This window comes from Papio anubis, chromosome 8 (assembly GCF_008728515.1).
Source record: "Papio anubis isolate 15944 chromosome 8, Panubis1.0, whole genome shotgun sequence".
Classification (NCBI taxonomy): Eukaryota; Metazoa; Chordata; class Mammalia; order Primates; family Cercopithecidae; genus Papio; species Papio anubis.
This window is the reverse complement of record NC_044983.1, coordinates 118,895,722-118,967,810: the sequence shown is the minus strand read 5'-3', so window position 1 is coordinate 118,967,810 and position 72,089 is coordinate 118,895,722. Positions and strand designations below refer to the sequence as shown.

General features: G+C 43.7%; 1 long non-coding RNA gene across 1 annotated transcript; it reads left to right on the top strand.

The window, feature by feature from the left end:
• The first annotated feature begins 21,431 nt into the window (after nucleotides 1–21,431).
• LOC108587355 lies at nucleotides 21,432–34,413 on the top strand. Its single transcript, XR_001905844.3, has 2 exons — nucleotides 21,432–21,667; nucleotides 34,209–34,413. It is a non-coding gene; the product is annotated as an uncharacterized LOC108587355 (long non-coding RNA).
• Nucleotides 34,414–72,089: the final 37,676 nt, after the last annotated feature.

The following is a 72,089-nucleotide window of genomic DNA, read 5'->3' as shown; positions in this document are numbered from 1 at the left end:
GAGTATGGATCCTAGCCATTCCCATCCCTGGGAGAGATGAGCTTTTCCCTGGGGATGACAAGCTTTGGCCACTTACGGTAACAATGGGAAGCAAAGGCAGGAGAGGGGACCTGAAACAAGGAGGCAGGATTCACAGAGAATGGATCACAAAGTGGATCCAATTGACCGATCGAACATCACTGAAGCGGATTGGACATCACTGAAGGAGTGAAGCAAGGAAGCGAGAGGGCAGCTCCTAGCTTGGCTGACCCCAGGATGCCCGCACCATCTGCATGAGGAAGGGGAAGTTTGCCCCAGGGCCACCAACCAGGAGGTGAAAGAACCTAGAGAGCCACTGAAGTGTGAGTCATAGAAAAGTGTCTCCTGAGTTGCAGAAAAGTGTCCCTTCCTACAAGTGTTTCCCAAATCTCTCCCATCTTGCCTCCAATCTGCCTTCCCCCATTGGATCATAGGGACCCGTCTTCCGGAGCCCTTTTTAAAACTCACCAGCCACCACTGGAAACAATTCTGACAATGGTTTGTGTGGTGACCTTTGATGTCAGATTCGGAGCCAATGCGCCTGGGGTTCAACCCTGGCTCTGCTCTTCACTGCTGTGTGACCATGGGAAAATTAATCAACCTCTCGTTTCCTCATCTCTGAAGTGGGGACTATGATAATACTTCCCTTCTCATGGCATTTTCGAGGGGATTAACTGAATTAATATATGTGAGTGCGGTCAGGGTTAGCCATTATTACCATTACTGTTATCAAATACAGCGTACTGCAAAGAGCAATGGCCATGGAGCCCATCTCTGCCATCTGCTGACTGTGGCCTTGGGAAGGACCCTTCACCTCTCTGAGCTTCAATGTCCTTTTTAGTAAAATGGAGATGATGACGACATCACCCTGCACTGAGATGAATGATGCTCCCTCCAAAACGATCTCACCTTATTTGGAAAAAAAAAAAAAAAGTCTTTGCAAGTGTAACTAAGTAAAGGATCTCAAGGTGAGATCATCCTGGATTACTGGGTGGGCCCTAAATCCAATGACAAGTGTCTTTAGGAGTGTCTTTAGGAAAGCAGAGGGAGATCTGAGACATAGACGTATGTGAGCAGACCAAGGCAGAGGTTGAAGTTACGCAGCCCACAGGCCAAGGAATGCCTGAAGCCACTCAAAGCTGAAAGCGGCTCCCCTAGAGCCTCTGGAGGGAATGTGGCCCACCAATACCTCGATTTTGGACTTCTGGCTTCCAGAGCTTTGAGAGAATCAATTGTTATTTGTTTTTAACAATCAATTGCTTTAAGCCACCAAGTTTGAGATAATTTGTTACAGTAGCCACAGAAAATTAATACGCTCCCTCACAGGGCAAGGATTGAAAGAGGCAGTTGGCAAAAAGTAGCCAGCACTCAGCAACTTGTAATGATGGCGATTATAGTTCACTTCCTTTCTCTGGCCCTTCACTTCTCCACCTGTAAAAGAAGATATGAGATGGGATGAAGATATCCAAGCTTTTGCTACCTTGTGCCAGCTCCTTCACCACTCAACTCCTTCACAAGGTAGGCTGGGACGACGTAATTCTCCATCCCCCTTCCTCTCCCTCCCCTTCCTCACTCCAGGGATCCTTGGAAAAGGATGTACCAAGGCCTCATATCTCTGTGTCCACCACAGAGGGTGTGGGCACTTGTCCATGTACCCAGCTCCTCACTAGAGGTGATGATGAGACCACACAATACTCAACTCTTTTGTAAGGTAGGCTGCAACCTCACCCAACCTAAAGCAGTTGCCCTCCAAATCTTCTAACCTGAAAAAAGACTCGAGGCAAGTCATCCAATGCCAGAGACATGGTTGCCCAAATGACACTTCTGAAATTATTGTATTCTCCTCCTTCTCAAGGCTGGAGGAGGAGGAAACACCTAAGATGATCATATGAATGTTAAGAGAAATAATAAAGAGATGAATGGCAAAAGGAATAACATATAGAGGTAAAATGTATAATAAGGATAGCAGAAAGGATGGGAAGTAGGAGATGGCACTGCCTCACGGATGCATTGGTTGGGGATGCAATGATCTCTCACCCAGAGCATCAAAAGAAGCCCTCTCACTGCTCTCCCTGGCTCCATCCGCTCCTCTTCCAGCTCACTCTCCCCACTGCCACCACTAGGAGTATGGATTAAAGGGGCAATCCTAGTAAGGGTGGGGAGGAACAAACCCACTTATTTTTCTAAAAGGTAGACCTAGCCAGATGACTTCTTTCTTTAATTCCCTTGAATGGTTTCCCACCTCAAAGAATTCTGACTTCACTTCCAGATCCCTGAGTTCCCTCATGTGTGGGGTTATAAACAGCCTCCACTTGATCAGACAACAAATAAAATGAAGGCAGAGGGTGCACCCAGTAGGCACTTAGTGGGACTGTGATTTTCCTTGTTGCCCCCACACCCCCTGTTCTCTTCAAAGGGCAAAAAGAACTCTTATGGCCTGTTAACAACGCCTAGCTACTAACGATGGCTGTAGATATATAGAACCAGAGACTAAATAAACCTTGGACACTTGGTCACAAGCGTCTTATCCCATGGGAACAGAGTGACTTGCTCTTCCACGCCTAAGGCTCTGGGCACTTATCCCCTGAGGGCTCAGTCCCCATGAATGTGGCCAAGTGCTTTGTTTCTCAATACGTTTTCAAGGAAATACTTTTGCCTTCAAAACTGCCCCCTTCTTTTTGTCTGCAATGATGATTTATTTCATTATTCAGTGACTGAAAATTCATGAAATTTTGTGGTTAAAGCAAAAATGTGTCACACAGAATGCCATATGCCCATGCAGTAGAACTGAGAAAATCTAACGACGAACACCATCATTTCTCCTCCAGAGTTTAATGGGACTCCAACCTGTGGGGGTTTTCTTTCAACTTATAATATTTTTATCTCCTGAATTAGAAGCATTGCTTTTTTTAAAAAGTAGTTCAAGATAAGGCTATATCAACAAAGATAATGGTCAAAATGCTGGAGTTTCTTGGATTCGTTTCAAGACTCATAGGCAAAAGTAGCATTTCCTAGTCTTGAAGCTAGATGGAGGTCAGGAGACCAGTTGGTCCAGTCCAGAGAGGCAGCGTGGAGAAATAAAAACACCAGCAGGCCTCGTGAAGAGCATCCAAGGACCTGGGCTTGCAGTCTGACTCTCACTGTATGAGACAATGGCCCCTTGGGCAGGTCACTAAGCTATGATGTCTGTGCCTATAAAATGGGTAAATTTCATTTGCCCAACACTCTTGAGAAAACGATGACAGTAAATGTGAAAGCAGATCGCGGCCTACAGTGGCCAAGGAGAAATATTCTACGTTCTTCACTTCATCTTTCTAGGCTCAAGGCTTGGGGAAGCAGGGGTAGAGGCAGGATTAGAGAAAGCACCGAACACGTGTAACCAGCATCCAGGTCAAGACACAGGACATTAAAGGATCCCAGATGGCCCCTTCACACCCGCTTCCTGTCACTAGACTCTCCAAAGGTAACCACTATCCTGACTTCCAACACCTTAGATAAGTTATGCCTATTTTTGAATTCCATATAAATGGAATTAGATTGTTTGAACTTTTCAGACAGGCTTCCCTTACGCAATGTTAAGTTTGTGAAATTCACCCATGATGTTATGTGTACTGTTGTCACATATAGTATTCAACTATATGACCATCCCACAATTCATGTACCTGTTTGACTCTTAATGAGAGTTTACGTAGTTTCTCATTTAGGGTTATTATGAACATTCTTAGGTATATCTTTTAGTCAACATATATACATTTATCTGTTGAAAATATAACTAGGAATGAAACTGCTGAGTGGTAGGATGTGCCTATGTTTAGCTTTACAGATACAGCTAATCAGTTTCCCGAACTTGTCATACCCATCTCTACCTTCACCAGCGGTGTCAGAGAGTTTCGGTTGCTCCACATCCTCAGTCACACTTGGTATTGTCTGTCTTTTAAAATTTGGCCCTTCTAGTGGGTAGGAAGTGGTATCACATTGCATAATGATATTTTTAAGGGTAAATCAGATTATATTACTCTGCCATTGGTTTCCCTTCAGCCTCAAAATAAAACCCAAACTCCTTAACGTGATCTATAAAGCCTCAGTTCAGGTATGTCTGACTTTCTCTCTGAGCACTCTGCCTCCACACTGTTCTTCAGCTCCACTGCCCTCTTTCTAGTGTTCAAATACGCCAAAGCCGTTCCCACCTCAGAATCTTTACATTTCTGTTGCCCCTGCCTAGAACATTCTTCCTCCACATATTTCCATGGCTGACTCCTTCTTGTTCATCAATTCATTCAAGAAATATTTCTGAGCCATTATCAGGTTTCTTCTCAAATGTCACCTCCCTCCAAGGATTCTTTCCTGACCACCATCTAATGTTGTCATGGTAGCACATTGCAGCACCTACCACTATCTCCCGTTTCCTCTCTTAAGAATGTTTTCGCCTTATCACACTGCAATACAAGCTAAGAGCAGAGACTGTGTGATGGATGAATGGAGAGTGAAAGGGAAGCAGTTGGCAGATAGCATTCTCAAAAATAATTGTAGAATATTGAAGCTAATGGAGCCTCCTCTTCTCCCCAACTCAGTTGATAAAAATGAAGCTCAAAAGATAAAGTGACATGGCCAAGTTCATGGTCAGCAGCAGAAATGAAGCTTGAACCCAAGCTCATGACTTTTAGTCCTGGTACACTGCATTGCCTACAGGAACAAAGGACAAAGTCTTATTCCATGTAAATTAGTTTCTTATTACTGGATGTTGGACATTAGGAACTGATTCATCCTGGAGAAGTCCCCCCTCATGCCATGAAGTCTGACAACACATCAAGAGGACATGAGATGGGAATCATTTCTGGGTCCCCCAATCATCCCTGACCTTGGTCCAGAAGAAGAGAAGGATGCTGAAAGGGTAAATATGAACAGAAGTGATGCTCAGTCCATATTCCATTCTCCAAAGAGAAGAAAGAGAACCATCGTGGCAGGAACCATTTCCCTGGGCTCAAGGGCCTGAGGTCTACCAAGAGATCATGCTGTACCAGGCGCAGGCCCCATCTCACATATTTAGTCTGGGTGAGAATCAGGTTGTACCACAATGCGGGCCTCGGGGCCAGTTGCATAATTGGATGTGTAATCAGTACCTTAGAGAACTTCAGCCAAAAGCACTCCTGACACCACTTCGAACTTGCTGAATCATCTCCAAACCTCATGACTGGATGATTCACTGGTCTCCTCTGGGGTCATGACGATCAGGTGCCAACCCAGAAATGAGAACTAAATTCTAAGAGGAGAGATCCTCTCATTGGAACTCTGACTTTTCCAGCACTTCAACCTACCATTCTCTGGGTTTCCAAAGAGTGAAGGAAGCCATGTTGGTGTCTTCCTCCTCAATGTGAATAAATGAAAAAAGATAATCAGGGACCAACTAGAAAAGATAGAGAGCTAATCTTTGGGATGAAGCCAACCTGGAATTATAAAAACCATATATATCTACAATCTCTTGTTCCAAAAAGTCCAAAAAGCTCCAAAAGCCAAGTTTTTGGCTTATTTGTTTCTTCTTGTATACTTGCAGCAAATCCACTTGGCAGCAAAGCCTGACAGCAAAAACTGGCATAGAACTATTTGAAGTTTTAATTTATCCCACTCCAGACACATACTAATGAATCTGATGCAGAAATACTATTGTTTGACTATGAGATGATGAATCAGATCCCAATGGGGTGTTGCATAATATACATTGTATTGTGTATCTCATCACCTTTTTAAAAGCTGAAAAATTCTTGATACCTGAACACTTCTTGTTTCTAAGATTTCAGGTAAGGACAATGAACCTGTAATTTTTCACTTATTATTACTTAATCTTTGCAAAAACCCAGGACAGGCAGTACTATCTCCATTTAATATATGAGTAAACTGAGGCTTACAGAAGTTAAATTACCTAAGTCCACACAGGAAATCAGTATCAAAAATGGAATTAGAACCCAGGCATAGTACACATCCATCATTTTCCCTGCTGGCCTTCCATGCCCCTGTCTTCTTGTAACAACACCTCCATTTTGCTTTAGAAAACTACCTGCGTCTCCTCTACTGCTTGCAGACTTGGTGGACCCCACTTTCCCCTGGGCAAGGGAAGGGCACATGCTCTAAGCCAAGTCAACCAGACTCTCACTCTCCCTTGAGACTGGATCCAGAGACGAGTTACTCAAGGACCAACAAGAGTTAGAGCTGAATGGTCCCACCAGTGGTCCCTGAAGAAGTTCTAAGTGCTGATTGCTGCCTGGACTTTCTGAGGCCTGACTCTATAGCTTGCACTTAGAGTCTAGGACTTAGCCCATATCCTTCCAGTAAATTCCTTTCTTATATACATTGCAGAGAGGTGGTTTCTTTTGCTTTCAAAGAATCCTGATGAGATATCATATTATACACACAGCATGTATGCATTAGACTAAGTAGACAAATAGATATTAAATATATATATACACATACATAGAAAGTACTTAAAATGGAACATGGAACCTAAAAAACTTTATATTTCAGAGTTTCTGTGAACATTAAAGATAAATAATGCAAAGTACCTAGCACCCGGTCGTTCATATTCCCAAGTGATACTCCTCTACCTCCCTGTCTTCCTCTCTATATACCATCTTCCCACCATACTTCCATACATCATATTTTTTTCTTTTTTTCCCAATTGCACTTTTACATACACGTTGACCTTCCACTTAGCTTACTCTCACATCTATATGTAGGTATGCATGAGCACGTCTTAACCCTACGAATCATATTAAGGCTTAAAGATGAATCCATGACTGGCCATGGATTTGAACACCCAAGCTGACATGTACACTGGCTTTTGGGACCTACGTTCTTGGGGCCTCCAAAGTTTTGGCTCACACCTAAGGTTATTTTGCAGACTCTCAGCCTACAAAAACCAGTCAAAACATAAACAGTGCTTGGAGTAGTTGTAATGTTTTTGAAAACATTGTCAGAGTATATAGAATCATAAATACATAAAGTAGAAAAGTAATTGTAGAGAATGTGGAAAATATAAAATAGTTCAGTAAAGAAAATTATCATAATCTCACTCCAGAGATAACTACTCTTAACATTTTGGTATATTTCTTTCTTTCTTTTTTTTTTTTTTTTAAAGACCAGGTCTTGCTCTGTCACCCAGGCTGCAGTGCAGTGCAGTGGCACAATCTCGGCTCACTGTAACCTCTGCCTCCTGGGTTCAAGTCATTCTCCTGCCTCAGCCTCCCAGGCAGCTGGGACTACAGGCATGCTTCACCACGCCCAGCTAATTTTCTTGTATTTTTAGTAAAGATGGGGTTTCACCATGCTGGCCAAACTGGTCTTGAACTTCTGACTTGAAATGATCCACCTGCCTCGGCCTCCCAAATTGCTGGGATTACAGGCATGAGCCACCAGTTTATTTCTTTATACTTTATTGTCTCTAGCATATTTTGTCATATGGATATATGAAATAATATTCATAATAACTAATATATAAAGTACCTATTATATATTAGTTATATAATATATTAAGTACCAACATATAAAGTATCTATTAATTAAGAGATTATATGCAAAGTATTTTGGAAGCATTGTATTATTTAATCTTTATAACAACCCTATCAGGTGATGTATTAGTTATCTATTGGTACATAGAAGATTACTTCAAAATTTAGTGGCTTAGCTGAACTGTTCTCATAAATAAACATTTATTATTTTGCTTAGTTTCTTCAGATCAGGGATTTAAGAGTGGCTTAGCTGAACTGTTCTCATTCAGGGGTTCTCATGAGGTTGCAGTTAAGATGCTGGCCCATTATCCAGCATGTTTTATCTGAAGGCTTGAATGAGCCTGGAGGATCCACTTCCAAGACAGCTCACTCTTACAGCAGGAGGCCTCAGTTCCTTACTACATGACCTTTTCCATAGGGCTACTTGAGTGCCCTTCCAACACTGCAGCTGGATTTCCCCAGAATGAATAATTTAAAAGAGCAAAATGGAAGCCACAATGTCTAACTCAGAAGTCAGATTCCATCATTTTCGTAATATCCTACTAGTTACATGGGTCAACCTCTCCAATATGAGAGAGAACTACACAAGGACATGAACACCAGGAAGTGTATATCAGTGGGGGACATCTATGAAGGCTAGCTACCACAACTGGGTAACACAGTTTGTTACATTTCACAGATAAAGCTTTGAGCAGGTGGTTCAAAGTTGTACAGTTGGTGAATTGCAGAAGAGGATTTGAAGCCAGGCTGATCAACTCCAGAGCTCATACTTTTAACTATGACATAATGCCACCTCCTCAATTTACCTGACCATCCTGCTAATGTTGGATATTTAAGTAAATTCCAATTTTGTATTACCATATATAACACCACAGTGAATACTTTCTACATAAATCTATCTTCATCTCCTGTTACTGCCTTAGGAAAAATGTCTAGAGACAGAATTCCTAGATCAAAAGATAAAACTTTCTTTTTAAATTTTTTGTAGAGATGGGGTCTATGTTGCTCAGGCTGGTCTTGAACTCCTGGCCTCAAGTGATCCTCCCACCTCGACCTTCTAATCATTGGGATTACAAGTGTGAGCCACCACACCTACAATCAAAAAATAGAAACTTTTTTTAATGCTCTGGACACATCCTGCAAAAAATAATAATAATTTCCAGAAAGGAAACACCAGCTCACAACCTCAGTGAAAGTTCATGTGGATACCTGTTTTGCTGCATCTTTAAAATGACTGAATACTATTATCGTTTACATCTCTGTTGATTTCATAGGCTAAAATTTGATGTGTATTTCTCGGAACATTTCTTTATTTGCTTATTATTATTATGTATTTGCGTCATTTAGGGCTGTTGATTGTAAGGAATAGAATCTAGTTGATTAATTTTAATTGAAAAGGGAAGTATTTAAAGAATGCCAGGGAGCTCTTGAAATTAAAGGGAAGGTTGGAAAACCTGAGGCCAGGGCTCTAGGCAACAGGAAGGGATGAATGATGGTCTTGCAAGTCACTATCACTGGGATAAATCGATTTAACTTTCTATCCATCTTTGTGTCAAAGAGCCCTAGCTTGGGTCACATGACTAACCTTGGTTGGGCAGGACAGGGCAAGGTGCCTTGATTCAACCAAGACAGCACTTAGTAGAGGAGAAGTAAATACATTGCTATTAGCAAAAGAAAGGAGTACTGGATTCTAGAAAGCTAAAGAACAATAAATGTCTACTACAAGGTTTAATTTTGGTGGCTCCCGAACCCATGTTCTTTTCATTAAGTTAAAAGTTCTCTATTCCCGTTAGTTGGTCAAGTAAAAGACTTTTACTTTGGGCCGGGTGCAGTGGCTCACACCAGTAATTCCAGCACTTCGGGAGGCCAAGGCAGGCAGATCACCTGAGGTCAGCAGTTCGAGACCAGCCTGGCCAACATGGTGAAACCCCCGTCTCTACGACTAATACAAAAATTAGTTGGGCGTGGTGGCACATGCCTGTAGTCCCAGCTACTTGGGAGACTGAAGCAGGAGAATTGCTTGAACCCAGGAGACAGAGGTTGCAGTGAGACGAGATCATGCCACCACACTCCAGCCTGGGTGACAGAGTGAGACTCTGTTTCAGAAAAAGAAAAAAGAAAAAAAAAAAGGCTTTTTACTTTGTTTTTACCTAAGAATTTCAGCATCATTAGAGTCCTTGCCATGGATAAGCTGAGGAAAAGTCTTCTTCATTTGGGTGAAAAGTCTGGAAATGCAGAAACGTGAAGACAAGATCCCCTCAACTTTGCCAAGTAAAATAACCAAGAACAAAGGGATCAAGGAGAGCCCTTTACTAGTGGTTGGCAAACTTTTTCTATAAAGAGCCAGATAGTAAATATTTTAGGCTATTCAGGGAGACACCGTCTCTGCCTCAACTACTCAACTTTGCTGCTATAACACAAAAGTAGCCACAGACAATAAGGAAACAGATGGGCATGGCCATGTTCCAGCAAAACTTTACTTACGAAATCAGGTGACCGGCAGGATTTGACTTGGAGGTTAGAGTTTGCTGACCCCTGCTTTAAACCAAACAATAGCAAAACATAATACTACTGTTTATGGCTATTTCAATCCTGGCTCCAAAACGATAAAATTTCTCCTGTGATTTTGAAGAATTTGCCCTCAGTTACCAACATTTAGGACAGTGTTCACTTGATTTAGCACCTGCATTTTAACCATAAATGACGTCAGGTGATTTTGGCTTAGAGAAAGTATAATGACAATGCTGAACTATTTATTTTTATAGGAACTCAATATCCACATCAACGTCAAATTTACCATCCAATTAGATGGAGAAAGGTAAATGTGCTTATTCCTTCAAGAACAGTCAGGATGCATTTGCTTAGCACCTGTTATGTGCCAGGGACTGAGGCTTGATAACACAAAATACACAGGCCCAGGCCTCAAAGAGTCTAAGCCTGGTGGAGAAGCTTAGAATCTAGAAAAACATTCATAGTTGAGTGCTATTCTAGTTGGTGATAGGTGGGTGTTACAGAGAACCAGAATAGGTTTGAATGGCAGTAACTGTCTCAAAATGGAACAGGCTGCCTCATGGAAAGGTCAGAAGAGTTCCAGCAAAGGATGGAAAACCAATGCCCAAAGGTAGTTCCTAATTAGAGTAAGAGCTCAGACTAGATGATCTGTAAGATTGTGTAATCATGAGACATCTCTTGGAGTGCCTTCAGGATTTATAAAAACTCCCCCTTCAATATGAGTGCCCTCCTCAATATGCCAGCAGGAGCCCTCAGTGGCTAAATCTGTACCATGTTTCTATTCAGATGGATCGATTGGACGTGGACTGATGGATTCAGGGGTCAACAGCTGACCCAACCAGGGCACAGCAGAAAGTCTTCAAAGATGGCCACCATCAATTCCTTTGCTCCTTCTATGCATATGTTACTTCTCGTATCAAAAGGTAAAGACGATCTTGCCTATGCTTGAATATTAGTTGATCTTTTTCTGGACCAATGGAATATGGCAGAAGTGATGCTGTCTGACTTCTGATTTCAGGAGAAGTCTGGCAGCTTCCGTCTTAGTCTCTCAGAATATTCACTCTTGGAACCCAGCTACTGTGCCATGAGGAAGCCCAAGCATCCCCAAAGAGAGGCAGTGAAATCTCTCCACTGATGAGTCAGTTGAGACCCCAGCTGACCACCAGCACCAACCTGCTGGTCATGTGACTATGCTATCCAGGAAGTGAATCCTTCAGCTCTAGTTCAGCAGCCCCAGTTCAGAAGCCCCAGCTGATGCTGCATGGAGCAGAGATGAGCTACCCAGCCAAGTCCCGCCCAAACTTCTGACCCACCAATCATGAAATCAAATACAATTTTTTTAAGCCACCAAGTTCTGGCGTAATTTGTTATTTAGCAAGAGATAATAGGAACATAAAGTCAATCAGTCTTTCTCTTTTAAGAATTTGAAATCTGGGGTTAAGTGCAGGGGCTCAGGCCTGTAATCCCAGGACTTTGGGAAACTGAGGCGGGAGGATTGCTTGAGGCTAGGAGTTCAAGACCAGCCTGGGCAACATGGCAAAACCCCATCTCCACAAAAAAAAATTTTAAATTAGCCAAGCATGGTGGCCCACACCTGTAGTCCTAGCTACGTGGGAGGCTGAGATCAGAGAATCCCTTGAGCCTGGGAGGTCAAGACTGCAGTAAACCGTGATCACACCACCTACACTCTAGCCTAGGTGACACAGAGAGACTCTGTCTCAGAAAAAAAAAAAAAAGAATTTGAAATTTTGGTTAGAGACAAATATTGGACATTTTGGGATCTGAGTCTCATTAAAAGCAAGCTTTGTTGTGTATTAAAATCACATAAACTAAAAAAAATGTAAATAAATGTCTAGATCACCTCCCTACCCACCCAAACCTCTGATTCAGTAGGATTGAGGTGGAGCCCAGGAATATTTTATGCAAGGACTTTAAACATGCATTCCATATGATTCTGATATCATGTACTAAAACTATAATGCAGATGCTCAACTTAGAGAACCAACACACATACACATTTAGACTTTCCCTCACCCTGTGTCACTTGAGGCCCTGACAGTCCAGCCTTGGCTATTTGTAGCCTCAAATCTGGTTGAGCCTCAGGGTTAAGAAAAGCCCCTGTCAATAAAAAAGCTCAGCGAAAAAGATGGTGGTGCCTGGACCTTCATTAACCATATAGTTAAATCTAAACTGAACTTGAAGACTTAATCATCTTCTTAATTTTAGAATCCTAAAATATCTAGCAGTGCACGATTAAAGGTCTGTGTTTCAAATACAATGTGAAATGTGTTATAATCCTTGTTATATTTTTCCTCCAAAACGCAAATCTCATCTGACACCTTGGGGATTTTTCTGGATTGTATCACAGACAACAGAATTCTTTCAGTAAGACAGGCCCCATGACTCCGCCATTATCTGCAGACAGAATTTCAAAGGGCAGGTCAGCCTGCGTGATCTCTGGCTATGGCCAGTCACCTTGAGGGAAGAGTTTATTTGAGGCCCTCAGATAGGAAACCTGATTTCCAGGCACTGGACTCCCACAGTCCTGCTTTAGATAAACGTGAATCCTGTCTAGGTCTGTGTGTTCTTTCATGCTTAAAGGTTTATTTGGGAACAAGACAAAGAAAAAAAAAAGTTTCTGGGAGTTTATTGGTGGACTATTCACCTCTTCCCACAGCCAGTCCAAAAAGGCAAATACTATTTAAGTGGCCATTTGCTAGGTCTTCCAGTGACAGGCCTGGAATTTTCATATGCAGAGTCAACGCTAGCAAACTTTAAAGGAGCTGAATTGAAATTGACTTCAACCTTCTCCAAACTCTAATTTTAGTTCCACTTCTCTCCTCCTTTTACTCTGTAGCATCACGTTGCCCTTCTTTCCCTTCATTATTCCCCAAACCAAGGTTCCCCATCTAGAGGGGGCTTATTCAGGAAGAAACTTAGGCTCTGGAGTGTTTGCTCCTCTTTCTTTGAACTTTCTTTAACCAACCCACCCCTTGCATCAAAACATACCCTGCTTCTTCCCATTCCCTCTGACCCTTCCCAAGCCTCACCAACCTCATAACTCATTCTTTCCATAGAGTTAATAGGTGGTAATTTTATTATTATCCTTCGGGCTCCATTTTTGCAATTTAACGGGGACCTCATAGAGGTAATCTCTCAGGGTAACTAGGGGAAGCTTCATTCACCTGGCAGTGAGATGGCAGGGTTAAAGAAATACATGTGCTCTCTTTCTACCAGGCAGGCTGAGAGACCCAGAGCAGCTGTAGGTACTACCACCTTGGTTACCTGAAAATTCAGGTACTGAGGAAAGAATAATTCATTCTTAATGTAGGTGTAATTAATATGTCCGGAGTTTGGAATAAAAGTAGCCTTTCTGTGACTCAATGTATATTCATTCTTTAAATCTGAAAAATAGAACCACCCCAAAAATTAAACTGAAAAAATGGAAACCTGAGACTCATCCTCCCCAGACATTTCTAGCACATTTGGGACGGTGGTTTATATTCAAGGAACATCATAGCCTTTGGCTCTGGCTTGTAGTGGAGGAGAAGGAAGCACTAAATCAGTCCCTCTGACTAAAGCCACTTTCCAAATCACCTACCTTCACATCTGAGACCAGAAGAATTCTTGACTGGAAATCAGAAGACCCAATTTTTAACCCAGGTCCTACTGCTAACTGTGGGGTCTTGACTGTCACAGGAAAAGGAAGAGAACAAACCTTGAAAAATTCTCTTCACCCTAGAATACCTAGGATTCCAAGACTAAATGTCTCTACTTAAGATACAAACACATTCCCTGAAAGCAGTGACACATTAGTCAACTATTACCCATTACCCCTTGGGTCACAGCTTAACCTGCACATCTTCCCACAGGTCCTAAAGGATGCCACAAAAGACCAGTCATTTAAACAGGGTGGTAAAGAGGGAAGGATTTAGAAGATGGGGTCTGTCTCAAGAGAGGCAAGGAATCCAGCCGAAGACCACACTGGCCCATGGGGAGCATCAGGCTCCGAACCCCCAGTTTGGAGACACCAAAAAGAAAGTGGGGAATGAATGAGGCACAAAAAAACTCATTTTTCCCACTTTATACTTTTTCCTTGGCCGGGCCTAAATAAAAATTGCAAAAAGTCTGTCCTAATGAGAGCTTTTAAAACTTTTGCGGATGCTTATGAAATGGTAAATAGAGTAATAATGATCCTAAGGACTTCCAACTTCATCACTGCCCTGATACGTGTCAAAATTGCCATTCCCTTTACTGTTCCAGAAATGAGACTCACTTTGTGAGGCCAAAAGGGATCAAGGGGGAGAGAAATGAAGAAAATAACTCACCGGTGCCTTTATTCAGCATGCACTCTGCACTCCGCACCGTGCTGATGCCGGACAGAGTCATGGGTTCTCTTGTTGTGGTCTCATGACACATTTGCAAGGGCAATAGTACCATTCCCATTCTACAGATAGGAAACACTGAGGCTCAGAAAAGGTTCTCTTGCCCCACATTACCCAGTCAGTGATGGGCACAGCCGGGATTTAAATCCACATCAGGGTAACACAAAACCCATACTCCTTCCACAATGATCACCAAAAGTGAGTGTTAGCAAATGAGTTTTAGCTTTCCACTTCAGTGATAAGCAAAGTAATAGTTATGGTTAGCATTCAATGAGTGCCTATTATTTGCCAGTCATTCTGCTAAATGTCGTCATTTATCATGACATTTAATCCTCACTCTAACCCTACAAAACAGCTACTAGTGTCCTCATTTCACTGCTAAGGAACCTGAGATTAAGCAATTTACCCAGGGACACATGGTTTGATAGCAAAGACTTAGCCAGACAATCTGACACCAAACACCTTAATGGTAACTGCTGCACACGGCAAACTTATTTTCGTTCAATCCCCCATAAATAAAAACTTGTTATTGCTCAGAGTATTCAGAGGGATGAGGATAAAAGAGATTTTAACTATGATCCAGGCTGCTGACAGACCCAGAAATCGCTCTCTGACAGCAGCTTGGAGTGACTAAGAGGTGGATGTTTTCAGAGTGTCAGGCCTGACCTCAAAGTCATTCAGGCTCAAAACAAAACTTTCTCTGAGTCCTGATGTTCTTAAAAACCACAGGTCCATTCCCATCGTACAGGGACACCGTACCCCATCCTGCGAAAACAATACCCTGGCCCTCTCCCCTCAGGGCCTGGAAAATGTTTCTGGCGTCTTTGCAGAAATGGGAAACTGGAGCAGGGAGGAGGTAAGGAGGAAAGGAAAGAAGGGGGAAAACCCAGTGTCTATGTATGTGAAACGTAGCACAGGGCTAAGCTAATGAAAGAACATATTTCCAAAATTGGAACCAAAACATATTTTACAAACTCTCTTGGCCTTGCAGGGGATTAGCTGCTAACGGACATGACCGTGGGTACCACTCTCTGTTTACAAGCTTCCTGTCTGTCCCGCATGTAGACGTGACTTTCTGTGTCCTCCATGAAGGGCTGATTATCCAGTTACCTGGGCTGCATAAACTCAAACAATTCCCAGAGTCTCTTGGACAAGACTCGAGGAGCAAGGTCCAGAGGGGCACTGGCTGTGGACATATTTTCACTGTCAGCTCACAAATGTGTGTCTTCAACGGTGTCCCCACCAGAAACAACAGGACTGAACACTTCAAAAATGCCAGTGTCGTGAAAGACAAACAAAGGCTAAGGAACTGTTCCAGATTAAAGGAGATTAAAGGGACATGACAAACAAATACAGTGCATGATCCTTGATTGCATTTGGAGGAGGGGAGTGGAAGTTTCTGTAAAGGATATGATTGGGGCAACTGGCAAAATTCAACTACAGAGTGTCTGTTAGATCACAGCGTTATGCCAAAGTTAAATCTGAACATGATCCTTGTACTGATTCAGGATACGAATGGACAATGGCCAGACCATATGTAAAAATAGAACTTTGACCCACAAGCTGCAGAAGCCTGTCCAGGAAACCAACCCCTTATCTACAATAACCAGCCCAGAAAACCAGCCTGCTGTAATTCAGACTTGCAGGAAGCCAGGTTTCTATCTCTAGTGACAATCCAGGAGGCTAAACAGTAACTTCTGTAACAGTCTACTCAAAATGGCCAGGACTTGCTTAGGAACAGACAACTTCCCTGATTTTTGTTCCCACTTCCAATTTAGGACCAACCAGAGAAAGCCAGGAAGGCACTCCTAAAACCAATCATAGAAGACACCCTGCTTCTAGTTCACTGCCTTCAGCTTCCCCAGGCCAACCCTTTTGTCCACCTGAAACCTTCCTGCTTTCCTCTTTATGAGCATTCCCACTCCTCTGCCTGCTTTTGAGTCTCTGCCAAAAGGCACGTGATGGTGCTGACTCCCATGCCGCAGCAAGCTCTGAATAAACAGCCTTTGCTTTTCTCATTTGATTGGTCTTCATTTATTTCCGCAACACCGTGGTTATATGAGACAAAGCACTTGTTCATGGGAAACACACACTGAAGTGTTTAGGGGTAAAGAGTGCACCCTTAATCCTCAAATGGTTCAGAAATATATATACACACACACATCCAGAGAGGGAGGGAGCAAGGAAGCAAATGTGGTAACCACATAACATGACACATACATAACACATTACAATGGAATGAACTGGTTAAGTCCAACCAGTTCCAAGAACTCAGCTTAGCCTTAAGAAGATGGCCGATCTCCAGACATCCTTGCAATCCTGCGTGAGCCATTGGCATCGTGCGGCCCAGGGTACATGTGAGAACTGATAATGAGAGCCCCCTGATTCTTCTGTTCACATAACAATTAGTGAACCTGGGTGAATGGTATGGGAGTTCTTTATACCAGCAGTCCCCAGGGACTGGTTTCGTGGAAGACAATTTGTCCAAGGACTAGGGGCAGGGGATGGTTTCAGGATGAGTCAAGCCCATTACATTTATTGTGCACTTTATTTCTATTATTATTACATCGTAATATAGAATGAAGTAATTATACAGTTGACCATAATGTAGAAGCAGTGGGAGCCCTGTGCTTGCTTTCCTGCAACTAGATGATCCCATCTAGGGGTGATGGGAGACAGTGACAGATCATCAGGCATTAGATTCTCATAAGAAGCATGCAACCTAGATGCCTAAGTTCACAATAGGGTGTGAGCTCCTATGAGAATCTAATGCTGCCACTGATCTGACAGGAGACGGAGCTCGGAGGTAATGCAAGCCACTGGGAGCAGCTGTAAATACAGATGACGCTTCACTCACTCGCCTGCTCCCCACCTCCTGCTGTGCTGCCCAGTTCCTAGCAGGCCACAAACTGGTAGCAGTTCGTGGCCCCGGGGTTGGGGACCCCTGCTTTATACTATTTTTCCAACTCTTTTGTTAAGTTTGAAAGTATTTTAGTATAAAACTTTTTTTTTTTAAGTGTTTCCAGCTGATGGCTCACATCCCGACCAAACATCTCACACCTGCTTGCCTAAGATGCTGGACAATGGATTTGAGTTTTATCCATGCTGCTTTGTTTCCTTTTGCAGAACCATGAATGCAGAAGCCCAGGCTCTCTCAGCTTATCCCCTGAAAAATGATCATGTCCTCCCCACCCCCAGCACTCTCCTAACCCTCGTTGGCAGTTCTCTGTTTGGGTCACTGACAAGCATAGAGAATCAGGGTGATCTTGAAGTCCCTTCTCCTTTCTTTCTGGGTCAAGAAGAACAGGAGAATCGGGGTGCTGCTCTCATTATCAGTTCTCACACGCACCCTGGGCCTCGTGATGCCAATGGCTCATGAACTGGGATTGCAAGGATGTTTGGAGATTGGCCATCTTCTTAAGGCTAAGCTGAGTTCTTGGAACCGGCTGGACTTAACCATTACATTCCAAAGCTGTTGTATGTGACAATTCCCCAACCTGGGCTCCTGATTCCCCTTTGTTCCTTGCAACATATTGAGGTGTCCTCTTAATTTTCAAGCCTCTCTTATCCCTTAACATAGAGTTTCTTAACTGTGGCTGCACATTGGAATCATCTAGAAGCTTTAAAACAACACTGTGTCCCATGCCCCAGCCACTCTTATTCAACCATTCCAAGGTGCAGACTGGGACTGGATTTTTTTTTTTTTTTTTCCTTTTGGTTTTGGTTTGAAGCTCCTCAGAAGATTCTTATGTGGAATGAGAGTCTAATGTGTGCAACCAAGATTGAGAACTGCTGCCCTAACATGTTGTTCACAGGAAATGCACTTTACAACATTTAGAGATAGAAGACCAGGATGTCTGCATGTAATCTCAAATGGTTCAGAAAAAAAAAATATATATATATATATATATATTTGGAGACAGGGAGGAAGTGATAATGTGTATATCTATGAAGCTCTTCCCTTCCAGATTTTCATCGTTCTGATAACTTTAGAGAGATTCCTGATCGTTTCCTCCAGGTTTGACCTCCCTGAAGCCCCCACTTAGGGGCAATTTCCCTGAAGTGGTTAGGATTCATTCAACCTTTACAAAAGTGATTTATTTGAAAGTCTTTCTCAACAACAAATTAAGGAAAGATGAACAAAGTGAAAGCTTGCTCTGATCTATCACAATCAAAGGTAATCATCACAACAAGCAAACTCACCCTGTCTGTATTTACAAGGTAAAAACCCCAGAAGCACTACAGCACACGTCCCCTCGTGACCCTATGAGTTGTTACAAAGCAAAAAACAACACATCATTCAGACGCAGTTATAAGATACTGAAAATACATGGGGCAAAGAGATGATGAAATTGCACCAGATTTACAGCAACAGGTGGCAGCCTCTCCTCTTAGGCATATGTGTGGTCATCTGGCCTCTCGGTCACACGAAAGAGAGAACAAGGAGAGCCAGCACCAGGAAGTCTGTTGAAAGATCTGTGGCTAGGATTCAGAACGGGGGGGCCATGAGACACTGGAAAAGCATGCATTTGCCCAATTCTCAGTCCAAGTGTTCATTAGAGTCATATACGGAGGCTTCTGAAAATGTCTATCTCCAATCCCCAGCCTCATTCAATTAAATCAGTATCTTTAGGTAGGGCCCAGGCACTGGTGTGTTTTAAAGCTCCCCAGATAGTCTGAACGTGCTTCCCGCTTGACTTTAAATATCACCTCCACATGGAATTCTCTTATCTCGCCAGTCAGGCAGGACGCTGAGTTCTTCATGCCTTCTGATCCAAGTTCTGTAGCCACATCACTTTTCTTCCCCCACCCCCATTCCTTCTTCTTCCCCTACCCCCATCCCCTTCACTCTGCCTCTTCTCATATCACCCTTTCCCCATTACACACACATGTACACACACACTCATATACACACACTCACACAACCCTACACACAGGCCAACAGAGCAAAAATCCCAGCAAGCCCATTTGAGTCGTTACAGTTTCTGCATAAGAGCCATTTTCTCAATTACACTATGAGTTTCAAGGAGCAGGTATCTCCCCTTACCCTGTGGGGCCCCTGGCAGCATCTAGCAAAGTCTCTAGCTCAGGTAGGAAGATGGCTTGAGCCTGAGAAGCCGAGGCTGCAATGAGCCATGATCATACTACTGCACTCCAGCCTGAATGACAGAGAGAGATCCTGTCAAAAAAAAAAAAAAAAAAACCCAGAAAGAAAGAAAAGAAAAGCACCAATTGGCTAAAGGGTTGGTTGATCTATTCCACCAAAACTATCCAAAAACAGACTCACTGAACCCAAGACTTGGTATCCTAGGGCAGCATCAGACAGCCACCGAATATTAAGTGCCATGGACTGGATTTGAATTCTGGCTCCAACACTTATGAGCTATGAGAGTTTAAATAAATGACTCAAGGCGTTTTCTTAAGCCTCACTTTCTGTACCAACCAAATGCAAATAATATTAATATCCAACTTATAAGGCTGTTAGACAATATTAATACATGCAAAGCACTTTGCAACTTCAAAGCGTCTGACAGATAATAAACATTCAATACACGGCAGCAATTTTCAATAGTCACATCTGTGGACCGAAGTCCACAGAAATGACCCCCAAAGTCCAACTCAATCATGTGTAACATCTTTTCTAAACAGTGACAATGGTTCACAAAAACAGCCTCCAGATGGTACACGGCCCACTGCTCTGTGGTTTGCTCCAATATTCCAGTGTCCTGTCCGAGTGACCCTGCAGCTCAATTCTGACTATTCTCACTTTCAAGAAGCCACCCATGAAGTGTCAATCCATGACTCATCTGTTTCATTCTTCCCTTACAACAAGATACGGAGCAGGTGGGAAGACTACTGAGTTCAATTCTAGAAATCAGGCCAAGTATCCAGATTCTTAGGGATGCCCATCGGTCACACAGAAGGTCTTATGCATGAATGAATCGCCTGTAGGGCTTGCCACAAAGGCAGGGTGTGGGTTCCACTCCCAGAGACTCTGTTTCCATGGATCTGGACTCGATCCTTGACCCTTTTTAACAAATGGGCCAGGTGATTCTGAGGCAGGCAGTGGTGGTGCCATTCCTAAATAAACACTGATTTTTTTTTTTTTTTTTGAAACCGAGTCTCACTCTGTCACCCAGGCTGGAGTGTAGTGGTGCAATCTCGTCTCACTGCAACCTCTGCCTCCCAGGTTCAAGCAATTCTCCTGCCTCAGCCTCCTGAGTAACTGGGATTACAGGCATGTACCACCACACCCAGCTTATTTTTTGTATTTTTAGTAGAGACACAGTTTCACCATGTTGGCCAGGCTGGTCTCAACCTCCTGACTTCAAATGATCCACCCATATCAGCCTCCCAAAGTGCTGGGATTACAGGCATGAGCCACCACATGTGGCCAGAAGTGTTGATCTTGTAGGGATGACAAACACAGAGAACTCTAAGAAGCAGCATGAGATTATGAAAAGAATGTGGCCGTTGGCATCAGGCATATTAGCTTAAGTTTCAGTTCGTTACTACATCTCAGTTAGCATAAGTTTCATCATTTGTAAAATAAGAGCAATGAAACACATCTCATGAGATTATTATGAGGATTAAATGCAAAAAAAAAAAAAACTATAAAACACTCAATACAGTGCACAGCCCATTGACCCTCAGTACAAGCTTGTTCATTATGGACTGAAGGACACACCACAAAAACGACACGGCTTTCTAGCCTGGGACACCAAGAGACAGTGGTGTCCTTGACCAAGATGGCAGAAATCACTGGAATGAATAGGCTGGGAGCAGATGTAGGGATTCCAACCCTCACTGACTTGCTACAGACCACACAGCCCTTCTCCTACCAAGAAAGAGAAGCCCAAGGTCACTTCTTTGCCTAAGTGGCTGTTTTCCCTCCCAGGCCTAGGGACTCCCTTTCTTTCATGCTGCTGCCCCACGGCTAGCCTTCCAGGCTTTCCTTCTTCTGAGAATGACTTTGTGTCCCAACCCTTTGTTGCCCTCAAAGACAAGCCCACAGACCCCACTAAGCAATAGACAATAACGTAGAGAACACAGAATGCCACAAAGTTCTTAGGCTCCTGACACTGTCTCCTCCCTGGGATGGTCTCTGGAAGCCCCTTCAAGCTCTTCAGTTCTGCTTTCATTCCTGAGGGTGATACTCACCGAACCACGCCACTTCTCAAGATCATTCCTTGGATGAGACACAGCATCATCTTCCTGTATGGAAGCCCCTCTTCTCAGCCCAAGAGTCTTGGGGTCAGATCACTGTTGTCTGCTAATATCTCTCAGGTGCCAAGCTGTCTCAGTGGGTGACTTGCATATTTGAGGAGCCCAGGCCAAAGTCAAACTCATCTCTTTGGGCCCTGGGCTCTGGGGACTTTCTTTCACATGAGAGGGTGATGAGCAGTGAGTCAACAATATTCACTACGTGCCCAGACGTAAGAGTCACTCATATTTTCCCAGCCATATCTGCCATGGGGGTACAACAGGGTCCCAAGGACAGCACCAACACAGAATTTGAGATGCAACTTGTGACTCCTGTTAGGGCTCAGAACATAATATCCCAAAATATGGTGCCTTGGCACACTGAGTACTTTGAACTAAAGGAGATTGGAAGGGCCTCAGCAGAAAGGTCTTTCTGATCTTCTTTAGTTATTTTGTCTCCCGCCCCCTCTTTCTCCTGCAAAGTGAGTCATTTAGAAACCAGAATCCTCTCCCCCAAGGCAGGTCATAGAAACTAGAGCCCCTTTCCCCCAAAGCAAGCTGTAAAACTGCTAAGGTCACTCCCTTCTCCCTTGAAGATCCTCATTCCAGAGGGGGTCCAGCCCCATACCCAGGAGGAAAGAAGACTCCACAGAGACTCCTAGCTTAAGGAAGAATCTGGACAGGCCTTGTGGGCTTCCCTGCTCCGTCCATTACCATTAGATCACACCCCTCTGTCCAACCACACTTCCACATGACTGTCCATTCCTCATCAACCTAAGCATAAAAACAGGCAATTTCCCTGGGTCCCTGGGTCTTCGTTTCTGAAGGCTCCCACATCACCTAAAACTTTGATTAAGTAATTCATTATGCTTTTCTCTTGTTAACCTGTCTTTTGTTATAGGGGAGTTGGCTGTGACCTTTATGATGGGTGAGGAAAGGTATCCCACCTTTTGCCACTACACCCCCTAACACAACCACCTCTACCTAGCTGTTTTCCAGGAAGTCCCCAAAAAGATGCTCACTCATGCTAAATAAAGTCACGTTCTGGGCTTTTGTTTGGAGTCTGTCTCCTGCCACAGTCATGTCCCCAGAGCTCCGGCTCCATCCAGAAACAAGGTGGTCTGGCCCTGCCTCAGGCCGCGGTGTCCTGGCTCATTCTGTCTCAAAGGCACAACATCCCTTCACCCACACCTCAGCCCATGCTCCACTGAGTGTGCTTCACAGAGCACTCCAGCCTTTATGCTCTGTCCTTCACAGAGCTTGATTCCAGCCCCATCCTGCAACCACCAGAGAGGGCGTGTGCGCCAGAAAGACATTCCCTGCTGGGCTCAAAACCTCCTTCCTTCCAACACCAACCCTGCCCTTCATACCAACTATTTAGGCACCTCCACCTCCACTCTCTCTCACTCTCCTAAGGGACTCGTCAGCCCCTCCTGTTCACACTCCCTAGAAGTCTGGCCTCATTGGCCTCTAGACAAGCCCAGACATGTCTACAACCAACAGAGAACATAGCTCTTAAGGCTTCAAGCCAGGACCACCACCACCCATAGTTCCCTGAGGAATACCAGGGAAGTTTTGGGCCAAGAAGGATGTAGTCCTCAAGGGATTGAATACCTAAAACCTAAAGGAGTACCACAGAAATGTAAAATGATAACATTAGGGGAAACTGAAACTGAATGAGAGAGATATGGGAACTTCTGTACTATCTTTGCAACTTTGCTGTAAATTGAAAATTATTCCAAAATAAACAAACAGAAGAAGGAAGGAAGAGAGGAGGAAGGAAGAAGGAAGGAAGGAAGGAAGGAAGGAAGGGAAGGTACGGAAGGAAGGAAGGAAGGAAAGGGAGGAGAAGGAAGGAAGGATGGAAGGGAGGGAGGGAGGGGAGGAAAGGGAAGGGAAGGAAAGGGGAGAGGAGGTGAGGAAAGAAGGAAAAAGATACTATCTTTCTGTAGGGCTTCAGATGAGAAAAAGACAATATCTAATCAGGCACATCAGCGATTGCTACAAAAAATGTTGCATAATGAACTCTAACATCTTTAAAAACAAAAGAAGGGAGGCAGGCCCTTCTTCCCGGCACATACATTGCACCCTACTTCCCTACACACACACACACACACACACACACACACACACACACACAAACCTACCACCACCACCACCCACCATCAAAAAATGAACTGCAGTCCCTTGGTTCTATCCTCTCAAGAGGGCTCAATCTTGCAATTGCCATTTACAGTAACCATGAATGCTGCTCACCAAGTATCTCTGGCCCTTCACCTGTGTGGTAAGAAAGCACTTCCTGGAAATAGGAATGCTTCTGCACTCACGGTGGGAGTGTAAATTAGTTCAACCATTGTGGAAGACAGTGTGGCAATTCCTCAAGGATCTAGAACGAGAAATACCATTTGACCCAGCAATCCCATTACCGAGTATATACTCAAAGGGTTATAAATCATGCTACTATAAAGACACACACACATATATGTTTATTGCAGCACTATTCACAATAGCAAAGACTTGGAACCAGCCCAAATGCCATCAATGATAGACTGGATAAAGAAAATGTGGCACATATACACCATGAAATACTATGCAGCCATAAAAAAGGATGAGCTCATGTCTTTGCAGGGACATGGATGAAGCTAGAAGACATCATTCTCAGCAAACTAACACAGGAACAGAAAACCAAACACTGCATGTTCTCACTCATAAGTGGGAGTTGAACAATGAGAACATATGGACACAGGGAGGGAAACATCACACACCAGTGCCTGTTGGGGAGTTGGGGGCTAGGGGAGGGATAGCATTAGGAGAAATATCTAATGTAGATGATGGGTTGATGGGTGCAGCAAACCACCATGGCATGGGTATACCTATGTAAGAAACCTGCACATTCTGCACATGTATCCCAGAACTTAAAGTATAATTAAAAAAAAAAAAAAAGAAAGCACTTCCTAGCCCCTTTATGGGAGGTAGAGTCATGTGACCAGTTCCAGGTGTAGCCAGAAGTGATGTGTGCCAGTGAAGCATTTGATTATGAGATGAGTCTCTTCAGAGCTCACTTTCCTTCTGTCTCCGTGATTACCCACATCCTGAGTTTGTGAGGAGACATGGAGGCTAGCCTCCAGGTGACTCACAATAGGCATGTGATTTGAGTGAAAAATTAACCTTTGTTCTTATAAGCCACTAAGATATTGGGACTGCTTGTTACCACAGCATAACGTAGCCTATCTTGACTGATACACCCTCTTTTCTTGACAGATATTCTAGTCTTTCTCCCAGCTTAGCGAGCCAGTTATATTAGTGAGCCAGTCATAGCATTCTGCCACCTGCTTTTTCATTCTTCCTAGATACTCTGAATAATGTCTTCATGCCTTTATCTATTTCTTCAGCCTGAAATGTCCTTCCTCACCAAATGCTAAAATTAGTTTCATCCTTTAAAGACCTGCTCAAAAAAACCCTGAAGCCTTCTGTAAGTCCTGTGTTGGAAAGAACAACTCCTGCTCCTCCATGATTCTTAATTTGAATCGTTATTATATGTCTTATCACACCTCAGTAGAGAGGTGTGTCTTTCTGCTCCGTGGACTGTAAGTTCCTCCAGAACAAGACTAGAGCTGGTTCATCTCTGTATTCGCCACACATGCACCCTGGACACAGCTGGTATGTTCCATCATTATCATCCCCAGCCTTAAAATACACTGACTTTGAATCTGAAAAAAAATCAAACTACCTACTTATTAATTTTTCTTAGGCCTATGAACATTTATTGAGGGCCTATTAAGGGGCAGGCACTACATTGGGTGCTAGAGACTTAGAGATGTGAATGGCATGACTCCTGCCTCCAAATCCCTCAATCTAGTGGAAGAAAAAGAGACAGAAGCAGATAATTACAATGTACATTTATATTCAGTATAACTTGTTCACTGACTTAGGGTCAAATGCACTCATTTGATTTTATTTTTTCAATTAATAACTCATACCAGTATTGGCAGAAGGGCTGGTATACTTGTCTTTAGGGCTTCCATGCTTCCCTTGAGACATAACCCTGATGGCTTTAGTCCAGTGGGGTGGGAGTGGGAGCAGGGCCTTGCCATACAGGAGCAGAGAAGAGCAGAGTCATCCCCCAACACTCCCACTTCTGATGTTGCTGTGGACTACAAGGTCTGCAGAGCCAAAAAGATGGTGCTCGTCTGCTGCTGCAGCCAGCGCCCACAGGTCCCGATCCCACCCACCCTGCAGAGCTGCCATCTGAGTGGGTGTCCCTTTCTGGTTTCCACTCCTCCACTAAGTCATGGTTCTCCAAAGCCTAAGCTCTGGGCCCAGGTTCCTTGTTCTGGAGAAACTTCCAGCATCAACCACATTTAGAGCTGGTCTAGCCTCCTCCTCTAACTCTTAGACCCTTGTGTGGAGCCCAAGGTCCGGCCTAGCTCCCATTTCCTTGAAACAATTTTATCTCATGTGACCTGTTGCCTGTTTCCAGCCATGAGCTTCAGTCAGAACCATCCTGGTCCACCCTGAAAGAGCTTCCTATCTTCCACTCTTAAGATTGCAGAAGCTGGGGGATGCACCCTTCCCTCCCTAAGGACCCTGCTCATTATTCAAGTAGGGTGAGGACTGGGCCCTGCCAACAAGGCCCTGCCCCTATGCCCACCACTTCTCCTAGAGCTTTGTGTGCCGAGGATAAAGAGAGTTGTTGCTAAAGTTTCCTGTGGCACTCTGATCTCCGGATCACTGGTGTCCACTCGCCTTTCATTCACATAAGTGAAAGGATGACTCAAGTGACCCCTCTGGACAAAAAGGCCAGTGGTTCATTATGATACTATAATAGGACAAGCACCCAGTACTGTGGATCCCAGAAAAACATCTGATCCAGACTGGGGAATGGGAGCAGGAAGTCAGGGAAGGCTTCGTGTATCATTTACCTGTGCTATGATTCCCCAGTTTGTGCCCATCTTACATGTCTGCGCCTTAGGCCAGAGAGCTGGTCTGAATGAACTCAGGTCCTCGGGTGTTTTTCAGTTTCAAAACAGGTGGAGTCTCCATGGAACTGGAGCAAACCACAGAGCTGGGGAGGAGGTGAGGACTCACAATGAAGCAGAGGTGAGGACTTACAATGAAGTAGAGGTGGGAATGACAAGACAGAAGTTCGAGGAGTCAGCACTTGAGTCCCAGTGCCAGCAGTTAGCGATCTGTGGCCAATTGTTTTCAGACACTGAACAGACACCGAAGTTCAGGAGCTGGCGGGCTGGGCTGAGCAAGGCAGACCCAGGGGCACAGGGCAGGTCTGCCGCTCTGCAAGGGCTCCCACTGAGGAAAGAGCAAGTGCACAGAGGCATGGAAGCGAAGGCCCACCTCTTCTCAGAAAGGCTCTGTGGAGCAGACAATGTTAGAGGTGGGCCTACAGGACCTCAGTTAGTCTAGAAGATGACTTTGGACAAATTTAGAAAAGCCTTCTGCTTTAGGGAGACAGAGGAAAAATACACCTACTCAGGGCCAGACACCTAGTCAATACTTGCTGAGAGGAACACAGGCTGGGTTTCAGGCTCCACACTCTGCCCTGGACAGGTGCCTTGGTAGAGCATGCAAAATGCAAACACAGTTAAACTGACCCTGCCCAACAATCCCATTCCTGGGAATACAGCCGAAGGAAAAGAAATTGTTATACCAAAAAGACACATGTACTTGTATGTTCATAGCAGCACTATTCACAATAGCAAAGACAGGGAATCTACCTAGGTGCCCATCAACTAGATGAACAAAATGTGGTACCTGTGCACTATGGAATACTATGCACCCATAAGAAAGGGCAAAATCATGTACTTTGCAGCAATATGGATGCAGCTGGAGGCCATTATCCTAAGTGAATTAACATAGGAACAGAAAACCAAACACTTGACAGGCCGGGCACGGTGGCTTACACCTGTAATCTCAGCACTTTGGTAGGCCAAGAGGGGTGGATCACTTGAGCCTGGGAGTTCAAACCCAGCCCAGGCAATATGGTGACATCCAGTCTCTACAAAAAATACAAAAATTGGCCGAGTGTGGTGTCACGGGCTATAGTTCCAGGTACTTGGGAGGCTGAGATGGGAAGATTGCTTGAGCTTAGGAGTTCGAGACTGCAGTGAACTGTGATTGTGCCACCACAATCCAGCCTGGGTGTCAGAGTGAGACCCTGAATCAAAATTTAAAAAAAAAAAAAGAACTTGTTCAGTGTTGGGAAGGTGTATGCGTCCAGGAATTTATCTATTTCTTCTAGATTTTCTAGTTTACTTGCATAGAGATGTTTACAGTATTCTCTGATGGTTGTTTGTATATCTGTGGGGTCAGTGGTGATATCTCCTTTATCATTTTTTATGGAGTCTATTTCATTCTTCTCTCTTCTTTCTTCTTTATTAGTCTAGCTAACCATCTATTTATTCATTTTTTCAAAAAAATAGCTCTTGGATTCATTGATTTTTTGAAGGGTTTTTGTGTCTCTATGTCCTTCAGTTCTGCTCTGATCTTGGTTATTTCTTGTCTTCTGCTAGCTTTGAGGTTTGTTTATTCTTGGTTCTCTAGTTCTTTTAGTTGTGACATCAGGGTGTCGATTTGAGATCTTTCTAGCTTTTTGATGTGGGCATTCAGAAAAGGAAAGAAAACCAAATACTGTATGTTCTCACTTATAAGTGGGAGCTAAATCTTGGGTACTCATAAACATAAAGATGGGAATGATAGACGATAAGGACTGCTAGAGCTGGGAGGGAGTGTAAGAGACAAGGGTTCAAAAGCTCCTGTTGGGTACTATGCTTAGTACCTGGGTGATGGGATCATTCATACTCCAAACCTCAGCGTCACGCAACATAGCCATGTCACAAACCTGCACATGGACTCCTGAATCTAAAGTAAACGTTGAAATTATAAAAAAAATAAAAATAAAAATAAAATAACCCTGGCTTCGAAGGAGTGAGAGAGTGCCCTGAACAGAATGGGAAAGGCAATCCAGGCAGACAAACAACGTGGACGAAGTCCAAGGGCTAAGGCAGAACTTGATCCCTAGATGCCTTTAAACTTCCTGCCTCTGCGGGAAGTGGTCCCAGAGTGCAGGTGATTCGGCGTTTACAGGGATGAATTGTAAAACAATTGCCACCATTAGAGAGCAATAAAAAGGCACCACTATTAGAGATCAGTTCTCAATCTATGGAGGATAGGGATGAGAGTTGAAATGACAAGGTGGCTGTCAGTGGCAGAGAAATTATTCAGCAAGCTTCAGATATGTGGAAAACACCTGGGACTGATCCATCCCTTCATTAAAAAAAAAAGAAAAAGAAAAAAAAAAAACCTTTCTCGTCTAAACTAGGATTCAGAGACTGAATCTCCAAAAATAACTATTCTTAGCTCTTCATTTTCCTTTGTGAGTTTGGAAAAGAACAAACACATTTTACTTGGCTGGTTTTGACCTTCTCTGCAGTAGACATACCTTCCCCCCCGGCCCCCGCATCAAGGATGAGTCACTAGGAAGAGCATTTTAATCAGACCACCACCATCCACAGACAATAAAAGGAGATAAAACACCTGTGAGCATGGACCATTAAAGCCAGTTCTTTAGAAATAAACAAGGCCATTTGCTTACTCTAGGTCTCCCAGAATTAGCCAAGTAAAAAGGTGGAGGAGGCCACCCCACTGCAACCAACGGTGTGATTTGAGAGAGGCAAAAGGTTTGCTAACTCTACCTCAAAACAGTCAAAACAGCCCCCTGCCGAAGCTTTGCAAGTGCTACAAAAATCGCTGTCAGAAAACGGCAGTCTTCGGAACGTCCTATTGAATCTTCTCAAGAGGACCTGTCTACACAGCAGCCATGCCTCCCTTCCCTTGCAATAGTACCCTGATTCCCAAGTACTCTCCCCCAGGTGCTGCAGGGGAGGCAGGGGCAAACCCCAGCTCTGGAAGGTGAGTCAGGGTTGGTCCAAGCAGGTCATAAAGGACCCGTTCCCCTTGCCAGCTTTGGTTTAGCCATGGGCACACGCCACCATTCCAGCCAATGAGCTATAAGCGGAAGTCTGTGGGAGACACGAAGTGGCTTAGAGAAAAGATCTCTTAGCTCTTACAAAGAAACACAAGGAAGGGACAGCCTGTGTTTCTGCCTGGGACCACGGTGTGTATGGATGTGTTTTCTGAAATTCAATGTCAGTTAGACTGAGCGACACACACAAACGGTGGTGAAGTCAAAAGATACCAAAAACCTGGGTGCATGTTGAATCATGAAGCCGTAGAACTAACCAACAAAGAAATGGCCCTTTTTAGAACTCTTGTTATGTGAGTTAATAAGTATTCTTATTTTTTTAGAGATTTTTAATTGAGTGCATTATGCAGTTCTTGCATTGCTGTAAAGAAATACCTGAGACTGGGTAATTTATAAAGAAAAGAGGTTTAATTGGCTCATGGTTCTGCAAGCTGCACAGGAAACATAGCATCTGCTTCTAGGAGGGCTTCAGGAAACTTACAGTTATGGCAGAAGGTGAAGCGGGGAGCAGGTATAAGACAAAGAAAGACAGCAAGACTGAATCTTGTGTTTTTAGCCTGAATGATGGTGCCATTACCAAGATAGGAAACACTGGCTGGAACAGTTCTGGGGAGTGGGAGGGTAGCAAGAGTTCCATTTTGGATTAAGTAGGGACTTTTAGACTTCCTAGTAAGGCTAATCATCAGGCAACTGGCTTTGTGAGTTTGGAGTTTAGAGGAGTAGGTGAGGCTAGAGATACAAATTTGATAGTCATTCAGAAAATAGGAGGTGTCTAAAGTCAGGGGACCAGAAGAGAGGATCAAGATAATGTGTACAGATAGGAAAGAAGATGGAGCTGGGGCTCTTCAACATGTTACAATGGGAAGAGGAGGCCAGTGCAGCAAATAGACAAAAGAATCCTCCAGAATCCAGGTGAGGGACATGTTTTGAAGCAGGAAGGATCAATTGTGTCGAAAGCTGTCAATAGGTCATGACAAAGACTCAGAATTGACCACTGGATTTGGCAACATGGAGGTAGCTGGTGACCTTGAAGAAAGCATTTCAAGTTCAAAAATACTCTTAAAACATTGGAGCCGTTTCGAGACAGAAAGATTGGAAGATGGTTTGCATTACAGGCAAAGCTGTGCATTCACGTAACTCACAATCCAGCGATTCTATTTCTAATGTCTACCACAGGGGAACCCTAGCACACATGTACCACCAAACATATCCAAGAGTGTTCAGAATGACCCTGTTCAAAATGACCCCAAACTCAAAACAACCCAAATGTCTATCAATCCTAGAATAGTAGAACACATATGTAAATTTGAGTATCGTGATACAATAAATACAATGTCATACAACACAGCCAAGAAAATGAATAAATCTTCAGAGACAACAACATGAATAAATACTAAAAATAAAATGCTAAGCTTTTAAAAGAAATGAGTCACAAAAGAACACATATAATATTATTCAACTCATATGAAATTCAAAAACAGGTGAAACCAAACTACAGTTGATCCTTGAACAACAGAGATTTGAACCACTCAGGTCCACTGGTACACAGATTTTCTTCCTCCTCTGCCGCCCCTGAGACAGTAAGACCAATGCTTCCTCTTCCTCTTCCTCCTCAGTCTACTCAACATGAAGATGATGAGGACAAAGATCTTCATGATGATCCACTTCCATTCAATGAATCATATATATTTTTATCTCTTCCTTATGATTTTCTTAATAACATTTTCTTTTTTCTAGCCTACTTTAAGAATATAGAATATAATATATATGACATACAAAGTATGTGTTAATCAACTGTCTTTGTTATCAGTAAGGCTTCCAGTCAATAGTAGGCTATTAGTGGTTAAGTTTTGGGGAAGTCAAAAGTTATACGTGGATTTTCAACTGCACAGGGGGTCAGTGCCTCAGCTCCCGTGTTGTTCAAGGATGAATTATATATTGTTTAAGGATGCATTCATAAGTGATAAAACTCAGAAAAAAGGCAAAAAATATATTTTTTTAACTTTTATTTTAGATTTGGGGGTACATGTGAAGATTTCTTACATAGGGAAACTTGTGTCTTGGGGGTTTGCTGTACAGATTATTTCATCACCCAGATAACCCAATAGTTATCTTTTCTGCTCTTCTCCCTCCTCCCACCCTCCACCCTCAAGTAGACCCCAGTGTCTGTTGTTTCCTTCTTTGTGTTCATAAGTCCTCATCATTGAGTTTCCATTTATAAGTGAGAATATGCGGTATATGGTTTTCTGTTCCTCATTAGTTTGCTAAGGATAATAGCCTCCAGCTCCATCCATGTTCCCAGAAAAGACATGATCCCATTCTTTTTTATGGCTGCATAATACTCCATGGTGTATATGCACCACATTTTTTGAAATCCAACCTGTTATTGATGGGCATTTAGGTTGATTTTATGTCTTTGCTATCATGAATAGTACTACAATAAACATTTGAAAGCATGTGTCTTTGTGATAGAATAATTTCTATTCCTCTGGGCATATACCCAGTAATGGCATTGCTGAGTCAAGTGGTAGTTTTGCTTTTAGCTCTTTGAGGAATCACCATACTGCTTTCCGCAATGGTTGAACTAATTTGCACTCCCACCAACAGTACATATTTAAAGTAAGGTTAGTCAAAATCATTGAGTATTTCTCCATCTGTGTCCAGCTACTTGATGTAGATAAAGAACAGGAGGAGAGTTGGAATTTTGTCAGTTGAATATAAGGGAAAGAGAGAGTGCAAGGGTGTGGCTGACATAGAAGGGCATGGACTCTAAGCTGGTCAAGAAGAGAGGTACAGACAGTAGCAAACTTCGTATTCACTACTGATAACACCATCTTCAACTACCAATGTAATTATTACTGCCATTTTTGTTTTAAAGATATAGCAAGGGAATTTGTTCCAACAGGACTTGGTATTTTATCTGCTTTAAAAAAATTTTAATGTCTATAAAGATATGAAAGTCTTTGGGAAAACTGGGCTTTTAAAATTTGCCCTGATAGGCTCCTGGTTTTATCAGAAAACTGATAAGACACAGGAAAGCCTGGGAACCACTATCTCGTGCAATCTTCACCCAAGTAAGGGTGCATTTCATAGGAACAACATGCTCTGCTGATTATCATCGTAGGACAAGGCAAGAGACAGATCTGACCTCTAAGCCCATCTCTAGCCCCAGCTGAGTTTGGCCAGGTTTCTTAGCCTCTTTCAACTTCAGTCTTTTCATCTACACAGTAGGGATAACAATATCTTCCTCCTAAAATTGTCATAAAGATTAAATGAGAAAATTCACATAAAGTGCTTAGCAAGGTGCCAAGCACATGATAAATATTCACGAAAAATAATTATAGTGAGTTAGAGTAAGTAGTCAAAAAATGTTAGCTGTTTTGTTTGTTGGTGGTGGTTCTGTTGCTGTTGAGTGATTTAACCCCTAATAAGGAGTTAAATGTTTGAGAACCTCCAGGATAAGGAAGTCTCAATCTTACTGATATTCTATTCTATAGTTGACCCACCTTAATGTGTATATTTCACTTAATTTGCACAACAGGATTCAAAACCAGATCTTTCTGCTGCTAGAATCTATACTTTTCTCCCAATGAGACAGTCTTCTTCCTGACAAAGTCGATCATTTTTTCTAGTTCTGCTCTCAGGAAGGACTTAGAGGAAGTCAACTTCTCTCCTACATGGTGGTTTCCTCCAAATTGAATGGCAAACTCTCCAGAGCTGTTGATCACACTGGGAAGTTGTCTCCTCACCTGGGTAGGGCTATTGGGAAAGTCAGAGGATGGCAATGACAGAATGGCCTGAGGGTTCACTGGCTCCTCTACTTACAGCCAGAAACCTCTTCCCAGAGAGATCTTTCACCTAAGGTTATTTCCATAATGTCTGGGGAAGCAACTTCTCTGCCCAGTAAAATAAGGATCTGCTGATCCCATCGTCCCAGGATAGAATCCTAATACACGATTTTTTGCCTCAAATGGATGTGCTGTGCTTTTCATCATTCAACCAGAAAGCTGTTAGTATTTGCCAAGTACACAGGCACCCAGGGGAGTGCCAAGGAAATATGATGTCTGGTGCCTAAGAACATAAGGACACCCTATAAGGACACTCCAAGAGCCTATGTGGCCTCAGATAAATCACTTCACCATCCTAACCCTCAGCTTTCTCTGTGTGAAAAGGGGATAGGAATAATTCCCAATGCAAGGATTGCTGTGAGGATTGAATGAGATGATGCTAGTGATTATTATGGAAGATACTCACATAGATACCCTTCTTCTTTGCCATAAGAAGCCCAGTTCAGGAAAGTTTTGTTCAGGAAAGTACCTGCTCCCAGACTATGAATTAAAATGTATCTGATATGGTTAAGACCATCCTCTTCCTCTCCACCAAGATGCTCACTTTCCCAGCTTCCCTGATGCCTAGGGATCCCCAGTTGATCCTGTTCTGACTAATGAAAGGTAAAGAGAAGTCATCTGGAAGTCTTCTGGGAAACTTTTTGGTTTCCTGTAAAAGGAACAGGCATGAGGTCATACATAGAAGTGCTCTCACCTCATCCCACCCCACCTACAAATACACACGCTCTTTCTTCTTTGAATTCAGATGCAATGCCTGGAGCTGGGGTAGCCACCTTGTGACCAAGAAGCAGCAAGTTTGAAGGCAACAGTCAAAAGCTAAGTAGAGAGAGGCAGAAATGAAGAATGACCCTGGATACTTGATGAGACATTACAGCTGATAAACCAACCTCAAAATACCTACCTCAGAGTTCTTAAGTGAGATTATAAATGCTTGAGTACTTAAACCACTAGTATCAGTTTTGCTGAATAATTGATTTGATGCTATCATCTATTGTTACCATTCACTCCAAGCTCCCATCACTGATCCTTCTATGACTTCGAGGGGTGAATCATGTCTCTGAGTACCAAAGGGTCTTTTGAGGGACATTGCTTTAACCAAGGCATACACAGTAAAGTCAGGCCCCTCTATTGTTTTCCACAAAGTCCTCCTGTACAAAGAACCCCAGCAGAGTCTGCAAATGAGGGGCCCTTAGTCCTACGTGGTTTACACAATGCTTCTCAGGGAGTCTTCCAGTGTGACACCATATGCAGGCTTACGGGCCAACCCCATTCTCTGTATGTCTCAGATGTTGTGCTGACACCATTCTGGTTGTATCCTGGGCATTCTGCTCTGTTTCAATGGGAAAACTCCTCCTGACTCTGAGAATCAGGTTTCACAATTGCCCATTGTATTAGTCCATTTTCACACTGCTGATAAAGACGTACCCAAAACTGGGCAATTTGTAAAGAAAAAGAAGTTTATTGGACTCACAGTTCCTTGTGGTTGGGGAGGCCTCACAATCGTGGTGGAAGGCAAAAGGCACATCTTACATGGCAGCAGGCAAGAGAGAATGACAACCAAATAAAAGGGGTTTCCCCTTATAAAACCATGAGATCTTGTGAGACTTACTCACTACCATGAGAACAGTGTGAGGGAAACTGCCCCCACGATTCAATTGTCTTCCACTGGGTCCTTCCCACAACACATGCGAATTATGGGAGCTACAATTCAAGATGAGATGTGGGTGGGGACAGAGCCAAAGCATATCACACACGAAGACAGAGGAGGGATCTGAACATGGGAGCAAGTGCATAGAAATGCTCAGCACAGTGGCTGGTACCTGGCACTTTCTCAGTAAAAGGCAGCTATTATTCTCATGATGATCAGGACCATTTTCATTATAGAACATGATTGCTGTCACTTCTAAATTCAGCTACTCTGCAAAGGGATCAACAGGCCCTGCATTTCCAAGTCCACCCACCCTCTGTGACTTGGATATTAGGATTATTTCTCACATGGCATGTTCCCAGAGAAGGAGGGGCCTGGCAGGTTATGGTAGGTGAGCAGGTGCCTGAATAGGCTACACAGAGAAGGAGGCAACACTTAGCCTGACCATTCAGAAGATGAGTCAAGGCCATGGTTTAAGAGATCATACACTGTCTTCCAAACCTGAGTTGAATGTCAAGATGAATTATCACCCCACAAGTATTCACTGAGGCACAAGGCAGGTGCTCAAAACTGTACTGAAAAGAAAAACCCTAAAAAACAAGACAGAGAGTGGGATGTATACTGCAGAGAGTATTTGTGGCTTGATTGAAAGAATTATGCCGGGAAAACATCCTCAGGTTTTAGCTGCTCACTTTCCTGGAATTCTAACTGAGTTACTAAGCTAGAGGATCCTGGAAGACACACACCAAGCTTGCCAACAGAGCGTTCCTCTAAAATACACCCTGCAGCTCTGCAAACAAGCCAGCCCCATACATCCAAATGACCATGTGCTGAGACCATGTCTACATGGTGCTTTCTGTCCATGGGGAGCCACCCTCTTGAGTGGTAGTGCCGGTGCACAGAGCGAAGGACTGCAACCAGGAGACCTTTGTCTCCACCAGCCCCCACCCCCGCCACACTGAATTGCTGCCTGTCTCCCAGTGGATCACTGAGCCCCCCAGACCCCCATTTCCCCACCTGTCAAGTGAAAGGGCTGGATTCCATGGCCCCTGTGATGATTCACTTTATGTGTCCACTTGGCTGGGACGCAATGCCAGAAAAGTAGTTAAACAATATTCTGTATGTTTCTGTGAAGGTGTTTTGTGGATGAGATTTACATTAAAATCTGTGGGCCTTGAGGAAAACAGATGACCCTCCATCATGCAGGCAGGCCTCACCCAATCAGTGGAAGGCCTGAATAGAACAGGCTGGCCTCCCTACACAAGAAGGCGTCCTGCCAGCAGACAGCCTTTGGTTGGACTCGGACTGCAATTCTTCCCTGAGCCTCCATCCTGCCGGCCCACTCTACGGCAGATTTTAGACTCCCCAAGCCGCTACAATCATGTGAGCCAATTTCTTAAAGTGTGTGTGTGTGTGTGTGTGTGTGTGTGTGTGTACCCCCACACATTCTGTTGCTTCTGTTTCTCTAGAGAACCCTGACAAATACAAGCCCCAAACTCCTTTCCAGTTCTAAGTTGCTGGAAGACTGATGGCAGAAGGGAAGGTTAGGTCCATCTCTCAGCCTGAAGCTCCCCCGGGCAGAGATGTTAAAGTGATCGAGACAATGGCCTCTTTTAGGAGGACTTGTGCAATGGGCCTCCTCGGCACAGCAATAAATACCAGTAGTTCCAGAACTGGTACACCAAGTACTGTGGGGTGTGGGGTGAGATAAATTGATGTGAACATAGCCAAGAGGAAATCAAAAATAGGAGGTTATGAAGACAGCCTCACATTCCACAGGTTTTGCCGTCCTATGTTGGGAGCTCCCCGTTCACTTGTCACTTGACAGCACCATTATCCCAGAGGCAAGAAGCAAGTTTGTTTTTCACCGGTGACTGATGAGGTCTTGTTGCAGAACTGCAGAGCAGCAAGACACAATTTGGTAAAGATCTGAGAAGGAGGTAGAGCAGAGAACATCTTGATATTCAAATCCATTTGAAGATCACAGCGACTTGGAAGAGCCTGCTCCACGCCAGCTGTTCCTGGGTGCCCTTGGACCTTTGCATGCCTGTCCTTCAACCACACACCCAGCAGATCCCAGCCACAGCTTGCAGAACTAGAGAGGGCACAGGCGGGAGATGGCGACTCATTCTCAGCCTCCTTTGCTGGCTTTTCTTCTTCCTTGAGTCCTGTGTGCCCCAGGTTCCCTCAAAGGCCCTCTGCTCTTCCCTTTCCTCCTACATGCTTCCAGGTTGTCCCACCCAGATCCAAGCCTTCAATTCTCACCACCCTGTGGATGAACCCCAAATCTAGATGTCCATCTCCAGCTGCTCTCCTGTGCTCCTAACCTGAGCTCCCCTAGAACATAAGCTTCATGAGGATGAGGATGGATGTCTCTTTTCTCTGATGTGTCTCCAGCTCCTGGAATATATTTGGTGATGAATAAATATCTATTGCATCAATTAATGAATGTGCATTCAGCCACCTTGAAACATCTCCACTTAGCCTCTCTTGGACTAAGCGTATATAAAACCAAACCCTTATTCTTCTCAGCCGCCAAACCCAGGCCTCCTGTTGTGTCCCTCGCTTTGCACTATCCATTTCCTAGCTCAATTCTGGAATCTGGGTGTCCCCTCTGTCTCCTTTGCTTGCCACCACCTCCCACTTCCAGTGAATCTCCAGATTCTATCCTCTTAGGCCTCTTGCCTGCTCAGTCTTCTCTTTCCCCACCTGGAGTGAGGAGTGAGCCACCTGTCCTTCTTATGGTATCATAGTCATCTGTTTACTTTTCTGCTTCTGCAGCTAAACAATGAGTCATGTAATCACAAAGACCTGAGGTACTGATATTTACCTGTGTGTATGGGGAGGAAGGAATCCCAGAATCTGAATTCCCCTTCTTATTTTGGGAAAATCCCTCCTCTGTGGTCATAAGCATGTGATCTGGCCTCACCCTCAGAAGCTTCCACCCAGGACTTAGAAACTGGAGGGAGGAAAACCAAGAGGCAAGTTCCTCCAGAGCTTATTCCTGCTCCGGCCATCAGGGTGGCTGTACCAGCAGAGCGGTGCCAGCTCTGAGTCCTCACCAGCAGGCTGCTCTCGGGCAGGCCCTGGGGCTGTGCTCTCGGTGGACCGGCTCCCTTTGTTCCTACCTCTTGCCCGAGCCCAGTTCTCCAGCTTCCCACCAACTCTGAGAAGTGACCACTCTCCTTATGTCATGGCCCTTTTACGAATACGTTTAGTTAGGGTCAGTTTCTGGCGTTGGAACCAAGGACTTTGACCGACATACCTGGTCTCACCTCTCTCTTAACCTCAGCATCTAGCAGGGTACTTGTTATCTAATAGGTAATTGGTGTGTGAATAAATAAATACATGAAAGGAGGAAGGAAATAAAGAAAAGGAGGAAAGGAAGAAGGGGAAAAAACCATCAATGTTATTCTTTTTTCCCCTTTGACTATTCCCCAGGTAAGGTTGGAAGGAGGGAGAGAAGGACTGGGAAATGATAGACCACTGAATGTGATGAGCCTTGGGTCATTTTTAGCATTAGGACCTTCCTCCTTCTTCACGGGCTGCATCTTAGAGTCCTGGAAGAATGCAAGAAAATGTGTCATTCCCCGACTTTGAGAAATCACCAGTACTTAGCACCCTCCAGGCAGTAAGCTGACAACCGTACTTTGCTTTCTAGAATGATGTGACTCCAACATGATGCCCGGTCTGACTTGGCAGAGAAAGGAAAAAAAAGGAATAGGGTCTGAGTGGTTATGGAAGGAAAGATGAAACAGGGAGCTGGGAATTTGGGAAAGCACACAAAGCAAGCCTATAAAATTCCCATGCTTTCCAAAAACCAGCTGATAATAGAAATTGGTATAAGTTTTCTGCAAATCACTCTGGCATTCCCTTTAACCCAATAATTCCACTTCAAAGCATCTACCTTAAGGAAGTAATCAGAAATATGGGCCATTATTTATGTATAAAAATAGTCATGTCAAAAAAATTGGAAGCAACTTAAATGTCTCACAGTACAAAAATGACTGAGTAAAACATGTCTCATCAATACAATGGAATATTAGACAGCAGTTAAAAATAGTGTTTGCAAAAGAACTATGAGGAAATGTGATGACATAATGTATGCAGAAAAGACAAGAGACATGCAAAACCATGTATATAGGAAAATGTCTATATTTGAACACAGCCTAGAAAGAGACAAAGTTTTCACAGGGGCTGTCTCTTCCTGGAGGAGGGAAAAAAAATCATAGAATGGTTTTCTCTTCAGTAACTTTTCTATGGTTGTCTACAATGAGTCAATATTACAAAAAGAAAATATAAGATTAAAATGCAAGAGTAAAAATTACAACCGAATATAGAGTTGCTCTTTACTCAATAAAGAATGTAACCTTTTTATTAACCTCAGTTTCTTCTTGCAACAATACAATAAATGTTAGAACAAACCTCATATGAGTAATTTAAATACACTGTCACTGAGCAGTTATCCAGCCAAGTTCAACTAATCCTCAGTTCTGCTCCAGCTGGTTCTGAGTTGTATATCAAAGAGACTGTTGGTGTTAACTGCCTTGATAAGAAGATGAAGAGGATTTATAATAATAATGGTTCATTATGTCCCAAGTACTGCACTAAGCTATTTCCTTTAATATTCATGAGAACCCACAGATACTGAATTACAGGGAGGCTGAATAACCTGCCCAAGATCACACAGCTAATAATGGTAGAACTGGCGTTGAACCCAGGACGTCTGCCTCAGAGACACCTGCACACTCCCATTGCTGTACATGGTGTTCCATCTCATACCTTCAGCTGGGTCTTCAAAGGAATGATGGCTGTTACTGTCCCCCAACAAATACCACTCTTAAGTTTCTACTCTCACCATCTTTCTGTTTTGTGACTCACAAAATTAATGGCTCTAAAACCTCATGCCTTCATGTCTCCCAGCCACAGCGCTTTTTATTTTTTCATCTTAAGTATCTGTCTCACTGTCTGTGATTCTTGATCATTATTTTTAGCTTTTCTAAAGGAACTTTTTAAAGTGCCAAATGCCCTTCCCTTAAAATGTTTTTTAATTTTAAAGTCTACCAAGAAGCAGCAGGATGGAATTATTACTAGGAGCTGGGTAAATGGTCAAGTAAACTATATTATTTTAATGAAGGGAAATTATTTTTATCAAGCCAGGAGCAGGAATGCCTAGTGGTGGAATTTTGTTTGTTGGCAACAGTCTGACAAAGAAAATATTTTGGATTAGATTGTGTTCTGGGGCAAAGCAAAACAAATCAAAACCAAAAAAATAGTCCTCTTGTCACTTTTCCAGGGTTGGAAAATGGGAAGCCAGTGAAATTTCTATCTAATGACTTGGCCTACGAGGAATTTGGCCAGTCTGCTGTCAAAAGATTGCTGTCCTGAGTCTTGTCATGGTGAAGGTGATGACCATCAAGAAGTGGCTCTGAGACCTTCTAGTCAAAGATCTTTCCACTGTAGGTGAAGAGAAACACCCCTTTCACCAACATTTATTGAATAGCTACAAGAGAAGACACAGTGCTAAGCCTTGAGGTGCAAAAATGAGTAACTCCAAGAGCTTCAGATTAAGATTAGGGACAAAAATGGAAATGACTAACTATATTACAACACAAATGCAGTAAGCGGCAAAATTCAAGTAAAGGACAATTTACTCAAGGCTATGCAGAAAGAAGCACAAATTACAGGTATGATCTCTTCCACTGGGGTGGAGGGTGATGGTGTCTGTGTTCTGAAAGGCACAGAATTTGAAATTACTTCCACCTGTCTAAAGGTGCAGGACCCGAAATTCTCTCCCCGCTCATCACCTTGTGCCAGCCAAGGTAGGTCAAATCAGAGCCCAGGAGTTCAAACACAAAGAGAAATCCTTTGCCTGCCTCTGCTTCAGTGGAGCTGGGTTTACCTTAGGGGCCAGAGGATTAGAGGACATTTTTAGTCTCCTAGAGCCTAGATACCTGGAAGTCTGGGCTGACAAGTCATTTGAGTCTCCAGGAACCTAGATCCTCACTGAGTGCCTCACTGCTTTTGCTCCAGCTAACTCCAGCAGCATCAACAAGAGAATGATGTGCTAGGCCTTAGCTGTCCTATTCTTTCTCATGAAATGAGGGCTTTTGAAAACAAGAGGAATACAAATGGCCTTATGGATATAAAAAGTCGTGGAAACCTCCCTAGTAACCAGTAAAACATCGATCTGGTGCTTCCATTTTTTACTCATCAGATAGGCAAAATTTTTAGACTGGGAAAATCTGGTGTTGTTGAGGATCTGAGAAAATGGACACTCATTCCCTGCCGGTTGGAGGAAAAACTGACATAATTGCTTGGTAGGGCAATTGGAAGGTTCTATTAAAAATTTGAATGCTGGCCAGGCACGGTGGCTCATGCCTGTAATCCCAGCACTTTGGGAGGCCGAGGTGGGTGGATCACGAGGTCAGGAGATCGAGACCATCCTGGCTAACACGGTGAAACCCCATCTCTACTAAAAATACAAAAAATTAGCCAGGCATGGTGGCGGGCACCTGTAGTCCCAGCTACTCAGGAGGCTGAGGCAGGAGAATGGAGTGAACTCAGAAGGCGGAGCTTGCAGTGAGCCGAGATCGCGCCACTGCACTCCAGCCTGGGCGACAAAGCGAGACTCTGTCTCAAAAAAAAAAAAAAAAAAAAAATTTGAATGCTAATTCTTTAACCCACAACTTCGTCTTACAGACACATTTATACATATGCATACGGATATATGGACTAAGACGCTCGCATAGATGTTCACAATAGCAGAAAATTATGAATAACCTAAATGCCCATCAATAAATTATTAAATCAACTATAATGTATCTATACTAGTGAATATCATGGGCAGCAGTTTTTAAAAATGAGACAGATCTCTTTGTCTTGTCATGGACATCTGATCATTGAAGAATGCAAGTATGATAAAAATACAGAGTATGGTCTTATTTATGTTTTTCTTTATATGTGTTTGTGCGAATGCAAATATACAAGAGTGATTGCCTATCCTTTGTTATCTAAAATTCTACAATGTGCATTTATGTTTTACTTATTGAATTTTTTTTAAAGTGAGAGAAAGTTAAAACATTTTAAACTACGACAATAGAAAGTTGAAAGAATTTCAATTCGAGGGAGGCACACTAGCTGTCATGAGCTGTAATCAGGGACTTTGGCAGAGTCCAGATGCTGCTCGTCAGCCTGACAGGCCGAGACTTGATTGCATCATTCTCCAAGAGTGGTTTGGTCTCTCGGCAGTAAATGCAAACTAAACTCGAAAGAGACTGATGGACAAACCGGGATATCCATTTGTCATTTACAGCAGGGTTTCTCAACCTCAGCGCTACTGACATTTTGGGCTGGAGAATTCGTTGTTGGGGTGGGGAAGGGGCACCCTGTGCATTGTAAGATGTTTAGCAGCATCCCTGGCCTCTACCCACCAGATGCCAGTGTCACATCCCTCCTCCAGTTTGACAACCAAAAAGTCTCCAGACATTGCCGGATGGCAAGGATGTTCCCAACATGGCCCCCAATTAAGAACCACTGATTTACAGTGAGCTATACAACCGCCAAGAAGACCAAATGCTGTCACTGCTGGAAAACTACGTGGATGATCAAATCACAACAGAAGGTTGCCAAGAGAACAGGAAGTCAGAACAAAGGCAGTCTTTATTAAAAATATTATTTAAGTATTTGATGGTCTTGGGCCGTGATAGCCTAAAGCACATCCCTCATTCCAGAGAAATCCCTGCCTTTGGACGAAACCTTAGTTAGGCACAACCAGCTTTCTCCTCTCTGGCCTACATTAATTCTTCCCCTTCTGTTTGTCACTTTTTTCCAAAGACACCAATGTCGTTGATTGTCTCAATGCTTCTCAAACATACCAATGGCCTTAAATGGCAGAGGAGCATCCATGTGACATCCGGTGGGGCAGAGCCCCAAATGCCCCTCCACAAGCACATCATTTCCTTAAAGTTGTGTTTCACCATAAAAATCCACTTGATTTTGCTTTCTGTTCTGTATTATACCTATATATTTATCTTAACAAAAAACAAGTTTCCCAAGTTTTAAGTCATACACTTTGGGAAGGCACACAAGTTTATCCTGTGGCTTCATGCACTCCCCGGTACATTCCCAGATGTAAAGAATAGACAAGTTCCCACACTTCTTTCATCTCACCTGAGGAGATTATTTCCATGAGATTGAAAAAGGTTGAAAGAAATCTGGGGGGACCAGGTGTGGTGGCTCACACCTGTAATCCCAGCACTTTGGGAGGCTGAGGTGGGTGGATCCCTTGAGGCCAGGAGTTGAGAGACCAGTCTGGCCATCCTGGCAAAACCGCATCTCTACTAAAAACACAAAAATTAGCCAGGCATGGGGGCCTGCACCTGTAATCTCAGCTACTCAGGAGGCTCAGGCAGGAGAATCGCTTGAACCCGGGAGGCGGAGGTTGCAGTGAGCTGAGATCATGCCACTGGCAACAGAGCCAAACTCTGTCTCAAAAAAAAGAAAGTTACTTGGGGAACCATCTATCTCTGTGATGTCTCCTGCATGTATCTGATCTCATCAAGTGTATTATACACACTCTCAGGACAAAGAAGAGCCCTTTTACAGTCTCTTGTACTGAACGCCTTGCTGCTTTTGCTCCAGCTAACTCCAGCAGCATCAACAAGGGAATGACGTGCTAGACCTTAGCTGTCTCCTCGGCAGAATTCCAGTGAAGACGACTGAGCTGCTTGTTTTGGTTTCAGGCAATATAGCCTCCTGAGATTATTTTTTAAAGAAATTTCTCCTAGCAGGAAAGACATAAGGACAGAAAAAAGCGTGGGAGCCTCTATTTCTGAATCAGACTTCCTTGGGATTTTATCTTCTCTTATTTAAGGGATTTCATGTTTCAATGTGGGAGAAAATTTTAAATATAGAAGTATATTTCAGTAATGACTCACTTAAAGCATATATCAAGACTGACTTTTGCAGGGGACAAAGGACTTATGGATGTATAAGATAAAGAAAAAAACATGGGGTTTGGGGGAGATCAAGACATTTTGATTGACCTGCATTTGTCTTTTGAAGTTACAGCATAGGATCCTGCCATGCTGGGATTAGCTTAGGATTTTCTGAGACACAAGCACTGTGAGGGTGAAGTCGGGGCTTCATGCACCTCTTTTCAGTGTCTTTTGGAAGCCTATATTTTTTCCTCATTCCCATCTCCCCTCTTTCAATCCGTTCATTAGCTAAATGCCAAAGCTACAAAATCTGAGAAAGGACAGAACTAGACACATCCCTTTCCCTCCGATTCTTCCCCAAACTGGGATGGAATTTTGTGTTTTGCTCTTGCTTTCCTTATCCAATTCTATATGTGATTCTGTTGTATTTTCATCCGTAGAGAGTTTCTTAGCAGAACAAGCCTTTTTGTGTTTACACTTCTCTTTAAAAATGACCAAGAAAATGGGCTCTGGAATTTTACTTCTTCCCTCCAGAGTCTTTTTCAAGGAATCAAATCTCAATCCTGGTATTCATCTTCAGTGCCATGATATAGAAGACCCAAAGTCATGATAAATTTGCAGCCCTCTTGAAAGTCAGGCTTGTGGAGAGAGAAATAGGGTGTTGGTTTCTGTAGTTTCCAGGCCCATGAGAAAAAAGCACTCAGGCTCACCAGGGACTATTTACACAGAGGGGAGGCAGGGAGAAGTAAGAGGCACAGTTCCCAGAAATCATGTTCCATGTCAAGAAAAGCAAGGCCCAGCACCAGTTAGGTGGCATTGCCAGAGCAGAAAAATAATCCAGACTACTTCAGCCTAGTAAGAGAAATCAGGCAAGCAAAGTTTGCACCATTACAAGGCCAGCATAGTATCAGCGTTCAAGGTGTTTATTTTGGAGACGTGCAACTTGGGTTTGAACCCCAGCTCTGCCATTACATTAACTGCAAGTTACTTAGCCTCTCCCTGCTTCAGTTTTCTCATATCGGACATAGTGATAACAGCGTTACTTTATTCCACACACGTTTATGAACACCTAGCATATGCCAGACACTCTTCTGGGTGCTAGAGGAGGGGTAGGGCAGTGGTGAGAAAAACAGAAAATGTCCCTGCTCTTGAGGAGTTTACATTCTGGAGAGAGTGACAAACAAAAAATAAGTAGGATCATTTCCTTAACAGATGTTATTTAGAGATAGAAAGTGATGGGGGGCGGGGCGGGGGGGTGGCGGTGAAACATTAGAAGAAATAATTGAGCTGATGCATGAACGATGGGAACAAGCCAGCCACATGAAGATGAGGAGAAGCACGTTCCAGGCAGAACCTGCTTCAGACGGTATTTCATAAGGGTTTCCTGAGATAAAGTGTGGAAAATATGAGTATAGGACCAGACACCACAAATGTAAATTACTCAACAGATGTAGGCAACCATGATGACTCAGAGACGGTGGAAGAGGTCCCTAAGTCAGATCATGGGTAAGTTGGGAGAAGGAATGTCAAGGGTATCAGGGAGGGAATTAAGGCTGGAGAGTTCATTGTATGCCCTTGATCATAGGAGCCAATGGAACAAAGGAGCCGTGGGAGGACTGTGGAGGTGACTGTGGAAGCTGGAGAGCTCAGGCCCCACTAGAAGGGGCAGCCAGCTTGCCCAGTTCCCTCAATTAGCTGGGTCCTTATGTCTTGAATTTTCCACCCTGGCCTGCCCGTAATCTCCCTGTCAGCTCATTCTACCCATGTACCCCCTCCTAATGCCCGTGCCGCCGCCTCTGCCAGGACTCTGAGGCAGCACATGGGCAAACAAGTCAAAGAGCATCTGTCTAATCTCCACGTGTTATGAATAAAGAAACTGGGTCCCAGGCAGGTTATGAGATTCTTGCAAGGAACCCAACTAGTCAGGCAGCCTCCACTGAAGACTACACCTCATCTAGTTGAGAAGGTTGTCTTCTTCCACCTTGGCTCCTTCTACACTTGTCCTGTAGCTTAAGAGGTGGCATGAACAGAACAGTATGACAGAGAGGGGACACCTGCCCAGCAATCCACCCTGGCCATCCATGGGGCCACAGATGTCACAATGGGAACATTCCTCCTAGACCCAGAGAAAGCCTGCTCCAGTGTGCCTAGACTTTCAGAAGTGTCAGAAGTATTTTTTGGCAGGGTGTGGGGATGGACAGGAGGCCATGGAATTATCACCATCGGGGCACTGGTGGGGCAGGCCATCTACACACAAGGCAGGACATTGGAGTGCAGCCCTAGAGAGCAACTCTAGTCAAATCAACAATTCAATAATCCAAAGAGTGTCAATGGTACAGCCTCAAACACAGAACTACAGCAGAACCCAAGAGAATTATGACACCCTCTTCTACCTGCAAATTGCTTTCACATTCCTTGTCCCAGCTGCTTTACAGAGGAGACAACCAAGCCTGAAGAGGCTAACAGAGACGTTGTGACTCCTTCATGCCCTGTTCTCATAGATGTCAAAGCCCGTGATATTCAGGGATGCCTTCCACTCGTGGGAAACAGGTCCCCATCCACAAACCAATGAGAGAATAGCACAACATGCACAACACAACCACCAAGTCCCGACGGTCAATGCTCCAGACTTTTGAACAACTTGTAATTTCTGGACAACACACCACACCCTTTTCATCTGTAGGCTTTTGTAAATACCATTCCCTCTGCCTGAAATCCTATTCCCCACAGTTCTCCCTACCATGACCTTCATCCACTTGGCTAAATCCTATTCATTTTGTCCCAACTTAAGTATCACCTCCTCCAGGAAGCCTTCTCTGGCATCCATGGGGTGGTACACCATTCATGTGCCTCCTTGGCACCAATGCCTCCCTTAGACCATCCACCAACCACATTGTCCTGTAATGGCAGGATTGTGTTCTGTCTCCCCCACTAGACTCTGTTCCATGATGGCAGAGGCTAGGTCTTATTCACTGTTACATCGTCTGACCTCAGTAGGTACTTGATAAGTTGTTATTTACAAAATCATGAACAGGACCAGATCCCTGCTCTCTCGGAGCTTCAGAGCTCACACCGTGGAAGGGAGTTCACTGCCCAGGATGGTTACTCTACAGCTAACTCTGCCCTTGAGAGCTTCAGGCCTCTTATGGTTCTCTCTCTCTCTCTCTCTCTCTCTCTCTCTCTCTCTCTCTCTCTACCCTCCCCCACTGTTGACAGTTTCATGTTAGTCGGGTGAGGTCTGAATAACGCCAGCCTGTTCCAGAGTCAGCCAGCTCCTCTCTGCAGAATGGCACCAGTCCATTTGATTTTCTCCCCTCCGCTGGCATGAGAAGCTTAGAGGCAGCCAGGAAATCAGTCTTGGGAATATTTGGCCTCTCCAGGCCCTTGGGATTAGAGCCTAAAAATCGGATCCAGGGAGCCAGGCTACCAATCTATCCCCCTGTTGACTGCGGGGTCTCCTTGCTTTCACTCAGCTCCCTGGGCCCACCTGTCTCTTCTTATTCTCCCCGTTCTTCATCACCACTCATAGGACAATTTCCATTTTTGACGGTGGTTCTGTATATGCTACAGTGAAAATCTTTTGGGGAATTTACCCATTTACTATGACTCCTTAGTTGTCCCCCTTACTCACAAGGGCTCTTGGCATCTATATTTTTGCCTCGTATCCTGTTCTCTCCACAGTACTGATTGGACCAAAGTTGGATACCTGAGCCACTCTGAGCCCATCATATTCTCTTACCTAGGAACTGGTGCAACAAGGGTCTGGTTTGGCCTGAATTGGTCTCTTAAATGAAAGTGATGTAAACTAAAGAGCTCCGTGGTGGCTTCTCTCACCTACGAAGTAGAATGAGAAGCATAGAAGGCTGGTCTACAGAAAGCGAAAAAAGAACCAGAAACATGTGTATAAGATATCAGGGTCAGTTGTTTCATTCCTGGTTGCAGCTTCGTTCTAAAGCCCAGCCTCATCTCTTCCCACAGGTACCTCCTCGGTGTTCAGCAATTATCGACCGAGCACCTAATGTGTGCCAAGCATGAATTTTTAAAGCACTTAGTCTAAGTGGTGAGAAAAAATAGATACAATCCACGTCCGCATGGAGCGTACAACCTAATTAACCAAATACTCACAAAACTAAATACATAATCACAAATGGGTTGAACTGCTCTGAAAGAAAAGTACAGGGTGACTTAAAAATACATCTAACAGGAAGACCTGGTCTAGTCTGGAGAATTAAGGAAGGCTTTCCTGAGGGAGTAACATCTGGATGGATTTAGGAAACAGAGGAGCATCCACGGGCTGATAAGATGATTCCTAAACCAAACCAATGCAGCAGAGGCAGGATTTCAGGGTCAGAGGTGACCACAAAATGCAAAGTGAATCATCCACTGGGAGAACACTGGACCTTCCACAAACTGAGGAACAGGAATCCAAGTCAATCTTATCTAGACCTTAAGAGGCAAGATGATACCTGGGCCTCATCTGATTGAATTGGTTGGGATGTAGCTTGAACACCAGGAGTTTTTTTAACTCCTCAGGTGACTTAACTGTGCAGCCATGGTGGAGAATCACTGACTACCGAACTGCAATGAAAGCCTAGCTGGTGGGAGAAACCCTGACTTTATAGCAATACTGATCCTTGTAGTCACATAACTTACCCAGCACCATCGAGCAACAAATTCCTGTGATTGAATCTTACTCAGTCGGTATCATAACTGATAAGGCCCCTGCCACATAGCATGCCGGGACCTTGGGCAAAAAAAAAAAAAAGAGAGAAAGTGACCCTGACACAGCCTGAGGTATGATCTAGGCTCATCAACTAGGAAAGAGCTCAGATTCCAAGGAAAACAAACAGTGGTAAGGCCAAGGAAGAGAAAGAGAAAGACTGCTGGGCTGGCATAGAGCTTAAAGAACTGAGAACAATTCTCCTAGCCTAGCCACCTACTCTCAATGCTTGCCACAGAATGCCAAGAATTTGGGGGACAGAAAGCTGTGCAATTGTACTTTTGGGGTCTTGCAGGACAGTGAAAGATACAGTGTTAGTGGCCACAGCAACAATGTGCCGATAAATGTCTAACAACCTACTCTCTAGGGAGGGGAAAGCCCTGGTTTGCAGCTTTTGCCAATTACAGGAATGTAAATACTCCCATCATGGCAGATTTCAAGTTACTAACATGACATCACTGAAAGCAGAGCTGGGAAGAGATGCACATGATTGGCTCTCGTGAGCTCACATGAATCATCTCCAGCACACCCCTGGCCCCAGCAGATAACCTGAATGAGTTTTGCAGACTGGGGTCATCCAGGAATTCTGAGTATCTGGCATTCACATTTAATTTTTGACATATATAATAAATAGCACTTTCTGTTCATTAACATTCTAAATGTGAGAGGGGAAAGATTATTTGTACTCTCTTCTCCCTATCTTCCAAGGAGAGTGAATCCCAGAGAAGATATGTCTGGATTTCTGGAGAAGTTACCAAAAGGGGTGGGAGAATATTTGGGGAGGGAGGAGTGATGAGGTTGCTAATGTTGACAGAGGAACTTTGGGGAAAGAACAGAGATGCCTTAAAAGGGATTTTTTTGGGTAAGTTTTGCTGTGTGGTACACAATGTTAAATCTGGTACTCCAGATTTCCTTAAGAAATCTTCAGTAAAGTGTGCATTTCTCACAAAAACATTTGGCATTCAATTTGATTTAAGGAGGAATACAGTAAAGTGCTGAATTTGGTCCTGTGGTGGATATACAGCAAGAGAAGAGGCTGCCTAAAGGGATAGAGTCGTATTCAGATTAGATGGATAAGAGCAATAATAACCTGACAATAACAACCATCCTTGCTGAGCACTAACCACATGCCCAGCATGGCTCCACACATTTCATGAATATTCATCTATTTAATCAGGCAGCAAATCAGTTCAAATCAGAACACAGACAAACTGATCCAAGAACCCAAGCTTGATTAGCTACTACATCATATGACCAATTACAGGGATGTAAATTTTCACATAGTGTATGGAATATGGAACACAATGTGTATTTTTAGGTAAATAGCATCTATTTCAACATAGAACATTTTGGATTTTTGTGATTAGGATGTTTGACCTAGAATTCAGACATTCCCAGGAGACTGGAACCTTATAGTACTTCTAGCAAGCATTGCCTTTGAAATGAATGAAAACCTTAGACAGACTATAAGGGGGGTTTCAGGCATCAGTCGGGGAGGTGGGTATTTTCTTTCTGAGGCATCTGAAGTGGCTACAGAAATCCATTATGCACCCACTGCATACAACTTAATTAAACAGATATTATTAAGCACCAATTGGGGTCTGCAATGATGAGGAAGAGAGTTTCTCTCGCATCTCACTCATCTAGGAGGAGAGTATGGGGAGTGGAGCAAAAAAGCAAGCATGGCAGCTCATACCTGTAATCCCAGCACTTTGGGAGGCAAAGGCAGGCAGATCACCTGTGGTCAGGAGTTCAAGACCAGCCTGGCCAACATGGTAAAACCCCATCTCTACTGAAAATACAAAAATTAGCAGGGTATGGTGGCGCACACCTATAATTCCAGCCACTCAGGAGGTTGAGGCAGCAGAATCACTTGAATCTGGGAGACAGAAGTTGCAGTGAGAGATTGTGTCACTGCACTCCAGCCTGGGCAATAAAGACAGACTCCATCTCAAAAAAGAAAAAAAAAAAAAAAAGGCAAGTTTACCCTTAACGCCAGACATGAGGGTGCATGAGAAAGCAAATGAGTAAGTGCTACTCAGGACCTCAGGACGTGGCACAGAAATCATGAGATGTTTTCCCAGGCTAATAAAGTGTGGGCTCAGCTCTGAAGGATTCCAACAGGTACAGTTGGAGAGTGAAAGCAGTCCAGGGAGAGGAAAAGCCCAAGCAGAGAACAGGGCAGGGGCAGGACTGCAGGAATGGGGAGGGAACATGACGAAGAGGCCACAGGCTATTTATCTAGGAGCTCACAGTCTCCTCTGGATTGTCTTATAATAATGAAAGTAGATAAAATTATAATGACATTATTATGAGAAGCTGACAAATCAACAGGACTATTTTGTTTTGAAAAAATAAAGAGTACCTTAAATAAAAGTTACTATACTTCCACTAATGCTAATTAATAACAATTAATTAATAATGAACCAGTTCATTGAGGCTTAAAATTGAAAAGGCAGACCAGAGTCACTCTGGGCAGATCTGGGATGCAGTCAGTTTATAAGTACCTCCTCTCCTCTCTCCCACTCCCCTAGCTCTATGTTTCCATCCTCCCCCTTGGCTCAGTTCTTGAGGTCCATTATACCCTCAGCTACCCTGGACCTCCTTCCATGATGTCCTTTTGTTTTTAAATTTTACTTTAAGCTCTGGGATACATGTGCAGAACGTGCAGGTTTGTTACATAAGTATACATGTGTCATGGTGGTTTGCTGCACCTATCAACTGGTCGTCTAGGTTTTAAGCCCCAAATGCATTAGGTATTTGTCCTAATGCTCTCTCTCCCCTTTCCCCTCATGCCCCCGACAGGCCCTGGTGTGTGATGTTTCTCCTCCCTGTGTCCATGTGTTCTCATTGTTCAACTCCCACTTATGAGTGAGAACATGCAGTGTTTGGTTTTCTGTTCCTGTGTTAGTTTGCTGAGAATGATGGCTTCCAGCTTCATTCATGTCCCTGCAAAGGACATGAACTCATTCTTTTTTATGGCTGCATAGTATTCCATGGTGTATATGTGCCACATTTTCAAGTCTTTGCTATTGCAAATAGTGCTGCAATAAACATATGTGTGCATGTGTCTTTATAGTAGAACGATTTATAATCCTTTGGGCATATACCCAGTAATGGGATGGCTGGGTCGAAGGGTATTTCTGGTTCTAGGTCCTTGAGGGATCGCCACACTGTCTTCCACAATGGTTGAACTAATTTACACTCCCACCAGCAGTGTAAAAGTGTTCCTATTTCTCCACAGCCTCGCCAGCATCTGTTGTTTCCTGACGTTTTAATAATCGCCATTCTAACTGGCATTGAGATGGTGTCTCATTGTGGTTTTGATTTGCATTTCTCTAATGACCAGCAGTGATGATGAGCTTGTTTTCATATGTTAGTTGGCTGCATAAATGTCTTCTTTTGAGAAGTGTTTGTTCATATTCTTTGCCCACTTTTTGATGGGGTTTTTTTTTCTTGTAAATTTGTTTAAGTTCCTTGTAGATTCTGGATATTAGACCTGTGTCAGATGGGTAGCTTACAAAAGTCTTCTCCCATTCTGTAGGTTGCCTGTTCACTCTGATGATAGTTTTTTGTTTGTTTGTTTGTTTTTGGTTTTTTTGCTATGCAGAAGCTCTTCAGTTTGATTAGATCCCATTTGTCAATTTTCGCTTTTGTTGCAATTGTTTTTGCTGTTTTAGTCACGAAGTCTTTGCCTATGCCTATGTACTGAATGGTATTGCCTAAGTTTTCTTCTAGAGATTTTATGGTTTGGGTTTTACATTTAAGTATTTAATCCATCTTGAGTTAATTTTTATATAAGGTGTAAGGAAGGGGTCCAGTTTCTGTGGGTGCTCTACATGTTCAGAAAAACTTTTCTAGTAACGAACTATAGAAATGATCCCTGAAAGATCTAATTAAACTAAAGAGCTTCTGCACAGCAAAAGAAACTACCATCAGAGTGAACAGGCAACCTACAGAATGGGAGAAAATTTTTGCAATCTACTCATCTGACAAAGGGCTAATATCCAGAACCTACAAAGAACTCCAACAAATTTACAAGAAAAAAACAAACAACCCCATCAAAAAGTGGGCAAAGGATATGAACAGACATTTCTCAAAAGAGGACATTCATACAGCCAACAGACATATGAAAAAATGCTCATCATCACTGGCCATCAGAGAAATGCAAATCAAAACCACAATGAGATACCATCTCACACCAGTTAGAATGGCGATCATTAAAAAGTCAGGAAACAACAGGTGCTGGAGAGGTTGTGGAGAAATAGGAACACTTTTACATTGTTGGTGGGATTGTAAACTAGTTCAACCATTATGGAAAACAGTATGGCGATTCCTCAAGGATCTAGAACTAGATGTACCATATGACCCAGCCATCCCATTACTGGGGATATACCCAAAGGATTATAAATTATGCTGCTATAAAGACACATGCACACGTATGTTTATTGCAGCACTATTCACAATAGCAAAGACTTGGAATCAACCCAAATGTCCATCAGTGACAGATTGGATTAAGAAAATGTGGCACATATACACCATGGAATACTATGCAGCCATAAAAAAGGATGAGTTTGCGTCCTTTGTAGGGACATGGATGCAGCTGGAAACCATCATTCTTAGCAAACTATCACAAGAACAGAAAACCAAACACCGCATGTTCTCACTCATAGGTGGGAACTGAACAATGAGATCACTTGGACTCAGGAAGGGGAACATCACACACCGGGGCCTATCATGGGGAAGGGGGAGGGGGGAGGGATTGCATTGGGAGTTATACCTGATGTAAATGACGAGTTGATGGGTGCAGCAGACTAACATGGCACAAGTATACATATGTAACAAACCTGCATGTTATGCACATGTACCCTACAACTTAAAGTATAATAATAATAAATAAATTAAAAAAAAAAAAAAAAAAAGAAATGATCCCTGAAAGTATAGTCTTCATGATCAGTACTTTCTTGATTCTGTCTTTTCTTTTCTTTTTTCTCTTTTTTTATTTTTTTATGTTTTTTTAGATAGATTCTCACTTTGTCCCCCAGGCTGGAATGCATTAGCGTGATCTCGGCTCACTGCAACCATCTGCCTCTGGGGTTCAAGCGATTCTCATGCCTCAGTCTCCTGAGTAGCTGGAATTCTGGGATTACAGGCAAATGCCACCATACCTGGCTAGTTTTTTGTATTTTTGGTAGAGATGGGGTTTTGCCATGTTGGCCAGGCTGGCCTCGAACTCCTAGCCCCCCACAGTGCTGGGACTTCAGGCATGAGCCACCACGCCCAGCCTGATACTGTCTTTTCTATCAAAAGTTATCACTTTTGTGTGTCAGGCCCAGGGAGTTCGAGATAACCTGAATTGAAACTCAGGTGATAATGGCTAATTATAACCTTCAGTGGAAACATATTGGCTGCAAAACCAAAAGTTCCGGTACTCTGAGAATTTCAGGCCAATAGGAGAGATTAGGGCAGGGTCGTCCAACCCCCCTCAGATCATACCCAATAGGAGACTCCTGATTCCATCTACAGGGCTGGCAATGGTTGGGGGAAATTCTTTAGGAAACCATAGGCCAAATTGTACAAAGGAAAAGATAGAATGTGGCTAGAGGGGACTCTGTGCCCTCTTGTGCCCTGGTCCCTGTTTTCCTTCCTCCCCTGAGGAAACGCAGAGATGTTTTTGGAATGTAATTCTAGATAACTCAGGCTATCGAGTTGCATTTCATCTGGCAATTCAGACAGGCCTGATGAGCCAGCATAAAGGGAGACTGGAGGTGGGGGAGGGAGGGGACGAAGGAAGGTGGTGACAAGAGGAGCTTATGGAGGAAAAGACCTGCAAATCTGGACCCAGCAGGTTCAGCCTCTGAGTCCAATGTCCATCTGAAGGCCAAGAACATCACCAACCACCCAGTGGGAATCCCCAGCCTTTCCTGATTGCTTCGGCCAAAGTCCATGACTCTCATTTCTAGACATTTCACTGTTTACAGAGTGCTTCCCAGAAAGAGTGCCTTGCAGTGGCCCTGGGACAAGGCCTTCTGCTGTTGATATGCCAATTATACAGATGAATACACTGAGGTTGAGAAGTCCAGCGATTTGCCAACATTGTTCTGAGTGAGAACTGGGACTTCACTCTAGGTCTGCCCATTTTAAAACCAGTCCTCTCCCACCTGCTCTTCCTTCTCTATTGCTGTGGTGAAATGACGATCCAGAATTCTCTTTGATTTCTTTAGTTGATGTCCTCTCAGCATTTACTGTGAACAAGCATCTGGTGCCAAACAATTTCAGGAAATAAAAAGATGGGGAGAAAAATGTCCCCTGCCCTCAAGTTATAAGCATGAGAGATTTTGAAATAGCAGGTCAGAGCCTTCTGGCCTATGTGCTTTCAAAAGCAACCATAAACTCCACTCTCCTTCAGACCTTCGCCTTAGAGTCAGTCATTCATTCAACAAATATGTATTGAGTACCTGCATGCCAATGGATCACATTGTGTGCAAATTCTTGGAGATACTACAATAAATACTGGATTGATACGGAGGGGCCCAGAGAGGACATGGAGGAGGCTGCTGCAATATCCAGTGTAGCAATGATGGAGGTGGTGGGACTAATGGGAAGAGAAGTGGAGAGATCCGAGAGTTATTTAGAAGCACAGCACAACTCAAAGCTGGATTCAAAATAGGGAGCAAAGAGGAGAAAGACAAAGGGGCACTCCTGCGTTTCTGTCTTGCCCTATCCTAGGTGCTGAGGTTACAATGGGGACACGGCAGTTAAGGTCCTTGCTTTCATGAAGCTTACATTCTAGACAAGGGAGACAAATTAGAAACCAATAAAAAAAATAAACAAGTATATGCTGAAACTACAACCAATGCAAACAGAGCTTCTCTTGGGAAGAAAGAAGCTCAGATCATATGAATGTCAGGCTGAGCTTCACAAATCAGCCTACAACCTTCTAAATTAATACCAAGAGTTGGTTCTCTACCAGATCATATAAAAACAAATCCCTTTATTACAAAACCACAAAAAAAAGAAAACATATGAAAGCTCAGTCAGGAGTCAGACTTGGAGGGACTTTTGCAAGACCTAAGGAAAGATGTTATTGCTGATAAACCACAGTCCCATCTTCAAGGCTTGGTGGATGCAGAGCCTGATAAAACAGCAGATTTCATTCACGTGGGAATGAGCTGGGAAGATAACATTATCATGATGACTTCAGGGTCAAATTAGAGCCTCTTGTAAATCAAAATTAAATTATGCTTTCAGTATTACAAGCAAGAAGTTCAGATTCCAGGACATCAATATGTGTTTGTTCACATGTGGCTTTTATATTTCAAAGGGCAATACTGTCTGAAATCAGCCCAGCCCACCCCACAGTGTTCTCTCTTTGAACCTAATGCATTTGACATCCATGGTGCCTGTTTGGCAATTAACCACACACCGCCCGTGAACTTGAATTGTTGTCTTGTATTGTTCTTTATCTCTTCCAGTGTTGAACTTATGCAATGATGATTCATCCACCAACTGGTTCACAGGGATTACATCTGACCTTTACACTTTTTTAACCTTGAATGATGACAAGCCTTCATTTAATCCACAGTTTGTTGAATGCCTACTATGTGCTGGCCACATCATTAGACACTGGGGATAGGTAGAAAAGGTCATGTGTAGCGTCTTCTTGGAGATTACAGTCTAGAGGAAGGAAGAGACGTTAGCCATCACTAAAATCAATCTATTGTGACAGACTGAGACAAGTGCAATGAAGGAAAAGAATTCAGTTCCATAAGAATGGCTCACATTCAGGAAACCAGATCTGGACTAGAGGGAATCAAAGGATTCCCTAAGGAAGTGAAACTGTCATTGAGAAGGAAAGCAGAGGAGGAAGAATGTACAAAGACCCTGGGCAGGAGGAAACGTGGGCCAATATGTGCACTGTGCACGAGTTTGCCCTGCAAACTGCCATTGGGGCCAGAGCAAAGAAAGCAAGGTGCAGAGTGAGGCAAGAGACTTAGGTGAGTCCCTGCAAACTTTCTTAAAAGCAATGGGAAGCCACTGAGGGATATGCAAGACAGAACAACGTGATCAAATTTGCATATTGGAAAGGTCTTCTGACGGCAGCATGGAGCAGACTTCTCTAACCATTTGACTACATACCCTTACGAGTGATAAAGTTTTGAGTACACACACACACACACCCCGTATCGTTTATGTACATTATAAAACATACAAATACAGAGCATTTTTTAAAGTGAGCTAACAAAAAATAGTTTTTGAAGTCTTGTCTTGACAACGTGTTGATAATTGTTGAAGTTGAGTGATAGGCACATGGGGGTCATAATTATATCTTGTTTTTTTCATTAACAAATTTTTTTGAGACAGGATCTTGTTCTTTCACCCAGGCTGGACTGTATAACTCACTGCGTTGATCTCCTGGGCTCAAGTGATCCTCCTACCTCAGTCTCCTGAGCAGCTGGGACTACAGGCACAGGCCATCACACTCAGCTAATTGTATTTATTTATTATTTATTTATTTTTGTAGAGAAAGAGTCTTGCTATGTTTCCTAGGCTGGTCTTGTACGCTTGGCCCCAAGCAATCCTCCCACTTTGGTCTCTTAAAGTGTTAGGATTACAGGCGTGAGCCACCATGCCCAGCCTGGTGATTATATTTTCTATTTTATGTGTGTTTGAACGTTTCCCTAGTGAAATGATTTTAAGTCTTGAAAATAATGACTGCATGTTATCATTAGTTAATATCGCCAAGGACAATATATACTTAGGGTAAGAGTTGTTACTAATAAAAATAGTAGATATTTGTGCATATTTCATCCCATATTTTTGATTAGCTTATTGTTGCCCTTTCCTTGCCTGTAGTATTACAGTCACGCTTAACGTTCTGAGAAATGTGTCATTTGGCCATTTTGTTGTCGAGCATCATAGAGTATACTCGCGTACACCTAGATATTCTAGCCTACTGCACACCCAGGCCGTATGGTAGAGCCTATTACTCCTAGGCTGCAAACCTGTACAGCAGGCTGCTGTACTGAACACTATAAGCAACTGCAACACAATGGTATTTGTGTATCTAAACACAGGAAAGGTAGTATGTTGCACTACTACCTTACAACAGCAATGACTTCACTAGGTGACAGGAATTTTTGAGCTCCATTATAGTTGTTGTTTTTTGGGTTTTTTTTGTTTTGGCTTTTTTTTTTTTTTTTCTGAGACAGAGTCCCACTATGTTGCCCAGACCGGAGTTCAGTGGCACAACCTCAGCTCACTGCAACCCCTGCTTCCCGGGTTCAAGCAATTCTCGTAGCTCAGTCTCCCGAGTAGCTGGGACTACAGGCACATGCCACCACACCCTGCTAACTTTTATATTTTTGGTAGAGACATGGTTTCACCATTTTGGCCAGGCTAGTCTCGAACTCCTGACCTCAGGTGATCTGCCCATCTCAGCCTCCCAAAGTGCTGGGATTACAGATGTGAGCCACCACGCCCGGCCCATTATAGTTTTATGGAACACTGTCACTGTCACTGTCATATATGCGGTCCATCATTGACTAAAGCATTATTATGCAGTGTATAATTGTATCTTTAATCTTCAAAACAGATTCAGGAATCCTTTTAGGTTGCTTGTCTATTGTTTGGAAGTTCGTTTAATTGGAACTACTTAATGTAATCCACGAACAGCATTCTCCTGGAGAAGATACAAACGGCAGTTCATTGCAACACAACGAGGGTGAACAAAACCACGCAGGCTCCCTGAGAACGCCATCATGTTCTGGAGTCCCCAGATACCTCTTGAACCAAACATTGACTTTAGACTGGCTGACAGAAGAATTGGGCAAGGAGCCACAGTCAAGTCAGTCACTGAATGTCAGGAAAGCTTGCTTTCTTAATTTTAACCTAAATAAAAATCAAAATACTAATGGCTTCTGCCTGTATGACAATGGATCATATTGTGTGCAAAGTCTTGGAGATACTCAATAAATACTGGATTGATACTGGGGGGCCCAGAGAGGACATGGAGGAGGACGCTGCAATATCCAGTGCAGCAATGATGGAGGCGGTGGGACTGCTGGGAAGAGAAGTGGAGAGATTCGAGAGTTATTTAGAAGCACAGCACGACTCAATGCTGGATTCAAAATAGGGAGCAAAGAGGAGAAATACAAAAGGGCACTCCCGCGTTTCTGTCTTGCACAGATAATTGTGTCGTATACAAAAAAAAAATTATTTCAATGTTGAATTGTTAGCACATTGACATAAAATTAAAACCAATTTGTGCTATTTAAATGGACTATCTTGCTAATTGTGCTTATGGTGATATTTTCTCTGCATTGGTTTTTTGTTTTGTTTTGTCTGTTTTTGAGACGGAGTGTCTCTGTGTCACCCAGGCGGGAGTGCACTGGTGTGATCTCGGCTCCTCGCAACCTCCGCCTCCCGGATTCAAGCAATTCTCCTGCCTCAGCCTCCCAAGTAGCTGGTATTACAGGTGCCCACCACCACACCCGGGTAATTTTTGTATTTTTAGTAAAGAAGGGGTTTCGCCATGTTGGCCAGGCTGGTCTCGAACTTCTGACCTTAGATGATCCGCTCGTCCTGGCCTCCCAAAGTGCTAGGATTACAGCCATGAGCCACCATGCCCTCTGCTTTGGTTTTTAAGCCATTCTACTATAGAGAAAGTGCAATGGGTTTTCACTTAGCTAATCTTACCTGTGGGGAAGCTTTTGATTTTGAACCCTGAGCCCAGGTAGAGTCTCAGAAACAATAAAGCTTCACAGTATTCGACCTGCCCATCCAAACCTGTATAGTGCAGCCGACACCCCAGGGGCTTTGACTCCTCCTTCCCACCACCAAGCAGCAGCTCCTTCAGGCCTGGATTCCCCAGCAGGAAGTCCTCCCTGTGAGAGCACATCACATCCCCAGCGGCCGGCAAGGGGAGCCCTGGGCCTGGGCCAAGCAGATAATCATCTTCTGTAGGCTTACTGTTGGGGCACCAGGAAGATGCAGCCCCAAGATCCAAATTCCCTCTCCCATCCCCCGGGCACTGTTACCCGACACCCCTCCCCGCCGCCCTTGGAAATGAATTACTTTGCATTAAATATCATCTCCCAGGCATTACTCTCAGGAGGCATGTTTCACTCCCGAGAGGAATAAAACATGATCACTGTCACCTTAATGTGAGTGGATTTAGCAGAATACTTTTCTCAGAGTCAGAAAAAGCCCCGAGTCTTAGTTCATTTTCTGCTGCTATAACAAAATGCCACAGACCGGGTAACTTCTAAAGAATAGGAGTTTATATGGCTCACAGTGCTGGAGGCTGGGAAGACCCAGAAATGGTGCCAGCATCAGGCAAGGGTCATGCTATGGCAGAAGGCACCACATGGCAAGCAAGTGCACGAGACAAAGAGAAAAATGGGGCTGAACTCATCCTTTTTATCAGGGGTCCATTCCAGAGATAACTAACCCACTCCGATTATAATGGCATTAATCCATTTATGAAGGCAAAGTCCCACGGCCTAATTACCTCTTACTACTGTTATAATGACACTTGGGTTGTCTTTCTTTTTTGGGGGGGAGTACATAATGTTTTAAAATTTTTCCATAGGTTATTGGGGTACACGTGGTGTGTGGTTACATGAGTAAGTTCTTTAGCGGTGATTTGTGAGATTTTGGTGCACCCATCACCCAAGCAGTATACACTGCACCATATTTGTAGTCTTTTATCCCTCGCTCCCTTCCCACTCTTCCTCCAAAGTCCCCAGAGTTCATTGTATCATTCTTATGCCTGGCCATTAAGTTTTCAACACATAGACTTTCAGGGAACACATTCAGGGTCTCACAGAACACTATATGTCCTGCAGACATGGAAACTAGCATGCAAGGAAACTCCTGCTACAAACACCACTAACGTGCTCTTCCTCGATCTCCAAGTTGCAAGGGGCAGACAAACAGAGAGGGGCCCCCCGTCCCAGAGCTCATTCCCCCAACTAGGGAGATTATGCAGTTGTAGAGGGGTTCAGGGGGAAGGGAGAATGACAATATCGGTAAGGATTTTAAAATTCTAATCTACTCAGCAATTTTGTGTGTCTGGCACTTTGAAATGCACTTTACAGGCAAAATCTCATGTACTCCTTACTCCAACTCCATGAGGTAGGTAACTCTTACCGCCTGCATTTGACAGATGATTAAAGAACAGAGAGGTAAGTACTTGCTTCAAGTAACACAGTGAGTGATGAAGCCAAGGTTATATTTCAGATAGCAGGGTTTTTATAAAACTACCCCAAGAATCAAGAGCATGACCTTGGGTGGCCTCAGAGCCTCAGTTTTCTATTCTTAAAATGAGAGGCAGGTTGATCTCAGGGCTCCTCCCAGCTCAAACATCCTACAAATATATTGAAACATAATCTTCCCATCCAGCCAGACACTCTCTCTTAAACAAAGTGTAATTAACAGCACTTTGTGCTGGCTCAGAAGAATAGACACTGTTTTCAGGAGGTAACCAGGTGTTAGAATGGCTGTCTTTTTTTAATTCTTAAAAATGAAAAAGTTACGGCCAGGCGCGGTGGCTCACGTCTGTAATCCCAGCACTATGGGAGGCCGAGGCGGGTGGATCACAAGGTCAGGAGTTCGAGACCATCCTGGCTAACATGGTGAAACCCCGTCTCTACTAAAATTACAAAAAATTAGCCGGGCATGGTGGCGTGCGCCTGTAGTCCCAGCTACTTGGGAAGCTGAGGCAGGAGAGTGGCGTGAACCCGGGAGGCGGAGCGGAGCTTGCAGTGAGCCGAGATTGTGCCACTGCACTCCAGCCTGGGCAACAGAGCGAGACTCCGTCTCAAAAAAAAAAAAAAAAATGAAAAAGTTACGCTAGCACTAATAAGAGCAATATCTGGGCATTTAACGTGTTGGGTGGAAAAAGAACTATCAACCTACTGAGTGGATGGGGAAATTTGAAGTCATGCTCTTGTGTTATGGCATTGTGTTGCTGTAACCAAGGCTTGGGGAGGCTTAGTGCCTCAGCTGTTCCATCAGCTGGGAACTATTCATGTTTCTCAATTCTCAGAGTTATTGTGCTTTAAGCAGAATCATTTTCCACAAAGACATTTAACAGGTGGCCTAGAGTCCCTATCTGGTGCCCAGGACAGTCATAATAACCAGTCCTTGCTGCAGACAACTTTTCAGAAGAGGAAGTGCCTTTCTTTATAACCTGGAGCAGACTTCATCTGGGACCTGCCTCTTGTTGATTTATCTTAAGTCTACTTTTATCATTCCAGGGAAGCTCCATAAATAAGCTACTCCTGGCTGTGGCTATGGGTTCATAAATCTCACTTCAACACTTAAGAACACCACCTTGCTTAAGTCACCAAACACCTCCAAACCTCAGCCTCCTCACCTGGAAAATTGAGATTATGTTAGGCTCGTGCAAAAGTAATTGCCGTTTTTGCCATTGTACTTGACAGGGTCACTGACAGTATTAATTAAGGGATTTTTTTATACGAGAATATGCCCAGCATAGGGTTTCTATACATTAAGTATTGCATAAGCATTTGTTAAATCGAAATAGTAAGTGGCAAATCTCACAGCCTGGAAGAGGAAAGTTAAAGATTGTATGTCATGCAGAGGAAAGTTATTTTGGAACTCTATGTAGCCTCCAAAAGTAACTGGAAATTTCATTCCATTTATTCAGCAAGTCTTTATTGAGTATCTACTGTGTACCAGTCACTGTTCAAGGCATTGAGGATACAGAGATGAACACAACAGGCAAGAAAGTGCTCACATGGCACTTACTTAATGTAAGCTACTTGAAATTTTCAAAAGTTTAAATCCACTTGGAAACACAGTATCATTTAAAGCTATTAGGCCATTTAAGAAAACCCTGTCTCAGGCCAGGCACGGTGGCTCACACCTGCAATCTCTGCACTTTGGGAGGCCGAGGCGGTCAGATCACCTGAGGTCAGGAGTTTGAGACCACCCTGGCCAACATGGCAAAACCCCGTCTCCACTAAAAATACAAAAATTAGCCAGGCATGGTGGCACACACCTCTAATCCCAGCTCTCGGGAGGCTGAGGCAGGAGAATCGCTTGAACCCAGGAGGCAGAGGTTGCAGTGATCCAAGATCACACCACTGCACTCCAGCCTGAGTGACAGAGTGAGACTGCCTCTCAAACAAAAACAAAAAACAAAAACCATCTCTGGCCTCTAAGCTTGGCATTAGCAAAGGACAGCCACATGCTATTACAACACTTTTCTTGATGGCCCTATCAGAGAGCAAATTCCTGGGCTGGAAGGATGGTACTCTCACCCAGTGTGACATTTCCTGTGTCCTCAGGTATCCTTTCTGGCCTCAGTGGACAGGCAGTGTGGCGTAACACAGCCTCTCTTTCCCAACATATGTTCCTCAAGGCATAACTAGATGAGCAATGGAAACTTCCCACATAAGTTCAAGCAACAACGGATTGAACCAAGTTAAACAGGTTTCTTTGCTTCAGGCCTTCTCTGAGACTTTAGTAAGCTAAGTTGCTTATGAACCTCCAAGAGAGGATTTGCAATTTGCAGCCTTCCCACATTGCTTTGACCATGGAATGTTCTTTATTCCAGAGCAATGTGGAATGTGGTTCTTTATTCCAGCATGTTCTTCACTGGAAAGCAAGAGACCCCAAAGGACTCTTTCAGGAGGAAGACTGGTCTTCAACAGCACACATTTCCAGGCTTGGAAAGAAGTCAGGAGCCCCGAGTTCTGGGCCCACAGTATGACACTGACTCACTGTATGACCTCAAGTGGGTCAACTTACCTCCCTAGGGCATAGTTTCCTCAGCTAGAAAATGTGTTTGTGCTGTTAAGGTGGGCTAGGAAGGTAATGAAGAGGAGGGAGGAGGCTGAACTACAACCCCCGAAGGTCTCTTTTAGGAGGAAGACTTCATCACCAGGGAGGCCACCAATCTCCCTGGTGTACAAGCAGGCTCAAGACTTTCCACTGGCCTGTAGGATTCAGTGAGCCCCTCACCACCAGGACCCTGTGTTGGACTGGGCTGCATTCTCCATCCCAAGGATTGTTCCTGCTTCTGCTCTTCAAACCTACTAGAGGCTCTCCATCCTATGGCCTACTAGTTCCCTAAACCCCCTCTATAGCCTGTGCCAGCAGCCAAGTAGAGCCTTTAAGAGGTTCCAGGACAAGCAAAACTGAGCACAGCCCCAACTGAACTGTTTCTAGAGGGCCAGGTGAAAATTGTACAAATAGTATTCCTATTTCTAGCAGGATCAACCATGTACAAATAATATATTGATCTCTCCCCCTTGAGAGAGCTCTCACTCTATGTATAGATATCTATGGAAATATATATATAGAAAGAGAAAAAAAACCCTAGAGAAGATGCAGCCAATATAATAAAATATTAACAGTGGTTTTCTTTGGGTTACAGGACAAACCACCGCTAATATTTTATTATTTAAAATATTAAACTCTTTAAATGTTTCTACATTTCCTAAATGGCCTTTAATAAGCATGTATTATTTTTATGATGCAAAAACAAAACTAGCCCCTCCCCTCCCCCTTTGTAAAAGTCATCTAGCGTAAGTCTGAGTGCGGAAGAAACCACCCAGCATTTTGTCAAGTTGCCCCAGCAAGAGTCCTCTGTGTTCCTGTCTCCCATTACCTTGGCTAACTTCCGTAATTCCTAATTTTCAACACCAACACCCAAGAAGTTTTTAATAGCTCCTCAGCTGAGTTCCTGGCATTTCCCTGTGACCTCCTGATATCAGCTGGTGCAGGCCCCAAGGCCTCAGAGTAGACGTATGTAGTTGTGTGGATTGTCCTCTGCACAACTCAAGGAGTTACAATTGAAATATGACAATGTGAATGGCACCTCCTGAGTTGTGCAGTGCACAGTCCACCCAACCATACATGGCAGCCCTGCCTGGTGCTCCGAGCCATTATCATGATTGTCTAAACATTTTATTACATGAGGTGCTACTCAGAAGACGAAAGTCACTGGGCTTGGGAGGTAGCACACTGATCTATCACAGCATGGGCTCCAGAATCAGATTGCCTGGTTTATACACTGCCTCTGCCACTTAACAGATGAGTGATCTCAGATAAATTATTTAATTTCTCTACTAGCACAGCTTCAGTTTCCTTACCTATAAAGGGAGATAACACTAGTACTTACCTCCTACTGTTGCTCTGATAATAAAATAAAGTTAAAAAATGGCTCACTTAATTTTCTGTCCCATGGTAAGCATTCAGTATATGTTAGCTATTATAACTGATTCATTTCCTATGAAGTCACACACAGAGACCTAAGACAAGGTCTTCCATGCTAATTACATCTTGTATTTTTATTTAGCTTTCTCTGAGTAGGGTGTGGTGGCAGGCACGCTAGGGTGGGAGTATGTTCCATAGGAGCAGAGCTGACTCACGGGTACTCACCAAAGTCGCACGGAGTCCAGAGAGCCAGGCTGATTCGGGGATGGCGAGGGTTGCCTAAGAATAGACACCAGCAGCAACGGCAAGAGGCAAGACAGAGACGAGGGCAGGGACGCCAAGACTGCAGCATCCAATGGGAAAGACACTGGGGGGAGCCAAGGACGGAGTCGACAGCTCCTGAACCACCGCTGGGAGACCCTTGGGATGCTCCCAGCTTGTGTGTGGAGACACTGGGTCTGTTGGGCCTCCTTAAATGTCAGAGTTAAGGCCATTTCTTTCTACAGGAGTTAGGGTTGGCTCCAGCTGTGAGTTTTGAAAACACCTAAAATAACAGTGGCATGGCCGACGCAGTGGCTCGCACCTGTAATCCCAGGACTTTGGGAGGCCGGGGTGGGTGGAACACTTGAGGTCACGAGTTCAAGACCAGCCTGGCCAACATGGTGAAACCCCATCTCTACTAAAAACACAAAAATTAGCCAGGTTTGGTGGCGTACGGCTGTAAGCCCAGCTACTCGGGAGGCTGAGGCAGGAAAATGGCTTGAACTGGAGAGGCGGAGGTTGCAGTGAGCCAAGATTGTGCCACTGCACTCCAGCCTGGGTGAGAGTGAAACGCCATCTTAAAAAAAAAAAAAAAAAAGGCGGGGGGGGCTTGAACAAGATAGAAGTTTATTTCTTGCCCAAGTGAAGGTGTGGAGATGAGAATCCCAAGGCTGGTCTTATGGCGCTGCTCCTTCCAGCTCACGCCTCCATTCTCTTCAGGGTATAGCCTCATTCTTGTGGTCCAACTGGCATCCATGTCTAGGCGGCAGTGGGAAAGAGAGCTGAAGAGAGGGAGGTGGTCTAACATTGCCAGAAGCTGCCACACAGCTGTTCCTCCTATGCCCAGAACTTAGTCATGGCCACACCTGGATGCAGAAAAGCTGAGCAGAGTCTTTATTTGGGGCAGTATATTAGTTTCCTGTTGCTGCATAGCAAATCACCACAAACTTAGCAGCTTGAAACAACACAGATCTATTATCTTACAGTTCCAGAGGCCTGAAGTCTAAAGTGGGTCTCCCTGGACTAAAATGAAGCTGTCGGTAGGGCTGGTTCCTTCTGGAGGCTGTAGGGGAGACCTATTGTCATGCCCCTTCCAGCTTCTAGTTGTCCGCGCTTCAGTCCTGGTCACCTTCCGTCTTCAAAGCCAGCAATGGCTGGGCGAGTCTTTTTCCCAAGGCCCTCTCTCTGGTTCTGCCTCTTTTCTGCCTCCCTCTTTCCCATTTAAGGGCCCTGTGATTACACTAGGCACACCTGCATAATCCAGGTTAATCTCATTAAGAACAGTTTATTAGCATCCTTAATTCAACCTGCAACCTCAATTCTCCCTCCCCACCCTTTCCATGAAACATAACAGATGCCTACGTTCTGGGGATTGGGATGTGAACATTTTTGGGTGGAGTGGCAGGGGATTATTCTACCTACCACAGGCAACTGTGGCAAAAATTCTGTCCCTGTCGAGAAAGCAAGGACATCCCAGGTTCTCCAACCAAGCTATGATTTCAGAGATGGTGCCAATCAGAATTCTGGATGAAGCACTTGTTTCAAGAAACGGGCCTGTGGCCCAAGCCAGGTCAGTCATGTTGTTCCTCGTAGTTGGGCTAGAATCTTGATATTCTTTTTTTCTAGGATCACCAGTTCTGAGAAGAGTGAAAACAGAGGCATAGCAGTGGCCATCTTTGTCACCATTTGAAAAGCCCCCTGGTGTTGAACCCAGTGCAGAAGTGAGCAAGGATCTAAAATGGAAGGAAAGAGACTGAGGCTCAGGGCGTCCAGCCTTGGCCACAGCCCAAGATCCACCCCTGGGCTTTTCAAGCACGTAGGCCAATACCTCTCTTCCTCTCTTGGGTTTTTCCTTAAACTAATTTGAGTTTCTTTCACTTGCACCCACGTGCACTCACTAATACACTCAAGAAATATATGTTGGGACATAGCACAACTTCCCAGAACCCTGGGAACCCTAAATTCTAGATATAAAATGCTATCATTCTAAATCAATGATTAGGACTGTGAGTCCCTTCCGGCTTTTATATGCCCTAATTAATATTCAAATGTCCCTGAGGTCACTTGGCCTAGCTCAGCCCAAAGGCATACACAATTTCTCCAAGTCCGTTATTCCACATGGGAAATGCCTCATGTAAGCAGAGGCCCCACCTGACAAACTTGCCTTCTCTCCTCCTTATGCATCTGCTGGGAACACTAACGAACACTCATGGGTAACTAACTGCAGCTCTCCATGGCTCTCGTAGGACATCCATATGGAAACTGGTGGCAGCAGGAAGAAGAGGACCCCAGAGAGAAAGAAGAAACGGCTTGCTTTCTTTGAGTGGCAGCTGCAAAGGAATGGAGGTATTTCCTCTCTTCCCAAGCCTCTTCCCTAGCACAGCATTTCATGGCCCAAGTCCCTCCCTAAAGTCCAGTTCTTGGCTCTGTTCCAAGTTGTTCCAAGTGAAAGTCACATCTTGAAATGCAGCCTGAAGCAGGAATACTACCTTCCGGGAATTCAGCCATTAAGAAAGACATTTAGGAGTAATAAACGTTACCCAGCGATCTACTATGCAGGGTAATGTCAAAATCAGAGCCCCCTGGAGCTGCCAGAAGGGGCTGTGGAACTGAAGAATTTTCCAAAGCACTGAGAAGCCATGTTCCTAATGTAAGTATCCCATTCCAGAATCCCCTGTGGGTAGGGTCCCTGGCTCATAAGAGCAGGTGTGCACATCCCTCCACAGACTTAAACACGTCCTGGTACCCCTCACATTCTCTCAGGTGGATGGGACCTTCTCTATCATGCAGGGCTAGAGAGCCCTGAAGCTTCATCTGGCTTCTGGTGGCTTTAAGGACACCAACATCGTTTTAGGTCACTAATTAAATGAAAAATTAATCCTCATGATCTTAATATTTGGACTAAAATGAAGTGTGAAATCATAGTAATAACCACCATTTATGTAGTGCCTCCCAGGTACCAGGCACTTGACGCCATTACCTTCTCTAAACCTAACTACGACCTACCAAGGAGGCCTTATTATCCCCATCTTACAAACCCAGAGAGGGTAAGTTAGTTGCCCAGGGTCTCACTTACAACAAGAAGGTATGTGCTCAAACATAACTCAATTCTATGGAATTAATTAATAAATTTTAAATGAATTTAAATGAATTAATAAATTTTAAATAATTTAAATTAATTTAAATGAATTAGTTGATACATATTAAATTATTTTAAATAGTTTAAATTAATTTAAATGAATTAATTAATACATACTAAATTAATTTGAATGAATTGATTTATTAATAAATTCATTTAAATTCATTAATAAATCAATGAATTTTATCTAGCAGATAACTCAAAATGAATGCCTCATTGTAACCTATGATAAGGTTGTTGTAAATAAAAGCTCCACATTTATTTACCTTCTATATGACTTTATTCTGAGAAAAATCCCTCGATGACATGGAGTTGAAGACTACTGAGGTTGTGCAAAGACCCCAGATCTTCGAGAGTGGGTTTTGGATGTAATTCTGGCTCCACCACTGACTAGCTGTGCAATTTTGGACAAATCAGGTGCTACGGTTTGAATGCTTGTGTCTCTTTCAAAATTTATATTGAAACTTAATTCCCAATGCAACAGTCTCAAGAGGTGAGGCCTTTCAGAGTGATTAGGCCAGGAGGGCTCCACCTTTATGAATGATGAGTGCCTTTATAAAAGGACTTGAGGGAGCAAGTTCCTTCCATCCCTTCCGCCACTTGAGGATGCAACAACATGGCGCCATCTTGGAAGCAGAGAGCGAGCCCTTGCCAGACATCAAATTTGATGGCACCTTGATCTTGGACATACCAAACTCCAGAACTGTGAGAATTAAATTTCTGTTCTTTATAAAGTATCCAGTCTAAGGTATTTTGTTATAGCACCATGAAGAGAGTAAGCATCAAGTAAGCAAGCTGAGCTTCAATCTTATGTTAAAAATTGGTGCTACAAATACCCACCTCTCTGAGTTTTTGGAAGGATCTTAGATAATTTCTGTGAAGTACCTAGCAATGAGCACATAGTGAGTACTCAATTGCACGTTATTATGAGAACTGAGATAATGATAACTGATTGACCTGGGACAAAGTCATGGGCTCCATGTATGGGCAGATGGTAAAAGCAGAGAACCCACTGAAAGAAAGCCTGGGAGAGATACAGTTAGGAGACTGGATGGCCAGCCCAGAGCAGAGGTCACTAGACAGTAAGATTCAAGGGCAGGGAAGTGTAGAGAGGATCAGAGGCTGTAGGGGGAGAGCTGAGAGTTATGGAAGTGGTTCCATTACCAACGTGCCAAGGACTCCATGGCCTGGAACTCAAGAGCTGGCTTCAGGTAAAACCCCCTCTAAGACCTCTCCTCCAGAAGGCACACTTGCCCAGATGCTGACCTAACACAAGGCTCTTGAGTTAACTTCCTATGCAAAGGGGCTGAGGCTCATGCAAGTTCACTTGCTCACTTGCTCTTCCATCATAAGATCAACAGCCCCTCTGCCTCCCCTATCCCCTTCCCCCATCACCCTCCAGGAGGCTGAGTTGAAACATTCTCTAGAGACACCTTTTCTTTGCAAAGGATGGTTGGGAGGCCCTTAAAAAGCAAATATTCAGCCTCATAAACATGTCATAAATCCATAACCAAGTTCTCCATGTTCTTTGTGTTTTTCTGTGATGCATCTAATATCTTTCTACCCATGACTTTGAACCTACATCTTCTAGGTTCAGGTTACTAAGAAGTGGCTGTTCACAGGAGATTTTATTACTATTTACTACTCTTGTGTGGATGGAGCAGTTGCTTCTTTTTTATTCATCTCCAAGAAAATGTATTCCCTGATGATCTCAGATAAAACCTATGAGATAGATTTTCTTTTCTTTCTTTCTTTCTTTCTTTTTTCTTTCTTTCTTTATTTATTTTTTTTAAAATTTTTTTGGAAGAAGTTCCTTCTACTTCTGGTAGGTTATTTTCTGACCTGGATTTTCCAGAAGCTGGATTGCCTTAATGGTTTGAAAGTGGTGGTCATTATCTGGGAAACTATTAATACATCTACTTCCTTCCCTCAGAATGAATGTGCTCAAGACAAGTGCCATCTGATGCCCACTAGGCCCCTTGCAAATTCTGTCCATAAACATCCACAAATGACAAAATGCAGGAGAGCCAACTCTTGGTTAACCAGCATTCCACACATTCAAACTCTCAATTACTCAAAGCTTTGTACTTGACTTGAGAGGAGAAGACTAAGAACATGGAAGAAGCTGATATTAGAAGGTTTGCTCTAGAAACCAAAATCTTCCAGTGGCTGTTTTGATAATGCCAATAATTGCTAGGAGCTTATGGGATGCCAGACACACTGTTAAGTAGCTTATTTTTTATTTATTTATTTATTTTTTTTTGTTGAGACAGAGTCTCCCTCTGTCACCCAGGCCAGAGTACACAGGCACAATCACGGCTCACAGCAACTTCTCATTCAACCTCCTTGCTCAAGTGCTCAACGTACCTCAGCCTTCCAAGTGGCTGGGACTACAGGCACACGCCACTACACCCAGCTAATTTTTGTATGTTTTATATATATGGGCTTTTGTCATGTTGCCCAGGCTGGTCTCGAACTCCTGGGCTCAATTCAAACCATCTGCCTTGGCCTTCCAAAGAGCTGGGATTACAGACATTAGCGACCATGCTCAGCCCACACACATGATATAATTAAATCCTCACAACCCTTAAAGAAAGTAGTGTTATTGTCCCCATTTTGCAAATAAGAAAACTGAGTCTTACAGTGTTGAATAACTTGCATCACACAAGTCTGCCCTTGAACTCAGGACACTGACTTCTGAGTCCACAGGTTTAACTTATACTCGGTTGTTCTAGGAAATCAATAAATCCATGTCCAATACCTACAACTTCTGCAGAGACCTTTAGAGCTGGTTGAAAAAAGCCTATTCACCTGTCTTTTTATAGTCGAGGAGGCAGATGCCCAAATAGAGAAAGGAGTCCATCTGAACTCAGCCAGCAACCACTAGCACCAGGATTTGAAACAAGTTCATACCCGCAGGGCATTGCCTAGAGGCTGCATGTTTAGAAAGATGACAGTCTCCTGTCTCCCACAACAGCCTCCCCTACGGTTGCTAGGGCTCCCTAAAAATAGCACAGTGAGATCATATCTTTTGGACCTATTTCCAATAAGAAAATTGGGAGGGGAGTAAGTTAATCACTTAATTAAATTTTTTAATCAATTAAGTAGCAGGGCCAAATTGAAGATTCCTTTGGATGTTAGATTCAACAAGCCAACATGATAGACAACAGCCATTGGCCAGGTGCGGTGGCTCACACTTGTAATCTCAGCACTTTGGGATGTCGAGGCAGGTGAATCACCTGAGGTCAGGAGTTTGAGACCATTCTGGTGAACATGGTGAAACCCCTCCTCTACTAAAACTACAAAAATTCGGCCAGGCATGGTGGCACATGCCTGTAATCCCAGCTACTCGGGAGGCTGAGGCAGGAGAATCACTTGAACCCGGGAGGTGGAGGTTGAAGTGAGCCGAGATCACGCCACTGCACTCCACCCTGGGCAACAGATCAAGACCCCACCTCAAAAAGAAAAAAAAAAAAAACAGCCATGAAGTACACACAATGGTCCAAGTTCCATCCCAATCAATTTACATACTTTAACTTAGTTCTTCCTCACAGAGCTAATGAGGGGGGACGAATATTACCCCCACTTCACAGGTGATGAAACTGAGGCACAGAGAGATTAAGTACTTGCTCGAGTTCTGTTAACTTTACCTAATATCCATATAATAATGCTTCCACACATATTTTCTAATTAAATATCATAAGCTTGAGATTTACGGATAAATATTT